Raw genomic sequence first — 71486 nt, forward strand, 5'->3', positions numbered from 1 at the left:
ATATAGAGTTGTTTGCAATTACACTCCCTATGAACAGATAGACACAAGTACATTGAATGTGTTTAACTAAAACAAGGCATAATGTTAGGCTCTCTGTGGTGCTCTGTTTCATCCTGCTACCCTTAGATAATAACATGTGTCTCAAATGTGTCTCTGGTGGCCACTTGTGATCGGATTGGGGGGGGGGGGGGGGTTGTCTCTGATTTTACAACTATGTACAGTACTTCACTCACCATATCCAGGGTTGGGGATTAACATAATACATGTAACAGGATTACGTATTTAAAATATAAAATATAAGTAACTGTATTCCACTACAGTTACTACTTAAATCATTGGTAATTACAATACAGTTACATGAAAAAGTATTTTTATTACTGAAGAGATAACTTTGCATTTTATTGTCATTTGTTTCATTTAATATTTAGTCCTTTCAGATGGAAAACATTTATACGTATAAAATATGTGATCCAAAGTGCATCTGAACAGTGGTGAAACACTTTCTTATGATGTGTTACATTCATACGAGCAGACAGAGGAGTAGTTTGAAGTAAGTTTGGCACAGAAGAAATAGAAAGAAACCATGTGTAAATTGTCAGCTTTACGCTAAACTAAAATGCTATTTCTAGCCATTTTACATGCACGTTACCAGGCACGATCATATTTTTTATCAAGATAATTCATGTTAGATCATAATATTTTTTTTTCTAGTAAGACCTTTGATATTAGGGCAAAAATCATATTCTGGATAATAATTTTTGTATTGTTTTGCTGTAAAAATATCTAAAAATCCTTAAAACAAGATCAGTTTGATTTATCTTTTTTGGAAACATAAGATATTCAGGTTTTTCAGAGAATGTATTTTTAACATATGCATTTTGTCTTAATGTACTGGCAGAGTTTTTAAAGTCAAAACAAGTGAAACAAAATCTACCAGTGCTGAAGAAGTAATCCAAAGTATTTAGAATACGTTACAAATTACATTTTACAGCATGTATTCTGTAATCTGTAGTGGAATACATTTCAAAGTAACCCTCCCAACCCTGATCATATCAAGAGTGTTACTGCAGGTTGATAAAGTGCAAAAAGAAAAAAAGAAAAGAAAGTGAACTCACTGTTGATTCTTAATATAGCCCATCCAAATTTGTTTTAGCACAATAGATCAGTGGTTTCCAACCCTGCTCCTGGAGGCCCCCCAACACTGCACATTATGTATATCTTACTTTTCTGACACATTTGAGTTTAATCAAGTGTGTTTGATAGGGAGATGTCCAAAATCTGTAGTGCAGGGGGGCTTCCAGGAACAGGGTTGGGAACCAATGCAACAGATGATTGACAGGTAAGTAAGAGGTAATTTTACGTTGTCCAAGATACATAAGAATAGATTATCATTTACACTACAAATGCAATCTGGATGTGTTTTTGACTACCTCCAAATGTGGTGATGGTTGGTTGAAATGATCAGACAAAAGAAAACATTTAGGAACCTATTAACATGTATTTAGCGCTGTAAACAAAAACAAAAAAACCTTCCTTATTTTATTTTTATTTTTTTATTTAAATTTTCTTTTTGCACAATTTCTATTTGCACTGTGAATGCAGTTTATGTAATTAAAGGGAGAGTTCACAACAACAGCAACAAAAAAAAAGAAGAAAAAAAAGAACATTTTGTCATCATTTACTCACTCTCTCATTACCTGGGTTTTCATCAGAATGATTCACATATTTTAAGTACATTTAAAAAAATTGGACAAAAGAAAATATGAATCATTGTGCGTTTACATCCACTACATATTGCACATTATCTTAGGGCAGTGTTTCCCAACCTTTTTTCTGCCACAGCACACTTTTAGTGGGTACAAAATTCTACGGCACTCCACTATCCCACATAGGCTATCCGTCGTCAGTATTTTTCCTTTTCAAGAACTTGTCCAAGTTTTCTGTCCGTTTTAGTAGTGTGTTTTCTTGTAATGTTTGAAATTCGGCTTTGCAAAAAAAAAAGAAAACAAGTCACATAGTTAGGCTACGCTGTGTGAGTTCACAGGTGGCAAGAGCGCTAAATGGGTAATGAAAAAACTAAAAATATGCATCTTTTCTAATTTGTAGATTTGTTCTTACAATGACACAAAAAATTACAGGGATGCAAACTCGTGAGGGGCGAAAAAGGTAAGACAATCACTGGTCCACGAACATTATTTTAGGGGATATTTTTTTTAAAGAATAAGCTGAAAGCACAAATTCCAGCTATTTTAATGATTGAAGTTTATTCAAGTTTACAATTGTGCAGAATTAGCTGTAAAATAAAGAGTATTTTGATGAGGTTTGCTTCTGTTTCACAAATGTCTAAAATTTTATTAACTGATTAGTTCAGTGACCGCTTCTGGAAATGTCACTAGGTTGCGACAAATGAGCGTCTTCTGTGCTATGAGTGAGTCAGTGAATCATTTTGAGTCGTTCATGAACGAAATCTACCAAGAGACTTTATAGTGTTTGAGCATTAAAAAAACAAAGCAGATCTATAGTCTTCCTTCAGTCTGAGCATTATTTTTCATCCAAAAAGACAACAATAATAGTCTAATAATAGGGAGTTTCAAAAACGTCCTTACTTTCTCCTTTATTAAAACTTGCATGGCTACAAATCTATTGACTTCAGGATAAGAATTATAAACACAAAGCAGATCTACGGTATCATTTTCCTACATTAGCCAATTGAAACTGCTGAGCATGGCTTTTATCAGAATAGACCACAATAATAGACAAATAATAATGATTTTGAGTTTCAATAATGTTCTTTCGTTATTGTAAAGCGCATGTTACATGAGTTGAGTCCAGGCGTCAACGCCCTCCACATGACAAGAGTTGCAGAAAGTGTCACAGAGGGGCGATTTTACGAGTTTGCCACATAAAAAAGCAGGAGGTGTGTGCACAATAAACATTGAAAACATGTATTTGGAAGAGAGAAAAATAGCTTGCAGTTGCTTTGATAGCAGAAAGTAATAAAATGACTCGTTTATCTTTAAGTCTAAGCGTTTTCTTGGCGAATTTCAATTAGTTCAATAACTGTGGTCTCTGATATTCATAAAACGATAAGTTAATAATTAATTAAAAGAAATTATGAGACATTCAATATCTCTTCACAAATTTGGACAGTGTATAAATATTTCTTGTTGCTTAGTACTCTCAAAGACGTTATTGGTGAAGCAAAGAGGTGTGTGTGAAAAACACTTTGGTGTAAAGTCACTTCATAGACTTCAATGTATTCTGCAGCGCTGCCACAAGTCATGTGAAAGACCCTTAAAGCGTATAAATATCAGTCACTTTTGCACATAAATCATTGCTCTTCACAATCACAAAAGTGACCGATTATAAGGAGTTTGGATCCCTGAAATTATTTGTATTTTTTTTTTTTTTTTTCATGCATTTATTTATTTTGTGGAATTTTATCCTTTTCCAAGACAAACTTGACAATCAAACACTAGTGTGCCGTGGCACAGTGGTTGGGAAACACTGTCTTAGGGTTTGTCAAGATGGGTCATGAGCGGTTGAGTTATTTGCAGGATTTGAGTAAATAATATCATAATTTTCATTTGTGGGTGATCTGTCTCTGCTTTGGCATTGCAAATGTGCAAATATAGGATCTGTTATGATATTTTATAATAGAGAGAATCTGTTATTATTAACACACATTAGCCTTGCGTCACATACAACAAACAAACTGCTATAAATCTATTGTGACTGAGACTGGAAGAGAGGAATAGAGTAACTTTGAGGAAGGAGATGTTTAGAGAAGAAGTAGGATAGAGAGAGAGAGAGAGAGAGAGAGAGAGAGAGAGAGAGAGAGAGAGAGAGAGAGTGAAAGAGAGAGAGAGAGAGAGAGAGAGAGAGAGAGAGAGATCCTGTGGTGTAGCTTCAAACAAAAAGGCCCACTATGTGGTGTGTGGCAGAAGGAGATCACTGATTACCAGTCTGTTGGTTGGGTCTCATTAAATCCTTTTTCTGTGTGTCACTCCCACTCAGTTTCAGTTTCAAGGTGCTTTATTGGCATGACAAACATTTTTACATTCGTATTGACAAAGCGTTTACAGCTGAGTAACCTACAAATAAAAAAGTGTGAAACAAAGACAGTGCAAAACAATGTATATAATATAAGAAAAAAATACTAAATATTCAATGCATTCTTGGCAAATAAGGTAAAAACGTAAAATAAGGTAAGGTAAAAAGGTTAAATAATACAAATTTACAAATGTTTGAAATTACACAAAGGAAAAATCATATATCACTAAAAAACTATTAGAAAGAGACAAGGTCCCACTCACATCCTGAACTGCACACACTTCACACCTCCTCTCCTACCGCCCTGCCATATGCTCACACAATCATGCCCCCAGGTGCTAAGAGCAGGCAGAGGCCAGACCTCCCCCTTCCAGAGAGGAAAATCCACGTCTGTCATGAGTCCTGCAACCCTGATCCTGCAGAGATGTCACAAATCTACTGTAACCTACAGTAGTTTACAAAAAGAGTGACAATCTTGACATATCAAGACAGAGTGCACCACTCAAGAGGCAGCTGTAAAAGCTGGAGGCAAGATGTAAAAGCCTTTAGCTAATATCAGCTTGCACTCTGACTATGAGAGGAGAAACAAAAGGAAGTGGAGGTGGTGTGTGTGGGGTCTGCTGCTGGATGTTTAGGATACTTAGCTTGGCTTGATACCATAACCAAAGAGTAGGATATGTTCTTGGCGAGACCATCAGAACTGCTGGAACCAAGTGGTCCGTGTGTCCTGTTAGCCACAGTGTTTATCATACAAAAGTATCCAAAATATTCTTAAAAATAAACTATTATTATTCATATAAAATAGCCATTCCTATTTATTTAGCCTTGAATGGTTCTGTTAGTTTTTAGGTTTTCAAGGATAAGTCATGCAACCTGACCTTATGTTGACAACTGTCTAATTTGGCCAAAATCCCTTTAAGGCAAGTCAGGTCACTTGGAGGCCATGTTTGAAATGCATCAGGACAGCTTGTTGAATGCTATTTTCTAAGAATAAAAGTACAGTTTCTACTGATAGATAGAAGATAGAAATCTCTAAAATGGTTAGTTAAGATTACAATCAAATAACATACTTCAAATCTGCTAAAAATCTGTACAGGAAATTGTGCTTCTTTACATGAAATCACACCAAAAATGCTTTTTTGTTTTTTATACTGGTGCGCATGTGCATTCTTGAGTAAACAGGTGACATCTCTATCAAAAATGTGATTGGCTCTTTTAACCATTAGGCAGATCTTCCATTCCTAAAAACACCAAAACCAGTACAATCAATATAATGTCTTCCATTCATAAGTATACCAGTGTCCGGTCTCTTTCTATACAGTCTTGGATTTGGCTGACTTCTACTAAGTCACAGATGAATTTGCACCAAAAGTACTGTTGAGTTTTATGGGATGCAAAGCCTTTGATGTCAACAACAAATGATGTGGGAAGCATTTTCTCCTCTCTTTAAAAGCTGATAAGCCTAATCATTTTGCTGTACAAACGATGCACAATTATTGCTTTTCGTTGACTTTGTTTTATTCCTGCTGTCTGCAACCAAATCATAATAGATGTGCAACCCAATTTGGTGGTGACCCACCAGTTGAGCACCACTGATATACATCACTACTGTTTGTCTGTTATAGACATGATCAAACTGCATCAATTAGTCACTCTATTGACACCCTTTACACACTATTGTACTTTTCCACTGCACGTTATGTTTGACTCGCCTCAACTCTACTTGCTTTACTTTTCTGAGCTTGCATTTCCACTGCAGTTTAGTGCCTGTGGGTGGGACTATAGGCTGATTGTCATAGTTGCGCCTCCTCTACTGCTGTGACATCATCTTAAACATGAAACAAACTGACCAAAACAATAACACAACCGCTAGCAGTTAGCTACTAGCTTATTGTGCTGTATAACGCAGTTATTGCATGGTGATTTTACACAAGTGATACAGTTAAATTGGCCTGGTTGTTTTAGAAGCAAGCTTCCAGTAGCTGGTCAACTAAATAAAGTGAAGCTTTCAAGCAGAATATAGAGTTAACGTAACAAAACGTACCATCCTCCATCGTGGTTGAGTCCAGGGCACGCTCTCTCCCATTGCTCGCCGGTTTAGATAGCGTCCATTTGGTCGAAACACTTCCACTTTTCCTTGATGGTTCTGTAGTCACTTAAAAAAAAAAACACTTTTTCCTACACTGTTGGTAGGTCCGGTGGTAGCCGTGTGTGGCCAACAGCTGAGACACTTCCTCAGAGACTTTTTCATTTCGCTCATAAACTGGAGTGTGTTATAACACATATGCATCAACACCATGCGATAGTTTTTTTAGCAGTTCTGAAATTAGACAAATATAGGAAAAAGGGAAGTATGCAAACACGATGCACCACATCTGCAAACACAACTAAAAGAAAAAGAAACGAGTAACTTCCCATTGCAATGCAACCCTAACACAAAAGATCATAGCACATCATACATAATGGAAATGTAAACAGTGTGATTCACTGTGGTACATGGCATGTGAATTTAACAGTTACTTTACCGAATACCTGGACAGTGGACAAATTATCATATCATTTCATGAACCAGTGAGTTTTGAGGAAATTCTAAGAGCCTTACCAGTTTGATCAGTTTATAATAAATTGAAACAGTGCTAAACATTATTATGAAACCATCAGCAATATTTTGGCATGACATGCAATATGGGATGGTTCTTGGAAGAGAGAAGACAACTAAAGTCTAAGGGAATGTGGAATGATTTTTGACCAGCAATCTTTTCTAGAAAAGGAGGCAATGAAACGTGAAGCTGGAAAATTACATTTTGTGGTCCCTGAACATTGAATCATCATTTGTCTTCTGAAGAGACTGCCAGGGAAACAAAGTAATATGATTATCATATCTTTTAAAATAGAAACACTCACAAATTCAGTAGAAGTCGGTATGCAATTTATGCACTTTATACTTTTCTAGAGACCAATGAAGATAGTTGGATTAAATTACATGTTATAGGAGAGGAGTAATTTGAATGCATCTTGTATAGCTACTCTGGGACATATTCTGGTGTTGTTTCTGGGCAGAAATGTATTATGTATACAAGCATGCAGATATTCTTCCTGTTTATTTGTCTCACTTCTAGCCATTGCTTTCTTTCTCTAAACATTAACTTCCCTCAATACATTTGTACAGGAAGTATATTTGAAATCTCTTCATCTCTTAAGAGCCTACACAGAGAATGACAAAGAAGAAAGACCTCAGAGGGAAAGCATGCTCTTGTCTTCTGCACACACACACACACACACACACACACACACACACACACACACACACACACACACACACACACACACACACACACACACACACACACACACACCATAGTAATAACCAGATGCCCAAACACTTGCATAACACTGTCTCATCCACATTTTGTGCATGCCAAATACAGCACTGATGCAGCGAAGTTAAACAGAGGTCATTGTCTCTCTGCCTGCCTGGTGGGAGGGGTGTCGAAGACTTGCCTGGTCAGAACGACACCAGCTCTCAACTATTGCTTTTTTGTAGGAATAGTTGACCCAAATCTTTTTATTTCTATCATAATTTACTCATCCTCTTGTCCTTCCAAACCTGTACAACTAATGGAGACAATGAAGATAGCTTTATGTCTTTTTAATACAATTAATAGTGACTCAATTTAAGCTTAAAAAAGTATCCACAAGTATCATAAAAGTAGTTATTGAGTCATGTGTCATATTCCAAGTCTTTTGAAGACATTCAATGATTTTTGGTGAGAAACAACTCAAAATTGAAGTTTTGTAGTCAAAATCTTTGCTTCCATTTGGTGCTAAAAACAATGCAAAAATTACTTCAAATTCAAGGTGCTCTTGACTTTCAGTCAAAGTTGGATATATTGAGCAAGATGAACTGGATGGTCTGCCATTTTTCAAACAGACAGGTGAGCGATAGGATCAACAGTAACGTCTTCCCAATAACAAACAATAACAAGCTATCTTTTTATCCATCCTACTCTGAGATAACAAAGCTGACTGCAGACTGACCCCATCATGTCTGTGTGTACTAGAGTGTTTTTCAGTGGTGATAAAATCATATAGAAGAGTGCATGCATTACAGACTAAATTATCACCAACAGAGTATGTCATCTGACCCTGAGATAACTGAACCACAAAGCTAGCAGTAAAAACAGGCTTAAACAACTGTATTAAAGCTCAAACCGTCATACTGCCTGTATAAGCCTGCAAAATTTATAACAAAAAACAAAAACAAATTCACAATATTGATTTCACAACATCATAAACATTAATAAACCATAATGCTGCAAAGATATCAAGGCTAAAATAATATGTTTTAATTCTTGCCCATGCTATGCTGCAAATAGATATATTTTCTCTTTAAGGGTGTTCACACCTGTTCTTTTAGAAAATGGGAGTGTGGAGGTTCAAAAAGAGGGAGGGTAGGCTATAAGTAATGGAGATGAACTGCTTAGAGAAAACAGACCTGTTGCTCCTGCTCATGGAGTGTGTGTGTTTGTGAGTGCATTACATGTTCTGTGTGTGTGTGTGTGTGTGTTTGTGAGTGCATTACATGTTCTGTGTACATCCTTGTTTTGTAGTAACATGGCACTAGTAAATTGTGGCTGTCAGAATGGAATACTTGTTTACTACTTGGTAAATACTAATTCCTTAAACACTGTATGCTGCCTTCTATCGTTTTAAGCATTATTTCACAATAAATATTAATAGCAGATAGTTAACAGTAGTATGCTGCATTGTTGCCACTACTTAACATGTTGCATGTGAAAGGTGAACAGTTACCCATTTATAGGATTGCCAACTGTCCCAGTAGAAGTGGTGGTGGTGTAGTGGGCTAAAACACATAACTGTTAGTCAGAAGGTCGCTGGTTCAATCCCCATAGCCACCACAAGGCTTATAACTCCAGGTTGCTCCGGGGATTGTCCCTGTAATACTGTAAGTGCACTTTAAATCGCTTTGAATAAAAGCATCTTCCAAATGCATAAATGTATTAGCTGGAACATCACATATTTTTGTCCACTTTATATGTGCCATACGGGATGTCTTTTGTCTTTTATATTTGATTGCATAAATTGATAAAGGCTATACTGCACAATATTATAAATGTTTTCTATGCATACAGACAGTTTTCACACAAGGCACATTATATACTATACTACTGTATTCTATTATACTGCAGAAACAGTCTAAATAGTGTGTGTGGAGATGGGGGCATGGGAGAGAAAGAGCAGTAAGGATTGACACCTGTGGAAATTATCTCTAACAGCGGTTTTGTGTTTTAGTGAGAGCTGGAGAGGAGAGAGAGAGATGTACGCAGCCGTTTTTGTGCGTGTGTGCATTTATGTTATGCTGAAAAGCAAACCGTTTTGTGTGTCACTGAAAAGCGTGGTAAATAAAAAAGTCTCAAGTCAACTGTTTACCTGGCCCCTGCTTCCTAATTCACAACCGAGCAAGAGATTTATCACAGTGTGTTAGAAGAATGCTATTCCAAACATGGCATGTGAGGTTTGGTTTTGGTGGTTTAAGAGGACACTTTTTCAGGTTATACACTAGTGGTTACTAGTAGTTACTAGTACACTAATAGAGTGTATTATGCTATAAAGGTGATTAATGAGGACATCCCTAGTGTCCCCGTAATTCAAATGGATTGAAAATGTAAAAATTCCAAAAGTTTTCTGTGAGGGTTAGATTTAGGGGATAGAAAAGATAGTTTGTACAGTATAAAAATCATTATGTCTATGGAGAGTCCTTGTAAAACAAGGTGTGTGTGTGTGTTAGTTACTCACGTGTTCTGGAAAGTGTAACAGAGTGCATGGATGTCTCTCTTGTCTTGCTAAATGTGTGGTGCATCTGTAGTGGCTCCCTCCTGTGGCTGTGGTGGTAAATTACAAACAAATGTCTGCTACACCCTTTTATCAAAACCAAGAACCTGCCTCCAACCATCCCCCCTACAACCACTCAGCATCCCATCTCCTCTCTCCTTCCCCCTCCCTTCTCTTGCTGACTGCTGCATTGTGAGTCTCTGTAGCATTGTGCTGGCACAGTGTATACAAGCCTGCTGACACATGCAAAGCAGCACAACCAGACACCCTGACATTTCTAAGGGAGGCAAGCATCAATTTCACTTTTGCTCCTACATCAAATCGTGCAGCTTGTTGAGAAGTATGCTTTGACTTTATACTCATACTTGGTATCAGCAGGGTTGGGGAGTAACGGAATACACGTAACGGGATACGTATTAAAAACACTATATATAAGTAACTGTATTCCACTACAGTTACAATTTATATAATTGGTAATAAGAATACAGTTACATTCAAAAAGTATTTTTATTACTGAAGAGATTTTCTTCCGATTGAGTTTCAAATATGGCTGAATTGGAGGGGTAGCATGATGTTAGCCAATCATAACAGTAGGCATTTACATTGAAGTCTTAAAGGGCCAGGGAGCTTAAAACCGAGTTTTTCAGACAGAGGGCCAGAGCAAGGTGGAAAATAATTATATATTACAAAATTATGACTTTTTTGGGGCAAAAATAAAATTAAATAAAAAATACATTAAATAAACTAAATAAAAAGATACATAAAATATACATAAAAAAAGAGTATGTCATGACCACTTTAAAGCATAATAATGTATCAAACATGTTAGTTGGATTACTTTTAAAGGTAAGCAACTCTGTATGTCATGAATTGTTGGAAATTGTATCAATCTTAAATTGGTATCAGTGCACCTCAGTTTTTTTTTAAAATCTAATACTCTCTGCACTCTCACCAGATATGGATCTAGTTATGGTAACAATCCTTCCTTTCTGTTTTAGCAGGAGAAACTAATTAAATGAAATCAGACATTGCTATGTAATCAGTAGACAGAATGGCATGAATGCAAGAAGAGGACAAGCTTATTCAGTTTATCGAGGAAAAAAAAATGCCATGAAACCTGGGGGTTGTTTAAATACTGTATTCCACAGGCTCAGTCAAAGCCTGGGCTTTCAGCTCTGTGCTGAGATGGGACCCTGTCTATATGTTGGTTTTTAAAGATCACATTTGTTGTCATTGCACAGTCTATCCTATTGTATCATTTATTTTGTTTCCATCTCTTGGTTGTATCAGTCAATCACATTTCTATAGCATATTTAAAACAGCACATGTTGTCTTTTAATTGAGTTTTAAAAGACTCAACTGTGCCACAGGATATAATGTGGATAGACAAACTATTCCATAGTTGAGAGGCCGCAACAGAGAAGGAACTTGGGGACACTCAAAAACAGACTCTGTGAAGTCCTTAATGATCTAGTTGTTTGATATTGAAGTAGAATGTCAGAATTGTAATTAGGTGCAAGCCCATGCAGACCCTTAAAAACTGAAAAAAATAAAAAAATAAAAATACCTTAAAATTAACTCTATAGTTAACTGGAAGCCAGTGCAGAGAAACCATCACAGGAGAAATACTACTGTGCTTCCTGGTGCAAGTCAGGAGTCCAGCCACTGTATTTTGCACTAACTGTAAATGTGATAATGAAGCGTTTGAAAACCCCAAATACAGTTAATTACAGTTATCAATTCTGGATGAAATAATGGATGTATGGTTCTTCAGAGTTGCAATGGAAGGCTTGATGACAGCTTTCTCTCCACCATTCCTCACCTCCAGAACTACAGGCCACACCACTTATATGTGGAATTCTCAATGTCTTTCTGTGCTCATCAACACCTCACTGTAGAGCCTGAAAGTTTTAGAAAAATAGACAGAGGGAGGACTCTCTCTCTATAAAGCCCATGGCAGCAAAGCTCACTGTTTCCTCAAGGACGTGCCATTGATTATTAGAGAGAATTCCATGCATGACTGGGATTGGTGAGATTTTTTTATCAAATATGACAGCTGACAATGGTTGAAGACTATTGAAGTAAAGGCAAGAGGCTCCACTTTAGAAGGGAAGAAAGGCATGGAGGGAGAGAGAGAGACAAAGACTGAGAATTTACAATATCTAGGGCCAGCTCACCTCTCTCCAGCCCCTCACTCTTTACCCCAACTGGGCAGACTCTCCTTAATCTCGGGCTCTTGTTTTCCCAGCACTCCAGAACATTTTCACCCAGTGGTGCAATGTGTCCTGCAGTGTGGGTCACAGGGTTTGCGCTTTGGACTCTCCCCTACCCCTCTCATTTCACACACACTACACCCACACTGCTCTCAGCCTCAAGGTTGAAATAGAGTAAAAAATCTTTACTACCAGCATGTCAATTATAAATGATGAATTCACATTCCTGTAGCTCAGCTGATGGCACCAAGATTATGGGTTTGATTCCTAGGGAGCAAACATACTGATAAATGGATAAAATGGTTTGCATACATTAAAAGATAATTCCAGCAGTGTGTTTGTAACTGGAAACATGTCTCTAAACACAGGTACTGTATATTTGTGTCCTTTGACGCAAGAGAAATAACAGTGATGGGTGAGGAAGGGAATGCAAAAAAAACGGGATGCCATTGATAAGAATGGAAGCCAGAGAATGTGTCTCCTGTAGAGCATGTTTGCATTTTTTGCATACATACATGACATCGGTCATGTATTCACACATTTGCATAAACACACCATGCACCCAGTTACATTATATACATACCAATTTGACGTATTACACAAACAGATAGTGTTTAGAACAATATGTGAACCCTGAACCTCTTCCTTGTGTTTGGAGATTTGACTCATAATATCCAAAGTCCAGGAGAGGCCAGGAAATGATGGCCTGTTCTGGGTATATGTTAAACTGTACATGAGGAACTGAATGGAGAACAATGTGATCAATACACATACAGGAAATGGCCACTAACACCTAAACACTATGATATACACTCACCTAAAGGATTATTAGGAACACCTGTTCAATTTCTCATTAATGCAATTATCTAATCAACCAATCACATGGCAGTTGCTTCAATGCATTTAGGGGTGTGCTCCTGGTCAAGACAATCTCCTGAACTCCAAACTGAATGTCAGAATGGGAAAGAAAGGTGATTTAAGCAATTTTGAGCGTGGCATGGTTATTGGTGCCAGACGGGCCGGTCTGAGTATTTCACAATCTGCTCAGTTACTGGGATTTTCACACACAACCATTTCTAGGGTTTACCAAGAATGGTGTGAAAAGGGAAAAACATCCAGTATGCGGCAGTCCTGTGGGCGAAAATGCCTTGTTGATGCTAGAGGTCAGAGGAGAATGGGCCGACTGATTCAAGCTGATAAAAGAGCAACTTTGCCTGAAATAACCACTCGTTACAACCGAGGTATGCAGCAAAGCATTTGTGAAGCCACAACACGCACAACCTTGAGGCGGATGGGCTACAACAGCAGAATACCCCACCGGGTACCACTCATCTCCACTACAAATAGGAAAAAGAGGCTACAATTTGCAAGAGCTCACCAAAATTGGACAGTTGAAGACTGGAAAAATGTTGCCTGGTCTGATGAGTCTCGATTTCTGTTGAGACATTCAGATGGTAGAGTCAGAATTTGACGTAAACAGAATGAGAACATGGATCCATCATGCCTTGTTACCACTGTGCAGGCTGGTGGTGGTGGTGTAATGGTGTGGGGGATGTTTTCTTGGCACACTTTAGGCCCCTTAGTGCCAATTGGGCATCGTTTAAATGCCACGGCCTACCTGAGCATTGTTTCTGACCATGTCCATCCCTTTATGGCCACCATGTACCCATCCTCTGATGGCTACTTCCAGCAGGATAATGCACCATGTCACAAAGCTCGAATCATTTCAAATTGGTTTCTTGAACATGACAATGAGTTCACTGTACTAAAATGGCCCCCACAGTCACCAGATCTCAACCCAATAGAGCATCTTTGGGATGTGGTGGAACGGGAGCTTCGTGCCCTGGATGTGCATCCCACAAATCTCCATCAACTGCAAGATGCTATCCTATCAATATGGGCCAACATTTCTAAAGAATGCTTTCAGCACCTTGTTGAATCAATGCCACGTAGAATTAAGGCAGTTCTGAAGGCGAAAGGGGGTCAAACACAGTATTAGTATGGTGTTCCTAATAATCCTTTAGGTGAGTGTATATGTGCCTCACTGTAAAACTGTGCAAGAAATTCAAATAAATAAGCTAACAAGATTAGACAACAAGAATACATTTTTACTATGTGAATGGATTTTACATGTGACAACTGATGCAGTAATGTTATTCTGCAGTAACTTTGATCTTAGTCTTTGATCATACTATTAAAGTTTATAGTTGCATAGCAAATGCAGTATTGTAAATTCTAAGTGGTATTTTTGTTTTTATTTAATTCAAAATAATAGCTGGCCTCTTATAAGATAAATATTGCTATACCGATAACATCTATTGAAGAATGGTCTATTGAAGAAAGGTCTTTTAGTGATGCTGAGGTTTTCTCAACACTCTTAGATCTATTAAAGTCTAGCTGTGCTTTCATTTCAGAGATTACAGAATATGACAACACTGGTTTCATTGTCTAGATAAAATTAACATGGCGCTCTGGTGGCCAGTTTGGGGGGGGGGGGTCTGTAACTGCAGCTGTGTTACATAAACATAAACATACCATATATCAAATGATCATGGTATTATTATTATCTAAATCCATCACTGTGTTGCTGTTGCACTGCCACATTAGGGCCCCAGCATGTCCAGGGATCTTTTTGCTCATACTGCACTGGATTAATCTATCCCAGCCTCACCAGACCCCAGGAGAGATGGAGAGGCATAGCGTAGCATTGGCAGATGGCCAGGTAAATATCCAAAATATATATGGATAGACATGTTGCTTTTTTTCAGCTTTTATTGAATGACATGAAAAAAAAATAGGTACACAGAACCCAAACATGGTCACCTCATCTATTATTCACCCCCTCCTCCTGTGAGCAAAGATATTGCACCACCCAAAGTCCTCCACTCAGATCCTGATAACATGTGAATGGATCCAGTGTGCAGTATGTGTTTGCATAATATAATAGGAGTGTTTGGATGATGATTCAGGATGGTTAGTGAATATGTATTTACACATATAGAAGCATTTTTTCATGCAACCCTGAAGATCTTTGCAAGCCGTTTCAAGTAGATTTGAAACAAAAAATAGTGAGCTGGTCTAATGTATTGAGCACTGTTTTGAGCATTGCTAGTGCTAAACTCTGGAAACTATCTGTGGATTCAGAATTTTCTGGAACAAGCACCAGAAATGTGAATACGTCAATTATAAATCTTCTCCTGTCAATGATTAGCAAGGAAGTGACTAAAATCTAAAACTCCATTACATTTGTTCTAATATTGAACGTTTTATATGCCATTATCTATATTTGTATCTGTATCTGTATCTGTCTCTGTGTATTTGGACAGAACTGGGTGTGGGTGGGGCTTAAACCGGAAGTGCGTAAACATTAAATTAAATGCCAATTTTTAAGTTTATATTAATAAAATATCCCTTGTATATGCCTTTTAATAATAACTGCCTAATAATAACTACTAAAAAACAAACAAAAACAACAATAATACTAATAATAATATACAATTCATATTTAAAAAAATATTAATTTATTATATTAAAAAAAAGATTCTTACCAGATGAACCTGAATTTGTAGGCTACATGAACTGTGGAATATGTTGTGGTTTCTCCTGCTGCATGAAACAGAATTTTTAACAGAAAGTCTATCAGGAATTCTTACGATAGGACAGCATTATTTAGTTTAATAATAATAATGTTACTATATTTATTTTGCGCCTTACAAGCCTTACAAGAGTTAAGGCACAGCACATTTTAAAGAAGAAGAAGAAAAAATGATAGATTTTCAGTAGTTTCAGTTTCTTTATTTTACATAAGGAGGAATATTTCCAATTCTGTAGATGAATATTCTATGGGGCATTTAAACCTTTATGGAGCATTTTAACTTTTTTCGGAATAAATTCTTAACCAGTTAATAACCTTAAAGGTTGATATGAATATAAATGTGTTCAATTTTACCTATGTTCTGTTTGTGGTCTATATGACCCCAGACCCTCTTCAAATAGTAAAAAAAAATGCATTGTTATTTTTTTTATCCTGATATTTCATGAATTGTCCTAAATAAATAAGATCTTTTCAGAAATGTGTTTTTAACTTAATGATAATGTTTCTGATGTCCTCTATGACATGACAACACACATGTGATGTTTGGGGTCATATTGACCCCTGTAATACATTTTATTGAGAGCAAAGTATTTTCACATGCACATGCACACACACACACACACACACACACACACACACACACACACACACACACACACACACACACACACACACACACACACACACAAACATACACTCACCTAAAGGATTATTAGGAACACCTGTTCAATTTCTCATTAATGCAATTATCTAATCAACCAATCACATGGCAGTTGCTTCAATGCATTTAGGGGTGTGGTCCTGGTCAAGACAATCTCCTGAACTCCAAACTGAATGTTAGAATGGGAAAGAAAGGTGATTTAAGCAATTTTGAGCATGGCATAGTTGATGGTACCAGACGGGCCGGTCTGAGTATTTCACAATCTGCTCAGTTACTGGGATTTTCACGCACAACCATTTCTAGGGTTTACAAAGAATGGTGTGAAAAGGGAAAAACATCCAGTATGCGGCAGTCCTGTGGGCGAAAATGCCTTGTAGATGCTAGAGGTCAGAGGAGACTGGGCCGACTGATTCAAGCTGATAGAAGAGCAACTTTGCCTGAAATAACCACTCGTTACAACCGAGGTATGCAGCAAAGCATTTGTGAAGCCACAACACGCACAACCTTGAGGCGGATGAGCTACAACAGCAGAATACCCCACCAGGTACCACTCATCTCCACTACAAATAGGAAAAAGAGGCTACAATTTGCAAGAGCTCACCAAAATTGGACAGTTGAAGACTGGAAAAATGTTGCCTGGTCTGATGAGTCTCGATTTCTGTTGAGACATTCAGATGGTAGAGTCAGAATTTGGCGTAAACAGAATGAGAACATGGATCCATCATGCCTTGTTACCACTGTGCAGGCTGCTGGTGGTGGTGTAATGGTGTGGGGGATGTTTTCTTGGCACACTTTAGGCCCCTTAGTGCCAATTGGGAATCGTTTAAATGCCACGGCCTACCTTAGCATTGTTTCTGACCATGTCCATCCCTTTATGGCCACCATGTACCCATCCTCTGATGGCTACTTCCAGCAGGATAATGCACCATGTCACAAAGCTCGAATCATTTCAAATTGGTTTCTTGAACATGACAATGAGTTCACTGTACTAAAATGGCCCCCACAGTCACCAGATCTCAACCCAATAGAGCATCTTTGGGATGTGGTGGAACGGGAGCTTCGTGCCCTGGATGTGCATCCCACAAATCTCCATCAACTGCAAGATGCTATCCTATCAATATGGGCCAACATTTCTAAAGAATACTTTCAGCACCTTGTTGAATCAATGTCACGTAGAATTAAGGCAGTTCTGAAGGCGAAAGGGGGTCAAACACAGTATTAGTATGGTGTTCCTAATAATCCTTTCGGTGAGTGTGTGTGTTGTGGTGGCAAAATGCTGTAAACTGAATTTTTATTCATAAGGTTTACACTTTAGAAATACTAGCTGCACTGATTCATATATTTGCTGTAATTTTGGGTATGTTTATTAAAAATGTTGCTTTATCATGGGCTTTTTGGATAATCAGTCATATTAATATTTTTATAGCCTATTATTCAGATGAATCTGTTATTAATTTTGACGTCATTATCCGTGCCTTACCGAATAAGTTATTTGGCTTAGGGCACATCCTTAGTAAGCACCGGACTTTCCCGTTCACATGGCAGATAAGACTCAGAAGAATGAATGTAGTATGTATGTGAATGAATGTATTGATATTGCTCCATCACTGTTTCTTTATCTCAGGAGCAGGGTGTTTATGAGAGGCTATGTGTCGCCTCTGGATGGTTCTGGGCTTTGGTCATCCATATTAATGAAGAAGAGCTACCCTGTTTAGCACTTTTGCCAAAGAGAATGGATTCTGGACATGGATATCCAAATTTTATACAGCTTCACATGAGGATGTAAAGTGTATTCCTGGTAACTTCCTAAAGAACATTATGTCAACCCTGTGGAGATCTCGGTGGAGATGAATAGGGCATAGAAAGCAAACAACATAATGTAGATATTGTAATATATATGTGATATAAAGACAGTTTTTGGTAGTATTGGCCTGCAACGTTTCTGGAGTACATAACAACATTACAAATCAAGTACTTAGATAATGTTATATTAAAAGAGTGTAAATTGGTACTTAATACATACACTTAAAATATTTATTTAAAGAAATGCAACAAGTAATCTAAAAGTAATCAGATTAGAATAAATAAATGTAACCTAAATATAAAGGATTATGTTACAGAATACCATTTTTGTTGTGTAATTTGTAACAGTACCAGAACATTTTAGAGGTAATCTACACAAAACAGTACATAGATGTCACCTCTGTCGTGTCTTAAAGTCAATATTGCACATTACAGTATAGAATTAGAATCAGAATCAGCTTTATTGCCATATATGCTTACACACAAAAAAATCCAAAATAAATCAAAACTATGTTACATTTTAGTGGCCACACTTAGCCTAGAATTTGCAGAAATGTACTCTTAGCATTTTCTCAACCAACTTCTTGAGGTATCACCTTGGGATGCTTTTTAAGCAGTATTGAAGTATATAAATGTCTTTTTTCTTTAAATAGTATTTAAACATCTATATGCTGGGCACTTAGTGGCTGCTTTTCCTAATTATTCGGTCCAAGCCAAGCCATCCAAAACTTTTTTTTTGTAATTAAATGAATTAATATGTTAGCACAATTATATTTTTGTCTACAAATCTTATTTCAAACATTTAAGTATACGCCTTCAAATATAGATATAATTAGGAATGTATGGACTGAATATTGCACAGGTTGTGTTGACAAAGAGGAAAGTATTATAACTTCATAAGGTGGATGACCTGAGGGATAAAAACTTCCTGTGCCTGGCTGTTCTGGTGCTCTTTGCTCTGTAGCGCCGGCCAGAGGACAACAGTTCGAAAAGAAAGTATGCTGGCAGAATGCGGTCAAGAGTGATTTTTACCAGCCCTTTTCGTCACTCTGGATGTGTACAGTTCTAGCAGGGTGGGTAGGGGAGCATCAATAATCCTCTCAACATTCCAAACTATACTTTGAAGTCTTCTGATGTCTGTCTTGGTAGCTGAACCAAACCAGACAGTTACAGAGGGCAGAATATACAGATGTACAGATATACAGTTATTTGCAGGTGATGTCCCCAACCTTTTTTAGTTTGGGGATTATTTACACTTTACAGTGTTGTTAAGATTATAATTGCACACAGATTGTGAGTGCCAGCCTTTAAAGTAAAATGCACAGTGAGGAGAAAAGCATCAGGTAAGGATCTGTTGCAAATATAACGCATTAAGTTAATAGAAACCACATTTATTAGTTTATAATGGTTTGCTCCACTTGATGTTCTGGCCATGTTTGTACAGATGCATGGCACGCTGGACTCCAGGCATGAATTTCCTTCTCCTCTCCAGGTTTTGTCTCTATGGTTCTCTGCTGTTCCTTCTCACTTATCATCTGACATCCTAAAGGAAAATCCTATTTAATCATCAATATTGTGTCAAATTTCTCCTTATGTCTTGGAGAAATTAAAAAAGAAACAAATGGGTCAGTCACTGACATATAGAATGTATGGAGTAGAATATAGAGCTGTATTGTTGTAGATTGCATTAGTTAAATTGGGCTTGGAAGAATTTGATGAGAAATGCTCATATAAAGTTCATATTTAAATCTTGGCAAATCTGAGCACAGTTTGAGACATTGTTCAGATGGGATATCCTATAGGATTAAATTTGCAACTGGGGGGCAAAGATTCAGGCCATTTGAATATTTAAACATATACAGTATATACAGTATATATATATATATATATATATATATATATATATATATATATCAGGCTTTATGTTGTGGAAAGAAGCAATTCTTAAGAAACCATGTAAAACTGAATTTCCCTGTTTATTAGTCCAGCAGAGCCTGCCAGCTAAGCTAATACTGGGCAGGTGGTAAATGTGAATTTCATATTTGTGGCAGGGAAAAATTTAAGAAAACCAAGGTCATGAACTGAACAGATTTTACACAAACAGTCATAGACCTTATTCACGCTAGCACCATCTTTGATTTTTTTAATGGGAATGACAATGAGGCTGTGAGGGAAAGTATTCCAATCTCTTCAATGGTTGGAATGGTAAAGTTGTATAAAGCTCCTAGATCCACATCTGATTCTACACAACTCATGTTGTCTGAAGTTCTTTGTATACTGAGTGTTCTTGGACAGATATTTTATCAATGTTTTGTCCACAGAACAATCCAAAAACACTTTAAACTGCAGTACTGCCCATTGAAGAGACTTAGTCTATCCCTCACAGCTTCGTTGTCCTTCCCATTGCGATACAAAGGAAACAATGAATACGGATACCAAAAAGGTAAGCTGTATTGCAAATGAGGCTTCAGTTCATTTTGCTAGTTTAATAGGGAAAGTTTCTTGGTTATAACCATTCGTTCAATGTCACTTTTGGTCCAGAAGGGGTAAATCTCCTTGGGGGGAATTTCCATTCGGTTTGAATAGCTGCAGGCAAAACAAAACAATCCTTCAACATTCATAAACACGGCCCAGATAGACAAAACTATACTCATGTGTCACATAGAAAGTTTAGTAACATGCATGCTGCATAGGCAGCATGTCATCAATCTATTAGTTGGTGAGAGGAGAACATTTTAAAGAATTAGCTTCAGTAAAAACAATGAAGTAGTTACTGATCAACATGGCCTGGTTTCTTATTAACATTGTCCTCCTCAACAGATAACTTTAAGGAGTGCCTGCAGTTGAATGAATTATTCACTCTTCATTGGAATGTGGATGCAAAAAAAAAAAAAAGGAAACAATTGCCATTTTTTTAGTAAGCACATTTAAAATAAAATGGAGAAGGGTGCCCTCCACTGGATTCGGGCTTTAAAACACACAGTAATGTATGGAGAGGAGTGTTCTGACATTTCTCAGCTTTATTGCAATATATTATGCTTACACATACAGTGTAAGCATACTAGATAAATATAAAAAGACTAAACTGTGAATTGCACATAATTATTGCTCAATGGTTCTGGTGCTCAGAGCTCTGAAGCGTCGGCCAGAAGTCACCAGTTCAAAAAGGTAATGGACAGGGTGAGTGGCTCACTGTGGAGGAGTATAGTTCTTGAAGGGAGGGCAGGGGGCAACCAATAATCCTCTCAGCTGTCCGAACTGTCCATTGTAGTCTGCTGAAATCCAATTTTGTAGCTGAACCACACCAGACAGTTATTGCAGTGTAGAGGATGGACTCTCAATGACTGCTGAGTAGAACCTGTTCAGCAGCGCCTGTGGCAGGCTGAACATCCTCAGCTGGCGAAGGAAATACAACCTCTACTAGGCCTTTTTCACAGTGGAGTCAATGTGGGTCCCCCACTTAAGGTCCTGTGAGATGGTAGTGCCCAGGAACCTGAATGAATCCACTGCTGCCACTGTGCTGTTTAGAATGGTGAGGGGGGGGACAGTGTTGAGGTGTTCCTCCTAAAGTCCACAATCATCTTCACCATTTGAGCGTGTTCAGCTCCAGGTTGTTTTGACTGTACCAGACAGCCAGATGTTCAACCTCTCTTCTGTATACAGACTTATCGTCATCTCAGATGAGGCTGAAGACAGTGGTGTCATCTGCAAACTTCAGGAGCTTGACAGAGGTATCCTTGGCAAATGCAGTCATTGGTGTAGAGGAAGAAGGGTAGTGGGGAGAGCACACATCCCTGGGGGGGCACCAATGCTGATTGTACAGGTGCTGGAAGTTAATTTCCCATCTTACAAGCTGCTGGCTGTCCATCAGAAAGCTGGTAATCCACTGACAGATAGATGTCTGAACAGAGAGCTGGTGTAGTTTAGTCAAGTCAGGTCAATGCAAGTCATTTTTATTTGTATAGCACCTTTCACAACACACCTCATTTCAAAGCAACTTAACGGAAGATCAGACATTAACAGAAGATAAAACAGTAATATCTATAATGTCTATGAGTCATCATTGTGTAGTTTGATAAAATGCAATTGTGAATCCGGTTTAAAAATAAGTAATTCAATAATAATTGTATTGATAACACCATTGAGCAAGCCGAAGGCGACTGTGGCAAGGAACAAAAACTCCATAAGATGTTGGTTAATGCAGAAAAATAACCTTGGGAGAAACCAGGCTCACTGTGGGGGCCAGTTCCCCTGTGGCTTAGTCTGGATATTTCATGATCACAGACATCAGGGCGACAGCGTAAACATTAATTGTATTCCAGGATAAACTAAGAGGGCTTTATAAGAGGATCCGCGACTTGAGGATGGTTGAAAATAGAACAAGTTTATGTGCCACTTATTGTGTCCTTCCTCTGTCTAGACTCCCAATGAGGAAAATCTAGCTATTCTCTCCAAACCACAGAGAGCACCCTGCTTTTACACAGGCCATGGAAACACAGCACTCCACCCTACAGCAGGAAATAACTCTGTAAACTATTCAAACAGAAGCTCACCACAGATAGACCTTAGCACTGCAGGGTCACGTTTAGTACAAATTCTATGGCATACATAAACAGTAGATCTTCAGTTACTATGTAAAAAAAAAAATGCCACACATTTATATCATACTACAATTTAAGTTGGGCGCACTGCTGGCAGAGGGGACGTCCAAAATGTAAAACCATCCAACAGCTAAATTGCTGCTATGGACATTTATGAAAATGTTTTTCTTCTTGTTTTTCAAAAGACTCACATGCTTGTCAGTATATTTTCTATTCAGGCAGCTGACTGCTAACACTAGTCATGCTATGTGCCTGAACGTAACATTTAGCCGGGCAAAACAGATTAGCCTTGTCACCATGGTCTATGAATGCAATTTCATAACGGAATGGATTTACATTATTATATTTAAACCACTGCGCTGGTGACACAAGAGAGACATTTGATCTATTCTTTGACCATATTCATCCATATGAGCAGAGTACACAAACCACACACAAAAGCTTCGGAGATACACGGTTTATTCAGTATGCAGCATCAGTTCTTGTCTGGTCGAAGAGCATCGATCAATACATGTATAAACAAACTTGAGCACTCCTTTGATTCATGAATTAAACCAAATCCAATGTTCTGTGCCTTTGAGGGTAACACTTTGATATTGGAGCGAAAATCAGATGGGGAAGATTGCTCTACAGCGGAAAAGTAGCAGAGGTCTGTGACATGGCATTATAGATGAATGTGTTGTTGAAAGGTACAAACTGGTGAGTGATGATTTTGATGGCTTCTTGAGCTGCTGATCCTACAACAAAAGGAAGACAATCATTAAGGTCGTATTTGTATTCAATGGTTTGATTTGCCTTTGTACTATAAAATTCACATACCGATAGTAAAGATGGCCATCATATTAATTATATGATTGTGTGACAATGTGCTTGTTTGCAGGCCAATCCTATATTACTATGTTAACACTCACCCCCCAAAAACGCTGCGACTGTGTGTGGCTCAGCAGCTCCATAACGACAGCTGGAACATAAGACAACAACATTTACACTTTTACAATTTCATTATGAAATGGAAAAATGTGTTCTTCCTTGTCATAAAACATATTTAGTACATATATTTAACAAGTACATACTGTATGGACTCAAACCAAATAGGCCTAAATGTGGGATTAAACTTACAACTCATGTATGTAGTCATCTTTCACATTAACATTTAGACTGTACTCCTGTAAAAGACCGTTTACACACAGCTTGAGTTTATTAATGTCTTCCTCCACCTGGTAATTGTAGACACCTGAGAAAAAACAGCAACAGTACAGTCTATAATCTCAGAGTGACATTTCAAATATATATTTTTTTGTTACATTTATTGGTTTATTTGACAGGGACAATATTGAATTACATTGCTACATAAGTTTAAGCAGCAGCTGCTCTGTAGACAGGCTTCCAGCTAAAGGCAAATTTTAAGCATCGATGTATATATATATATATATATATATATATATACACACAGTATGTTGCTGTAAAAAGTAAGAGCAGAGCAGATGCGTAAAAGAGCAATGTGTGTCTTTTCATTTTTCCCTGTGACATTACAGATTTTAGCCAGCAGGTGGTGACAAAAAACTATTTTAATGTGTTATGAGCCAGTTAAGTTTCACATGTATTGAGTCAGCGCACGTCAGTTAGCGTGCGGTTTATTTTAAGTAATCGGTATTGTCTCTCACTCCATGATCGCTCGGTTTACTAAACTAACAGCTTCAGCATTAAGACTCATCACAGCTGAGAGACACATCTGACTGAGTAAGCACACATACTCAGGGCGCATACCTGAAACCGTAGTTACCGTTTTGTGTGATGTAATCAACATGGCGGAGAAAAGAATGGTTTATATAGTGAATGACTCTTGTGCACCGGCTACCACAAATACTCGGGGGAAGACCATGAGTATTTTATTTACTCATTCTTTGAGCTGTTGTATAAAAGCAATATCACACTCGCAATCGTATAATGTAACTATATGCAAGTACGCAATCGTATATACAAATAGTTACATTATAGAACATTTATTAAGTAGTGGAAATACCATGGTACAGTGATGGTATCAGAAGCTAACACCTAGGTACTTTTAAATATACGATTGCACTGTATGATTACTAAACTTATACCACAGTATTTACATGGTATGGTATTAAAAAATTGCAACAGTAATGTGGTAGTGCCATGGAACAACGTCATTAGCATAGTGATAAATCTATAAAAATAGGCTTGAAGATGTTTCTTGAATTCAAAATTCAGACAAAAATGGGAAGAAAAAGGACCATCTTTGACAAATTAATGGATATTATAAACACTGTTATTTTATGCCTGTCAATTTTGCTACGTCTTCTGACCTGGATAACGAGAGTGCTGCTGATAGAAGCGGTCGACTGAGCGGAGCATGAGGTAGAGGACCATCTCACTGTCAGGGCTGTCCATACAGGATGCTGTGGAGGTAGGAACAACTACTTAACACATACAGTACAATACAGTACAACACCAAAGCATGATGTACACAACATGGATTGAACAAGCAGATTCCCTATTGGTTAATCCACCTAAATAATTTGATTTTGTGTAGTGAGTATAACATTTACAAACTGATTTTAGAAACCTCAGGCCACCAAAGTGAAATGCAGTACCATTTTACAGTACAACAAGGTTCTTAAATGTGCCCTAAGCAAATTATTTATAATTATTTATTTTTAAAACATTGGTTAATATACATTTATAAACCAAACAACTGTCCATTGACAGCTGGACTAATTTAAGGATTAACTAATATTTAGGTATGTGTTACATTTTATTTGTTAAAAATGTAGAAAATTAACAGTAACCAATGCAGAAAATTGACATGAATGAATATTAATAAATGGTGTAAAAGTATTGTTCATTACTTAAACTTATGACAAATATAAGCCTTACTGATTTCATCTTTATTGAAAGTGTCTACACTGTACTCCTCTGCCAGAGACCTGCAACGCACCACTCTGAGGAATGCTGCGTTCTTACCTGTGGGACACAAAACACCATCACAACATAGTTTTGCCACACATTTATCTTTTTTTGCCACATTTAATTGCCACATCAATTATGGTTGGATCCATGAAAGTTATCATGAATGAATCCAAATATACTGATGGAATAGTTAATAGCAGATCATGGGATTTTGCCACAAGTATGAAAAGTGTTGCTCATCTAGCTTCATAAACAGAACAGAAACAGAACCAAGAGCAGTTCATGGGAGCAGTGTGTAGTGTGCATGATGACCAGGCAGTACTCACAGAAGAGCTTTATTTCCTGTTCAGAGATGCTCTCTGGAGGCTTTGAAATAAACAGTAATCATTAGTAGCAGCATGAAGCCAATACACCTCAAACAAAAGACTTTAATCTTTAGCATTAATGTGTAAGTAAAATATATAAAATGCTGTTATTACAAACAAGTTGGTTATGTAAATACCTTTCCAACTGATTGTAGATAGGATTCAACATGTTTGGACACAATTGCAGCGTCTTTCATTGCTTTTTCTCTATAGCTGAATACAAATTAAAAGTGTAAAACAAATGCAAGTAAAGTGTGAAACAAATTGCAGATCATCTTACCAAGCATTCAGCAGAATGTCTCATGTAAGAGTGCTTGAGTTCTAACATCATCAGAAGTAAACAGAGGGATAGACATTCACTGCTCAGGTACATATTGTTTTTGCTATTGTAAGTGGTCATGTCATATATATATATATATATATATACACTACCGATCAAAACTTGGGGTCACTTGAAGGTGTATGCGTAATTGTTTGAAATTAATTTTGTAGACAAAAATGTAATTGTGCCAACATATTAATTACAAAAATAAAATATTATAAAAAAATAAAAAAGGTTTTGAAATGGATGACTTGGACCGAACAATTAAGAAAAGCAGCCACTAAGTGCCCAGCATATAGATAAGAACTCCTTCAATACTATTTAAAAAGCAACCCAGGGTGATACCTCAAGAAGTTGTTTGAGAAAATGCCATGAGTACATTTCTGCAAAATCATTGTAAAGTGTGGCCACTTTGAAGATGATAAAATGTAACATGGTTTGGATTTATTTTAGATTTTTTTAGTCACAACATAATTGCCTTATTTCCATTTCTATTATTCCATAGTTGTGATGACTTTGATTCAAAAATGTAAAAAATTTGAAAGATTGAGTATGTGACCCTAAACGTTTGAACAATAGTGTACATACACACTGGCATTCAAAGGCTTGGAATAATGTACAGATTTTGCTCTTATGGAAAGAAATTGGTACTTTTATTCACCAAAGTGGCTTCAGCTGATCACAATGTATAGTTAGGACATTAATAACGTAAAATATTTTTCTATTTCTCTAGCTTGTTTGTGCCATGCTGTAAGCTTGCAATACTGTCCTAGAGATTTGACAGCTACTGTACGCATGGCGTGATGGTATCTCGTCCCAATTGCATCATTACGCAAGTCAATGTTTCCTTGAAAGGGAATGTCTCTGTTATGAACGTAACCTTGGTTGCCTGAGAGGGAATTAGATGTTGCATAGCTGGCCATAGTCTCTAGTTGCTGCACAGGCTTGTTGTGCCTGTTGCAGAAAATATGACGAAATGGCACCAAAGCAGCTGCCTATATGAGTTTAGTGATGCAGCTCCCTATGGGCGTCGCTTCAGCGCCATCAGCCAATAAATTGTATATAATTGCATACAGGCTTTAGACCACTTGACTCACTGACAAATGCGTCATTACGCAACATCTCGCTCTCTCTCAGTGAACCAAGGTTACGTTCGTAACAGAGACGTTTTGAGTTCATACTATCTGCAGGGTTGCTGCAGAGATTTTTTTTTTAAATATTTATAAATCACATTAAAGATGTTATAAAACAAATAAAATTACTGTATACTGTATCCCCATACCAAAACAAACCAACACAATCTCAAATGAATCATGTATCAAAGACTCTTACTTAAACAGGCAGGGGCACGCATTCAACATGGACTTAACATTGGTTATCAGTAAAACAGGGTAGGCTATATGCAAGTTTAAAATATTAAAGATATGTTTTCCACATATATATCACTTTAAAATTGGTTTATGTAACATTATATAAATAAATGCTAATTAAAAGTCAACTGATATTGGATTGTGCTGATTCGATAATGTGTTGAAAGAAAGCTAGTTAGTCTGCCAATAGTTTTTATAATTGGTAGCCTATATTAAATGTTGTTCTTCCTGTCATGGGGAGGGCCAGACAAAGGCTAAAAGAATCCAAATTGAATTAATAATACAACAGTCATGCTTTTACTTTGAAGGATGCAATGCATGTATTTATTTAATTAAATCGTATTCTTTTCAAGTTTGATAATCACATTAGGTCATATCACGCTTTCTGTCTTTCCACCCCCAAATTTAAGACCTCTTTAAATAAAAATGAAGACTGGAGATATTTAAGACTTTTTATGACCTCAAATTTTGCTGACATTTTATTGAATTTGGCATTGTGAAAAGCTGTCATTCGGACCAGGGTACCAAACTCGAGACTACCTGTAGGAGGTGGTTTGAGTTTGGTTACAATGGAACTGTAGTGCGATTCGCGTGAATGCGAAAGCAACTCGGACTCGGGTGTGAACTTGTTCAGGAAGTAAAGCTTTATCCGATGACGACATCATTAGCTTCGACAACACACAAGGATCCACACATTCCTGAAAGTCCCAAAAAAGTAATGACACCTCAATGACATACAAGTACAATCAACACTATAAATAATGTCTGTCGGTCTGTCTATACACCTTATAATACTATATATAAATACTAGATGTTCTAAATATATAGGGTATAATAGGAGATGACAGTGGCAATAACTTCACCTTGGACATGAGTGAGTAAGCGTGCAGTGTAAACATAGATGCAAATTAATTCCTTGCAATCAGCGGTCTCCTCAAAAAACGCAGTTTGCGAGCAGCAGCAAGCTGCCTTTCCCTGGACATCTGATGAGTTACGCCATGAAGCGCACATATTTCGCAGTTGTCGTTCACTCTGTTGTGCATAATGGCACCAAAAAAACTAAAAGTATGATGAGTCGCCTTATGTTCACCATGCGTGTTTGTGATGATGTAAGATGAATGCAAATGGACCGGGGTTCGATAGAATTAAGTGAGTGTGAAACCAGACCAATGCTGCGGGGGGCACCAGGAATAATCACACTCGGATTCTGACCGCAGCAAACGTGCCCAGTGTGAAAGCCCAATTTACACAATTCCTAACATTTAATCATAGAAAACAATCCCTGTTATAGGTCAGTTAGGATCACTACTTTATTTTAAGTAAAAGTAGAGATAATAATTTATTTCAACTTTTATTTATTTCTTTCATCACATTCCCAGTGGGTCAGAAGTTTGCATACACTTTGGTAGTATTTGGTAGCGTTGCCTTTAAATTGTTTAACTTGGGTCAAACATTTTGTGTAGCCTTCCACAAGCTTCTCACAATAAGTTGCTGGAATTTTGGCCTACTGGTGCAACTGAGTCAAGTTTGTTGGCCTCCTTGCTCGCACATGCTTTTTCAGTTCTGCCCACAAATATTCTATCAGTTTGAGGTCAGGGCTTTGTGATGGCCAATCCAATAGCTTGACTTTGTTGACCTTAAGCCACTTTGCCACAACTTGGAGGTTTGCTTGTGGCCATTGTCCATTTGGAAGACCCATTTGCGACCAAGCTTTAACTTCCTGGCTGATGTCTTGAGATTTTGCTTCAATATATCACATAATTGTATTTCCTCATGATGCCATCTATTTTGTGAAGTGCACCAGTCCCTCCTGCAGCAAAGCAGCACCACAACATGATGCTGCCACCCCCATGTTTCATGGTTGGGACAGTGTTCTTTGACTTGCAATCCTCACCCTTTTTCCTCCAAACATAACAATGGTCATTATGGCCAAACAGATTTTTTGTTTCATTAGACCAGGGGACATTTCTCCAAAAAAGATCTTTGTCACCATGTGCACTTGCAAACTGTAGTCTGGCTTTTTTATGGCAGTTTTGGAGCAGTGGCTTCTTCCTTGTTGAGCAGCCTTTCAGGTTATGTTGATATAGTACTCAATTAACTGTGGATATAGATACTTGTCTACCAGTTTCCTCCAGCATCTTCAGAAGGTCCTTTGCTGTTGTTCTGGGATTGATTTGCACTTTTTGGACCAAATTACGTTCATCTCAAGTAGACAGAATGTGCTTCCTTAAGGAGCAGTATGATGGTGGCATGGTCCCTATGGTGTTTATATTTGCGTATTATTGTTTGTACAGATGAACGTGGTACTTTCAGGCATTTGGAAATTGCTCCCAAAGATGAACCAGACTTGTGGATGTCCACAGTTTTTTTTTTCTGAGGTATTGGCTGATTTCTTTTGATTTTCACATGATGTCAAGCAAAGAGCACTGAGTTTGAAGGTACACCTCCATTTCAGTAACCCTCCTATCAGAAGATAATTGCCTAAAGGATTGACATCATTTTCTGGAATTTCCCAAGCTGCTTAAAGGAACAGTTAACGTAGTGTATGTAAACTTCTGGCCCACTGGAACAGTGATATAGTCAATTAAAAGTTAAATAATCTGTCTGTAAACAATTGTTGGAAAGGTTCCTAGTGCCATGCACAAAGTAGATGTCCTAAACGACTTGCCAAAACTATAGTTTCTGATATTAAATCTGTGGAATGGTTAAAACAAACTTTTTAATGACTACAACCTTAGTGTATGTAAATATCTCACAACTGTAAATACCTACATGTTTTGTAGATTGATGAATTTGTCAGAATCAGCAATCATGTCTGGGATGGTTCCTCGTACAGGAAGGTTTCCATTCCCCTCATTTTGCACAAAGTCTCTCACCCCACGTGCCATAACCCAGAAGGACGGGGTCTGTGTAAAAGTGTAAATATACATCAACCACACCTATTTCAGTGTTAAATGAAATAACTAAACAACATGAAACTGATGAATAGGTCTGCAACTAATGATTATTTTGATAATCAATTAATTAACGATTATTAGAACGATTATTGAATGATTAATGATTAGCTCTTAACCGATTATTCAGCTTGTGCCCCGACTTAAAAGGTAGTATTAAACGTGCTTCCTGACAATAAAGGAGGACAAATAACTTAAAAATTCAAAAATAAAATATACCTCAATGAAAATCATTGAATTAAAGGGAAAACATTTTTTTTATCAAGTTTAATTTAGTAAAGAAATTCACTGCAAAGAATCCTATTGTTATTAAGTGTTTTACTTGAGAAGGAACATATAAGATATTTAGACATGCTTTAAGAGAATGTATCTTACATATAAGTGTATTTTGTATACAAGTATATGTTTCCACTTGGTTATACTTCTGCGAGTGTAGTAAAGATGAAACATAAGTATATTCAAGATCTAGATCGGGACATTCGCTCATAAAAGAGGTGCTGACTGCACAGAGAAATGCCAGTTTCGGAGTTTGTGATTATTACCTGATCTGCTTCCATATTATGTGAACTTTAATAAAGCTATAACACATTAAATATAACTGAAGCAGTGTGGGCGTGGTCGAACATCCGCTCGGAAAGAAAGCAGTAAGGTGCATACACCTGAGCCAGATTATGATTAACATCTGTTTCTAATTGCTGTGAGCTTGGGGAGAGCGGTATAAAAGGATGACGCCACCGACAAGAAGCAGAGAGAGTCAGGGACAATATATCTTATTGTGAAGCTGATGAGTTATTGTTGTGAAGCTGATAAGTCATTGTGAAGATGTAAAGCACTGAAGTATATTAATTAAGGCCTTACTTGTGAAGAAACCGCTCTGCTGTGAAGCTCCTTTACAAACTGCATTAAAGGTGTAACGCTGGGGTGTTTCCTTTAAAGACGCTTGACACGCAAGTTTTGCTTCAGTGGAGCAGCAACACCAGCTCTACTTATTCCACAACAAGGGTGCTTCTGTATTTACTTATTTTTGCATTATAATTTCCTCATACTTTGCGTTCTACATCACCTAAAGCTGCGAAAGTTTAGAGTGCATCTGGAGTGTGAGCTGTGTAATTCCTCCACTCTTCAGTCAGGCGCGAGCTGCAGTGCTGATCATTGGAGTTTAATGTGATCTAATGTTACATTAAATGAGCTTAAACGACTATTCGACATCACAATATTTATTGTCGACGTTGTCGATAACGTCAACTAATCATTTCAGCCATACTGGCGATGTATAATTGATACAATTTAAATGACCACATATGTTACACAGATGAACTGGTGTTTTCCACAAATAAAAAGAAAAGCTGTTAACCTGTGAGGTAATGTTTTCACACTGTTCAGCATTAAATATGTCCTCCACTGCACTAGAGACCTACATCACAGAGAGAAACAAAGGTCAATTATACATATCAGATTTACAGCACACAGACCTCATCTTTGAAGAGGACATCTACAGTACCTTGGTGGGGTTCAAAGCAGTGTTCACATTCTTGATCGCCTCCTCAAAGTTCTCTTCATCCTCAGGTGATCCATTCTCATTCTTAAGGATTCCTGAGAATAAAGAAATGACAGAAAACACACAACAAAAAAGATGATGGCAGTTAAATTTGACAATATAACAAACCCACTACTGACAAATACTGAACTGCATTACCTTCTCTGATGAGTTGTCTGAAAGCTTCCTTTTCCTTATAACTCTTCGGTAACTGGGTGTTGTGCTGGATTAGAGAATATACTTTGAGAACACTTAGGAGCCCTTATACACAGAAAGATCAAAATAGTTTGTGAAGAATTACCTCACTATACCACTTTCCCAAGTACTTGGCAACCACAATGATCCATGGTGTATGACTGTGATCCTAAAAACACAAATACAAAATTTGACCACAATTGATTTACATGTGAACCAAATACAGGCACATAGGTTACGTAACACATCAGCAATTAAAATGTGTCTTCTTTGATATCATCACCATCTTTAACTCTTTCCCCGCCAAACACAGAATTTTCCGTGTTTTATGAAAAAACGCTTCCCCGCCAAACACGGAATTTTCCGGGTTTCCGTGTTTTAGGTGTTATACGGTAAGGAAGACCCCCTCCGCATGTTTTGAAAGAGTACGCAACTCTTTGATCAAAGAAACAGACTGCGATCGTCTCAAACATGAAGAAATGGAGTATTGAGAAGCTCAAAATATCAGACATAAACATGCCTTTTTATCAGCTTTTTGACAAAACCGACCTCTGTTCAAGTCGCAATAAAAAAAGAAAAAATGAAGATAAAACAAAATCATTTTTTTTGCCTAAAAGCAGAGGCTCAGATCTTTATTGTGATATATAGCATCTTTATATATTCATGGAAGAAAATATTCTGCAGGCCATTAAAGTTTAGCGAAAATCGTCAAAAACCCTGGCGGTGGCTGGCAACTTTTTTTTAAAAACGCTGGCGGGGAAAGAGTTAATCTCACCTTCTTCTCCATGTTGTCCAGGTCATAGGACTCTATGTGGCTTTTGAGCTCAGAGAATGGATGGTCTAATCTCAGGTCCTCTAAAGCATTATCTGGATGAGACTCAACCGCTATGATGGAAGACAAAAACAGACTGCTTTACATTTACATTTTAACCAAAGTATCCATGTCTATAAATGTTAGGGATAGCAAAACTACATTAGAAATGTACTAGTTGGTGAGTTGTCTGAACCACTTAAAGGGGTAATTCACCCAAAAATGAAAATTCTCTCATCATTTACTCACACTCATGCCACCCGAGATGTGTATGATATTCTTTCTTCTGCTGAACATAAAGAAATATTTTTAGAAGAATATCTCAGCTCTGTTGGTCGGTGGCCAGAACTTTGAAGTTCCAAAAAGCACATAAATGCAGCAGAAAATAATCCATACAACTCCAGTGGTTAAATCCATGTCTTCAGAAGCATTATGATAAGTGTGGATGAGAAACAGATCAATATTTAAGACTTTGTTTTTATATAAATCTACACTATCAAATTCTTCTTTTGTTTTTGGTGATTCACATTCTTCGTCCATATCGCCATCTACTGGATAAGGACGAAGAATGTGAATCACCAAAATCAAAAGAAGAATTTGAATGTGAAAGTGTTATTACACTTGTTCTGCGGCATCTTCTGGCAGCATTTAATAAACCATGGAACAATTGGTCCATTACTCTCCCCAAAAGCAAGGACATCATTTAGCTGCTCCATCATGAAAAGGCAGCTCCCTCAAGATAATGTGCATGATGTAGTGGATGGAAACACGCAATGATTCATATTCTTAAGTCAAATTTTTGGAAATTTCGATGGAAACCTTGTGTTAAACAGAAGAAAGTCACAGACATCTGGAATAGCAAGAGGGTGAGTAAAAACAATGAGAGAATATACATTTTTGGGTGAACTATTCCTTTAAGCCCGCATAACTATGCTGGTTTAGTGCCATATCCACCAGACATGGATCAGACTTATACATGCTATGTGACTTCAACAGGCATGTGCAGATATTCATACAATAAATCCCTATTAAGTTTTTCTATCAACATTCAGATGATTTTGAACCACAAAATAGTTTGGTTTATTCTTTTACCCGTGTGTTCTTTCACAATCAGCCTCATGTAACCAATGAGTCCATATGTCCTACACACAAGGAATGGCACACCAGCCTCCCATAACACAGAGCCTAGCCTCAAACATGTGCTGTTAAGAGTAAGACAAAATTCATTAACAAAAGCCAGATTTGATGAACCAGCATTTACAAACAATCGAAAATGATCTGTTGTCTTTAACAATTATGTTTCTAGAAGAAGCCCATGACAATAATAAAGGAACAAAATATATTTAGATTTATATACAGTGTTTTAAGAGTCACATAAATAATACCTTTCAGGAAGCTGGACACCAATTACTAGACTAAATCTGTGAAAAAACTCAGGATCATTGTCCAAAAGTTTATCAGGACTCTGAGGATTAAAAATATAAATAATAATTTTAAAAAGACAAATGAATATGACATATTAGCAGACATAAACAAACACTTGGTTGATAATGTTTTAAAAGACAGACCTCCTCCACAAAGTTTCCAGACACATCACTGTTGAGCTCCTGTAGCAGTTCAGTAGCAGCCTGAGCTCTGTTCTGAAATATAACACAATTCAGTGGATTCAGTCACACCCTGTGTCACTCACTATTTGGCAATATATCACACTATGTTTGGAATATATATTTTATGGAGCCGGAGCACACAAGCTAAGCTTACCTTTCCAATACTGTTGCTGCTGAGAAAAAAGCTGCAATAGAACATTCAAAGCATGATCAGATAAGAATAATGTACAATATATATATATATATATATATACACCAGTGGCGGCTGCTGGTCTTTCAAAGAGGGGAAGCTCATTTTCGGCCTACATTATAAACTTATTTACCCTATTTTTTGCACTAAATCAATCTTAGGTGTTGATCTGCCCTGCTGTTTAATTCTAATTTTTTCCTCGTAAGGAAGACTTTCAAATGGCTTCGCCAAAATCAGGTCGACAATATTAGCACCGTCTGCCATCGTGCGCAGTTTCACCCGTACGACGCTAGCCTAGCCTACTGTATGAATGAATGAACGAACGAACGAACGAACGCTCTAAAACAAAATATATTAAACTTGGTAAAACTGAAACAAGGAATGTGGTGTATAATTGTGTGAAATGTATTATGCAAATTGACTAGCAATTTCGCCAAACAAATATAAAGAAATAGGTTGCAGCAGTTTGTCTTTGGACTACACTTGAGAAATCCGCGATCGGACTGAGCCTGAAATAGCTTCAGTGACTTCTTATAGTACAGATTCGCTGTCAATCAAAAGGAGATGCAGTCTTTCGACAGATCCTCCAATCATCACGCGGAAGCCCGGAGTCCGGGCCAGCCCACTCCTCATTCACCCCCAGAGACGCTGAGCGTCCGTGGGCGGGACATAATCGCAGCATTTATCCAATGACCGTCTATTTTCGAGCACTGAAAAAACTGTTCAGAGCAGCCCCATTGAAGTCAATGGATGCTCGGCTTCAACAGGGAAATGCACTGACGCTACGGGAATGTATGAGAAGTAAATCGAGTCAGCCGACATGCTATATGTAATGTAGCTGATTCTGAACGAACTCGTCTTCGAGATGAACGTGTTCTAACGCATTTTTAGTCAATAAATTGTTTACACAATAGTACATATTTGACCATTATCTTTTTGACATTATAGGGGAAGCTGAGCTTCCCTTGCAGTCTTAAAGAAATCCCCACTGATATACACAGGGTTGGGAGGTTTACTTTTGAAATGTATTCCACTACAGATTACAAAATACATGTATTAAAATGTAATTTGTAACATATTTCATTAGATTACTCAAGCTCAGTAACGTATTCTAAATATTTTGGATTACTTCTTCAGCACTGGTAGATTTTTTCACTTGTTTTGACTTTAAAAACTTTGCCAGTACAGCAAGACAAAACTACACATGTTAAAAATACATTCTCTGAAAAACCTAAATATCTTATGCAGTGTTGTTTCTAAAACAAGATTAATCAAATTGATCTTGTTTTAATGATTTTTAGATATTTTTACAGGAAAACAATACAAAAATTACTATCAAGTATATGATTTTTGCCCTAATATCAAAGGTCTTACTAGAAAAAAAAGAATGTGAATTTTCTTGATAAAAAATAAGTTAGTTCCTTGTAACATGCTTGTAAAATGGCTAGAAATAACATTTTAGCTTGGCATAAAGCTGGCAATTTACTAAATGTTTCTTTCTATTTCTTCTGCTCAAAACTACTTCTCTGTCTACTCATATGAATGTAACACATCATAAGAAAGTTTTCACCGCTGTTCAAATGCACTTTGGATCATATAATTTATATGTATAAATGTTATCCATCTGAAAGGACTAAATATTAAATGAAACAAATGACAATAAAATGCAAAGTAATCTCTTCAGTAATCAAAATACTTTTTGAATGTAACTGTATTGTAATTACAGTTACTTATATTTAGTATTTTAAATAGGTAATCACGTTACATGTATTCCGTTACTCCCAACCCTGTATCTATACGTTCTATATGATGACAGTTAATGTATTTAATTATCTGTGTACCGCTCTACAATTGAATAATATGAATAATAAATGTACTTGTTTCCAACATCCTCCCCTGACACTTTGTGTCCATCGGCTATGGTAAAAGCTCCAATGCCTATGAAGGACAGCAGACAAATATAATGTTATACCATTGACCCATATTGATTCAAGTCTGTCATAATTGGAGATGCACAGTGAGAAAAAACTGATACCAGGTAGCACAAGGTTCTTGAGTATTTCAGTGCCGGATGCAGTGGCATTGATGAGACAAACATGGGCATTTTCAAGCGCTTCCTGTCCATGATCTCCCCATAACCTGAAACAACCGAACAACATAACCGCTCATAGACCAGAATATTGCTATAATATAAAATACTCTTGAGACAAACAGGTAAGCATATAAGACATCCAGAGATTTCCGATTAGGTATAGTTTACTATTCTAAACACAAGACAGATGTGCAATATTGCTGTCTACCAAATGAAAGCATAATGAATTGTCCAGCTCTCTGATTTAAATAAATAAATCGTAAAGAGTCAGTGCTAGTATTACCCCTAGGCCTGTATGTATTCAAGCGTTAATGTCATAGGAAAGATCAGAAATAACGCTGAAGGATAATCGTTGTGCATGTAAACCGCAGCTTTCTGAGTTTTTGAATCCCGACTGTTGTGTACCTGAGCTGTCGATCATATTTCTGCTCTTTGCTCATTTTGAGGTCTGTCATGGTCCCCTGTCTCTGTGGCGGCTAGATCCTACCGGCACGCCGCTGTATCATTATTTTGAGATTGACATTCGCAGATTCGACATTTGCAGACTGAACCCTACGCGCATGTTCTATTTGGCCCATGGGCCACATGTGGTTTGGCCACAAGATGGAGCCATTGAACCAGCTCTTTGGGAGCGCCTCAGGGCCGGTCACACTGAACGTGTATCTCTGTAGATAGAAGGAATAGAATTTAATTTCAACACATACTATTACATTTTTTTTTTTAAATTAAAAAGTGGTATAAAAGTGGCTCTTTGAACTTTACCTTGAACTAACAATGAACAATTGTGTTTTTATTAACTAAATTAATAAGTGCTGCAAAAATATATTGTTAATTGTTTGTCCATGATACCCAATGATTATGAATAACTAATGATTATGGATGGAATCTTATTGTGAAGTGTTACAATATACAGCCACAACATTAAAACCACCTGCCTAATATTGTATAGGTCCCCCTTGTGCAGCCAAAACAGCACCAACCTGCATCTCAGAATAGAATTCTGATATGATATTCTTCACACCACAATTGTCTGAGTTACTGTAGACTTTGTCAGTTCAAACCAGTCTGCCCATTTTCTGTTGAACTCTCTCATCAACAAGGCATTTCTGTCCACAGAACTACCGCTCACAGGATGTTTTTTTGTTTTTGGCACCATTCTGAGTAAATTCTAGAGACTGTTGTGTGAAAAATCCCAGGAGATCAGCAGTTACAGAAATACTCAAACCAGCCCGTCTAACACCGACAATAATCCATGCGATTATCTAATCAGCCAATCGTGTGGCCGTAGTGCAGTGCATAAAACCATGCAGATACAGGAGCTTTAGTTAATGTTCACATCAACCATTGAAATGGGGAAAAAATTTAATTTTTTGCATCGATTTGGACCATGGCATGATTGTTGATGCCAGATGGGCTGGTTTGAATATGTACTGCTTGGCATGCTCTCTACCAGTCATTCACATTCACATTGTTGGGTGACTTTATGCTACACCTGGCACAAAATAATCAAGCAGCACGGCTTTGTTTGAAGGTTCGTGACCACCCTTCTTCCTCTTGATCACATTCCAGAGGTTTTCAATGGGGTTCAGGTCTGAAGATTGGGCTGGCCATGACAGGGTTTTGATCCGGCAGTGCTCCATCCACACCTTGATTGATCTGACTGTGAGGCATGGAACATTGACCTGCTGGAAAAACCAATCCTCAGAGTTGGGGAACATTGTCAGAGCAGATGTAAGCAAATTTTCTTTCAGGATAACCTTGTACATGCCTTGATTCATGCATCCTTCACAAAGATGTATCTACCTGATTCCAGCCTTGCTGAAGCACCCCCAGATCATCACTGATCCTCCACAAGGTCGTCTAATGGTTAGACAAAGACCTGGTGAGGCCTTCAAGCCACAGTGTCTGGCATCCACTATAAAATTTGGTGAAGGATCAGCGATATCCCTTTAACGATTGGTGTCAGGCACCTTAATTTTTCAATAAAGCCTTTGTTCTAAATGGCATGCCATCAGAGGGCACTTCGAAGGGAGAACAATTGTTTAAGTTATGCGATAAGGTTTTCAAAGGTAAATTCCAATAGAAAAAGAGTTCAGAGGTACCATAATTTTTGAGCCCCACACCTTTGAAACCTTCAAAGCTCTCACAGTGATTGTAATGCCTTTGAATGGAAAAGAGCATAGTGATGATCACCTCTGAACAGAACGCACCTAGTGTCATAAATTGTCAAGTGGACTGTTATCACAGCTTTGTTATCACAGGTGTGTTTCATTCAGAAGTGCTCGTTCCTAAGCTCTATTTAATTTGAAGACTATACCATCCACTGTGAGAGCTTTGAATAGATGAAAAATTTAGGGTTTAAAAATTAAAGTTATACAGAACTCACATCATTTTTTTAAAATAAATTTTTATTTGAAATTCTGTTTAGAATGAACTTACAGTATGGCTATCATGATTGTGCTCCCTTCAAAGGCATAATTTATGCCATTTGGAATGACTTGGGAACTAGACTGGGTAGGCATTCACCATTTTGATATTGAGCCACTCCAATAATGATCCTTAATCTGTGGAGTTTCATTCAAACTATGTGGTAGTCATTTTAATGATGAACAGGCAGTGGTCATGTGTGAGGTCATTGACCTTGTTAAGGCAATTGTTTTTCATTCGTGTAAACCTAGTTTATGAAAAAAAGAAAAAGAAAAAAGAATACCTTAAAACACACATTTAGTTGAATAATTAAATGAAATCATTTAAAAAAAGAAATAAATTTCAATAACAGTGTTATCAATTTTGAATTTCAATGCTTAAACATATTACTATATTTCAATGGAAATAATTCGGTAAAATAAGGCAAAGGGTTAAGGTTAATTAAATGTGATAATAGACAAGTGATATCTTTAAATGTTCACAACTTCACAAAAAAATGGCTGTAGTGAAAGTCATACAAATTCATACAAGTGCAGTCATCCGATATATAATATGAATAAGCCAAATTTAGAAATCTTCTGAATCCTTATGATTTTGCCGTGAGAGTGTGTAGCTGAGGGCGACAATCTTACAAAGATATTATCGCAACTAGGTTAAATTGCCATCCAATAGGAGCATATAACATTGTAGTCAAAACAGTCAATGTTTGTTGTAGCAACAGAAATATTTATGTCTGAAAATGCTCTGATGCACTTTCATTGCAGATATGTAGGGGACCATTTAAAAACTCCTCCCACTGCGCTAAAACATCAGCATTGTCCATTCAATAAATTGACTTGTGCCTATAATACAGAAGTTATAAAAAATTAATAAAAAAAAGCAAAAATACACTTTCAGATTCTGAAGGTTGTAGTAGGCTTCAAGTGGGATGACTTACATGTGAGCTCTTGCCACCATCAAAGTATTCAGTTATTATATAAAAAAAGAATAACCAAAATGTTCTTTTACATTCCAAAGGTTATAGTAGGATGTTTTAGTATGCTCCTGGAGGAACGACTGACTTGAATACATGTGAGTTTATACCAATAGCTCCCTAGATATGAAAATAATACTATATTAGAAAATAAGTAAAATATATAATTAATACAATTCACCAAAATTGTAACGTTTGGTGTGCTGGAGTGGAAGAGAGTAGACGCAGGAGTAGAATCTTTCAAACTTTAATCATAAACACTGGAGTAGTACATTTGCTGGAGCAGAAACCAACGCTGGAGTGGAAACAAACATAACTACTCAAACATTAACATCACAATTCAAGGACTGACAAATACTAAACAAAACTAGAGGACACACACACACACACACACTTGGAAACTTAATAAGGGATAACAAGAAGTGATAAGGGCAGTGGATACTGGGAAATGTAGTGCAGGAGAAAACTTCAAAATAAGAGTCCTTGAACAGTGTGGAGACAAACTTTGACAAAAATGATATTTTCACATTCCAAAGGTTAAGTTTCTGGAGGGATGCATGACTTACTACAGGTCCTATTTTTCCAATATTTAAAATTGTGAGGATTATTCTATTATTTAAGAGAAAATGTCACTTATATTCACCAATGTTTTTTTCACATTTCAAAGGTGGTAATAGGTTCCTAGCAGATAGACTGACTTACAGGTTCTATTTTTCCCCAGTATGCCCATTTATATGGAAACAGTATTCAAATATTTTAGAAACACAAAATCACTATAATTCACTAAAATGTTATTTTCACATTATTAAGTTTCCCAATGGATAAACTGACTTACTGTAGTTGTTTCTTATATGTATAATTATATATTCAGAATTCATTAATTTTAGAAATTAATAATAATAACAACACCTATATGTTACAGTATTTCACATTCCAAAGGTTGTAGTGACTTACAAGTTTTACCCATTGCTGAGGGTAAAACTTGTAATCTGACAATACAGATGCTGTATTGAATTAATAAAGAAAAAAAAAAATCACCTAAATGAAATGTTTACATTCTAAAGTCTGTAGGCTTCCATTTGAGCCTCACTGGAAGCCTGGTGCCTTTAGAATAAAATAAAAAAAAAGTTTAATTTCAATAATTATTACCTATAACAGTTTATTATTACATCTGTATAAGGTGAGTTGTTGGCAAAATTTCAGCCGTAGTAAGTTAGTATACCCACTGGGAACTCAAAGTAACAACAAACTTTAGAATGTGAGAGAAAAAAAAAATAAAGAAAAATGAATACTTAATGTCATAATTTGACATAATGAAAAAATATGGCATATAAGTCAGTCTAAGGGGAATCTACTACAAACTTAAGGATGTAAAAGTAACATTTACACTGTGTGTGTGTATGTGTGTGTGTGCGCGCGCACGTGCATTCGTGTATATAATCATTAATCACAGTGTACATATAATTGGACATACTTGAATATATGTTGACATGTATTAAGTCCGTCTATCCATTGGGAATCTACTACAACCTTTGGAATGTGAAAATAACACCTTAATGCATTTCATTTTTCTTCTAAAATAATTGAATTCTGCATCTGTAAAACATGCTGGCAAAATCTCATATGCAGCCTGCTACAACATAGTAGAAATACAATTCAATTGACTAATATAACAATTAAAATGTACAAGTCAATAGAATTGTAGTGCTACTGCCTGAAACCTGGACATAAGATGGATTTGACCATAAATGAAATGCCACAAGCTTCCAGTCCAACTGCAGTGCATCTCAGTGACCTCTGCCTGCATCACCTTGGTAAAAGGATGGACTACACTCTTAAAATGGAATACACAGATAATAAATTGATTACCAACTAAAGCCTTCATCAGCCAACTAACAAAGGACAATGTATCAGCAGTTAATCTAGGATGAACTTTAAAGACATCAGTCATTAATCTTACAGTTCATACAATATATTTTTTGTTTAAACATTGGCTGCTAACACTAATGCCTCCTACACATTACATGACTTTCAAAGATGTCGGATTGTGGTACCGTTCATTTAACACAACTGTATGTCTTGTCATGGAAGTCGTAGCGTTTTCAAATTACACGACAAATCGGCGACAGGGTTGAACACATTACAAAACATTTCACTATTGACGAATCCCCGTCGACTCTGCCTGGACATCAAATTACGTTTCACAACACAGTACACACGTGAAGTGACACGAGATACGAAAACAAATGCATGATCATATGTTATGCATTTCAGAATAAGATGTGTATGTTTTTAATCATATATTTTATTGGATACAATATGAAAAAGTACCTCCTACTGAAAAATCTACCCATTTGCTTACCTGACTGTCCAAGAGAATTGGCAATTTCTCTTCAACTATTCTCTTTCTTGTGGCACAGTTCAGATGAAACAACAAATCTGGTGCCCCTCCCAATGTTCCACAAATTTTTCCTCCATTTCTTCGGTCCAATGAGACGTTCTTGATACCGCAGCCATGCTAGTTGATGTTCTGTTGCAGATACATCAGGATGTTTCTTGCTCTCTCATTGGCTTTATGTCAACGCTGCAGTTGTATTCAGTCAAAACATATTTCACATTGCACGATTTGGAATCACAGACAGGTCCAGATATTTAACATTCTAGATATCTCGCTGACATCGGTGACGTGACGGCGCTTCGCTCAAATCGCATCTTTGATAGAGCGAGATCCGATTTGCCTAAGATTTCAGGCTTTTTTTGCCTCCACAAAATTGACCGGGAGCGAAAATCGGGCTTAAAATCGTGTAGTGTAAACTCGGCATAACTTTTTACTAATTTTAAACCATGGTTTGTTTTACACATAAATAACTAATATTGGCATTATATTCATGCTATTTTAGCCACAGGGGAACTGTCTTTCCCCCAAGGTTATTTTTCTCCATTAACCAGATCTTAGGAAGTTTTGTGTTCCTTGATACAGTCACCTTTAACATGCTCACTGGGGGTCTAAGTACAAATGCTTCAAGGCCACCACCATCATCCCCATGCCAAAGAAGTCTTCAGTGTCCTGCCTCAACGACTACCGTCCCGTCGCACTTACACCCATCATCATGAAGTGCTTCGAGAGGCTCGTCATGAGGCACATTAAGACCCAGCTGCCCCCTTCCCTGGCCCACTACAGTTTGCGGTATCGTCCAAACCGTTCAACGGACGATGCCATCGCCACAACCCTCCATCTGGCCCTCACCCACCTAGACAATAAGGACTCATACGTTCGAATGCTGTTCATAGATTTCAGCTCAGCGTTCAACACAATCATTCCCCAGCACCTGATTGGAAAGATGAACCTGCTGGGCCTGGACACCTCCCTCTGCAACTGGATCCTGGACTTCCTGACTGGGAGACCTCAGTCAGTCCGGATCGGGAACAGCATCTCCACCACCACCACACTGAGCACTGGGGCCCCCCATGGCTGTGTGCTCATTCCACTGCTGTTCACTCTACTGACTCACAACTGTGCAGCAATGCACAGCTCGAACCACATCGTCAAGTTCGCCGATGACACGACCGTGGTGGGTCTCATCAGCAAGAACGACGAGTCAGCATACAGAGAGGAGGTGCAGCGGCTGATGAACTGGTGTAGAGCCAACAACCTGTCCCTGAATGTCGACAAAACAAAAGAGATGGTTGTTGACTTTACGAGAGCACAAGGTGAACACACTCCGCTGAACATCGACGGCTCCTCTGTGGAGATCGTCAAGAGCACCAAATTCCTTGGTGTTCACCTGGCGGAGAACCTCACCTGGTCCCTCAACACCAGCTCTATCACCAATAAAGCCCAGCAGCGTCTCTACTTTCTTCGAAGGCTGAGGAAAGCACATCTCCCACCCCCCATCCTCACTACATTCTATAGAGGGACTATTGAGAGTATCCTGAGCAGCTGCATCACTGCCTGGTTTGGGACTTGCACCGTTTCGGACCGCAAAGCCCTGCAGAGGATAGTGAGGACAGCTGAGAAGATCATTGGGGTCTCTCTTCCCTCCAACAAAGACATTTACAAAAAACACTGTATCCGCAAAGCAACCAGCATTGTGGACGACCCCACACACCCCTCACACAAACTCTTTACACTCCTGCCGTCTGGCAAGAGGTACCGAAGCATTCGGGCCCTCACGGCCAGACTGTGTAACAGCTTCTTCCCCCAAGCCATCAGACTCCTCAATACTCAGAGACTGGTTTGACACACACACACACGTGTCCTGAGTTGCACTTTAATTACTGTCACTTTATAACTGTCTGCTACCTCAATAACTGCTATGTGCATAGAACACTATCTCATAGTATGTTATGTTTACGTTTTTAGAAACTGTCATCTTTTTGCACTACTGCGTACTGGTCGGCGCTGCACTGTGTCTATTGTCCTGTTCATTGTCAGTAATTTGTTGTACTGTCCCGTACTTTGCACATGTTTGCACGTGCACTTTATATAGGTATATATAGGTATTTTATTTTGTTGTGTTGTCTCATGTGGTCCTGTGTTGGTCCTTTGTTGTTTTTATGTAGCACCATGGTCCTGGAGGAACGTTGTCTCGTTTTGCTGTGTACTGTACTAACTGTATATGGTTGAAACGACAATAAAAACCACTTGACTTGACTTGAAATATTATTTACTTATTTATTTTGAGGCACAATTTACACTCAGGTTTTTTTTTTTATCAAACCACATTATTATGACTCTAAGACATTACAGATATTACAGCTTCTTTTTTCCTGTAAAGATGCTTTGAAATGATGTGTGTTGCGCTATGCAATTAAAACTGACTTGAGAGAACGCTTGCACGCCAACGTTTTAGCGCAGTTTGTGGACTTTTTAGATGGTCTCTTACTGCAGGGGAACGTCTAAATAATATCGAATCTAAAATTAATTTGACCCCGCTAAATAAAAACGACTTAAGTTCCTTGCCTTCTCTTGTCATGTTCATTATTCAGCAGATTCCAACAAAAAGTTATCAATAAAAACTCGATCATTAACCAATACACTATTAAAAAAAAAAAAGGTGTAGGCTATAATTCTCGTCAAAATCTCTCGAAAACTTCTGACAACACGAATCATGATTTTCCTCATTGCTGCTTATTCAGGTGAACATATAATGTATGTCTAGCAATCAGCAAATGACGCTGCTATGTCAAAGTCGAGTCTCAGGTATCCAAACAAGACAGTCCGCTCAACAGCCAGCTCATGTCATCTGTGTGCGGTTAGTTCAGTCGGCTTTAGAGGAGGCGGGGAATGAGCGGATCAGCTCTCATATCAATCAATCACAGCGCTCTTCATTCACCTGTTACCTCTGCCATAAGTGTCCACCACCACACACTGCTCTACAGCACGACTCAAAGCACTCACCTTCCTGCTCATTTTCCAACATCTTATCACGCGCTAAAAGACAAGGGGAGCAATGACCGGACATCACTGGGGATATGGGGAGGGCTACGGTAAGTTACGGAATGTTGCTGGTCAAGATTCTTTGTTTTGTGCTCATTCTTTCATCCATTTAATGTCCAGCCATCTGTCGTTAGATTTGATGTCGCATATTTGCCTGCTGAATTTAATGTTAGGATATTAATGGCATTGATGTGATATGAGTCCAGTTATCTTTTAAAAGGATTGCTTTTTAACGATTGAGAAGTCTGCTGCTAATGAACTTAGAAGAAAATTGAAATACTTTTGTTACAGTACCCACTGGATACTTGTAAGTTCAGTTATGCAAAGAAACAGGCAGAAAGCATTTCTCCAGTAGGAGTCCAGCGTTACTGATCTAAACCTCCTAATAGGCTTAAACGTAACCAATAGAATGAGGGGCATATGTTTTCATACGATTTTAAAAGGTAAAATATTAATTGTTTTCATGTTCATGAATCTCCATCTGTTGTTGGACATTTTTATGTGTTCTTTTAGGTCCAGCTGTATGGCACAAAAACTATCCCATTGCTGAGGGTAACCGGCAATCACCCATTGACATAATACCATCACAAGCAGCATATGATGCCAGATTGTCTCCTATCTCACTGTCTTACAATAACTGCACTTCTGTCAGCATATCAAATAATGGCCACTCTGTGGTAGTGGAGTTTGTTGACACAGATGAGAGATCAGGTTGGTAACTTTTTGGCTGATTTAATACTGTACTTGTGAAGGAATGGCACTAGACCTAAAGTTTGGAAAAGAAGACTCCCTTTCAATTTGAGCAGGCAGCTTTTAATTCTGTTTCTTCTAAAATCTACATCAAAGTTATACACACAAGTCACAACTAGTATCTGGTTCCTCTAGTCACAGCTCCCATATTGTGTGGTCACAGGGGTTTTCACACTTGAACAAATGCCAACCATTTTTAGTGGTAGTGATGAAAGCAAAGTGTTTGGTTGATTCCACAATTCCGTTTTAGGCCCTTCACCTCCTTGAAAATGAAAGTTGATGATCAAATATTAACATTTAATCTAAGAAAACATGCATTTAGCTGTTCAAAAAGTGTTTTTATCCATCTCAGGCCATGATATATATATTTTTTATGAACAATGGCTTCGTGTTTTTCCTTTTAACAGAGCCCACAAGCCCAATTCTACCCGTATTTTATTCATTCAAAAATATGGACCAAATGTAATTGAAAAACAGGATTGCTTTATTTTTCATTTCATGATAAAACAATGAAGTAACAGAGTTGAATATTGGGTAACTGGGTTGAACAAACAGAGTAAGACTTTGTCTCCGCTCAATTTACTGTATTTTGTTTGTGTGCTTCAGTTCTCTGACTTTGTCCCTCTTTCTCACTCTCCATCTTGGTCCCAAACTAGAAATCCTTATCAAGTTTTCTTCAACTCTTGAATGAGTAACCGGGTAAATTCTTTAGCATATAGCCTAATTAGCAAACAAACTAAATATGGCTAGCTAGTGTCTATGCTAATGCCATGTGGACATTAATGACATTCTACAGATTCACATAAAATGACCTTCATGACAACACACGTGTAAATATAAATAAGTTAAAACATTATATACAAATAAAAAAATAAAATAATCTCATGTCTCTGCTCTGGGACCACTCTTTACACTTTTGAAAAACAAACATTAAAGTACTAAATGTATTACTATTATTTGTCATTATTTTGTAGCTCCATTTGTATAATGCCTAAAACATATTTGGTCATGAGTAATTCATTATTAGCGAGAAAACAATTCAATTTGAATTGAGTTGCATAATATTGACACAACCCTGTTACCTGAACACATTCACCCCTATTAAATATTTAGAATATTCCACAAATGGCATGTTCAGCAGAAAGTGGCCTTGTCTTAACTTCCTAAATGCCATGGGAATACAAAAGGCAAGTTCTCTCGATCTTTTATCTTCTTCTGTGTTTTCAGTGATATAATAATCTTTAAAGAGGAGGTATTAGTCAAATGTCAACACTGTTACCTACATTAGAGATGAAAGTAATTTATTAATTACAAATAAATACATTTACCTTAAATCGCAAATGGCACTGCAATTGTGGAATCACCCATCTGAGGGCCTATTTATTTTTTTGTAAAATAAAATTTTTGCTACTCTTCTATCAAATAAACAATCATAAATCAGTTTATGTCCAATAAGTAATTGCATTTAATTGAGAGCACAATTGTGTGCTACCCATATGACTGACTTTATTCTGTGAAACATTTTGAAGGATGTATGAGCACAAAAAGGCAGCATTAAAGTAATCAATTAGCGTGTTAATTCATGTCTTCTGAAGCAATACAATTACATTTGGTGAGAAACAGACCAACATTTAATAATCGCTATAAATCTTTTCCGCTGTCTCCTTTGGCGCGTTCATGTGAAAATGCACGTTCACGTTCATATTGCTGAACAATTCACTCTATCTATCGATCGATCGTTCGGCTGTCAATCGATAAACATTTCTAATCAAATTAATTACATGGTGTCCCGATTAATTAATCGCATATACAAATATTTGCTGAGAAAGCCCCTCGTATAACAATAACTCAATATATAATGATTATACATATTCATATCAATATATAATTATAGCTACATAGCTATCTGTTAAATATTTACAATTTTTATATAAATATATATTATTCAGATGATTAAAATGCTTTACATTCTTGTAGCAGAAGAGTTAATCATTGATAAGACCATACAAAAAGCGGCTTTAGAATACAATGTATTGTTTACAACCATATTATTGATCATAAGTCAATCATTGTCACACAGTTCACAGCAATCCATTTCACAAGTGAATTTGTCAATCAGTTGAAGATTTATTATGAGGGCTTGTTTAAGGGCCCATCAATTTACACCTACGTTAGACGTCTCTGGTGTGTTGCGTCATAAACATAAAATGTTTAGGTCACTGTGTCAAGTTAAATATAGTTTAAAACTCAATCTTTAAACACATCTTGAGATCCCTTCGAGTGTTTTGAACGCAAGAACGTAACGCATGTTTGTGTTGTGCTGCTGCTGGATAGTTTTTTTTTGTTCACTGTATAAATGGTGCCTGCGTTGCTCATACAGCTGAAATTTCACTTACTGCCTTCTAGAGTAAACAGGTGGTACTTCAAGCTTGCATTTCTCAGGAATCTTCCTTATTAGGCTATGGTCCGTGGGCATGCAATTAATTGCGTAATTTTTTTTTTAACGCGTTATTTTTTGTCAAATTAATCGCACTGAATTAACGCATTCAATTGACAGCCCTAATATATATAAAATAATATATATATTTCTTTATTTTTTTCAATTAATATTTTATTTTACTTTACACAAATAAAAAAACACAACATGTATATAATAAATCAATCGCATTTAACATTAAACCACCACTATAACCCCACCCTGACCATCCACAAACAATATGGTCAATAAAATAGACAGAACAAAAGAAAATACAATAATCAAGTATAAATAAAACTACTCTCCACGCCTTTCCAAGAGAGTCCCCCAAAATCACTAAATACTTGCCCCATTTCCTATAAAAAAACACCACTCTGGGAACGAGGGCGCTCCATCCGACTTCAATCTCCTTAAAAAACCTGCCTACCAATCATCACACTGGTCCATACCCAATTTTTTGTGCACTTATCCTCCAAACTTATGACCGCCCTATCTCCAAAAATACAGAGTCTGGGGCAGAACAAAATTTGAGTGCTCAACACATCACACACAAAACTGCACCTTCAACCATAATTCTTGTATCTTAACACACCCCTAAAAAATATGGGTTGTGTCTATATCTTCTGATTGGCATCACCAGCAGGTGGGTGTGTCTTTAAGACCAAGCCTATACAATTTAGAGGGGGTCCAATAAAATCTATGTAAAATCTTAAATGGCATAAAGCGCACCCTTGCATCTCTAGATGCAGACTTCATGTTTTTAAGAATCCTAGCCCACACTCCCTCCTCCAATGCCAAGTATAAATCTTTCTCCCATAATCTCTTGAGAGAAATTTAAGCTCTGTCCCCCAGACCCTGAATTAACCGGGAGAAATACACTGATGCCTCATGACCTTTTCCAAAAGCAGTAATCACCTCTAAAGTGTACAGTGCATCCGGAAAGTATTCACAGCGCTTCACATTTTCCACATTTTGTTATGTTACAGCCTTATTCATTAAAATTCATTATTTTCCTCAAAATTCTACAAACAATACCCCATAATGACAATGTAAAAGAAATTTGTTTGAAATCTTTGCAAATTTATAAAAAATAAATAAAAATCACATGTGCATAAGTATTCACAGCCTTTGCCATGACACTCAAAATTGATCTCAGGTGCATCCTGTTTCCACTGATCATCCTTGAGATGTTTCTACAACATGATTGAAGTCCACCAGTGGTAAATGCTGTTTATTTGACATGATTTGGAAAGGCACACACCTGTCTATATAAGGTCCCACAGTTAACAGTGCATGTCAGAGCACAAACCAAGCCATGAAGTCCAAGAAATTGTCTGTAGACCTCCGAGACGGGATTGTATCGAGGCACAGATCTGGGAAAGGGGACAGAAAAATGTCTGCAGCATTGAAGGTCCCAGTGAGCACAGTGGCCTCCATCCGTAAATGGAAGAAGTTTGGAACCACCAGGACTCTTCCTAGAGCTGGCTGCCAGGCCAAACTGAGCGATCGATGGAGAAGGGCCTTAGTCAGGGATGTAACCAAGAACCCGATGGTCACTCTGACAGAGCTCCAGCGTTTCTCTGTGGAGAGAGGAGAACCTTCCAGAAGAACAACCATCTATGCAGCACTCTACCAATCAGGCCTGTATGGTAGAGTGGCCAGAGGGAAGCCAATCCTCAGTAAAAGGCACATGACAGCATGCCTGGAGTTTGCCAAAAGGCACCTGAAGGACTCTCAGACAATGAGAAACAAAATTCTCTGGTCTGATGAAACAAAGATTGGAGGAAACCAGGCATCACTCATCACCTGCCAATACCATCCCTACAGTGAAGCATGGTTGTGGCAGCATCATGCTGCAGGGATGTTTTTCAGCGGCAGGAACTGGGAGACTAGTTAGGATTGAGGGAAAGATGAAATCCGCAATGTACAGAGACATCCTTGATGAGAACCTCCTACAGAGCGCTCTGGACCTCAGACTGGGGTGAAGGTTCATCTTCCAACAGGACAACAACCCTAAGCACACAGCCAAGATAACAAAGAATTGGCTACGGGACAACCCTGTGAATGTCCTTGAGTGGCCCAGCCAGAGCCCAGACTTGAACCTGATTGAACATCTCTGGAGAGATCTGAAAATGGCTGTGCACCGACGCTCCCCATCCAACCTGATGGAGCTTGAGAGGTCCGGCAAAGAAGAATGGGAGAAACTGCCCAAAAATAAGTGTGCCAAGCTTGTAACATCATACACAAAAAGACTTGAGGCTGTAATTGGTGCCAAAGGTGCTTCAATAAAGTATAGAGCAAAGGCTGTAAATACTTATGTACATGTGTTATACACACCCGTTCGCTTATCAGGCTAATTAAGCCTCTGAGAGGGAGAAAGGCTGACGGGAGAGGGAGAGGGAGAGGGAGGGAGGGAGGGAGGGAGAGAGAGAGAGGGAGGGAGAGAGAGAGAGAGAGAGAGGGAGAGAGAGAGAGAGAGAGAGAGAGAGAGAGAGAGAGAGAGAGGGAGGGAGAGAGAGAGAGGGAGAGAGAGAGAGAGAGAGAGAGAGGGAGAGAGAGATCGTTTGTTTACTGTCAGCTGACCGTCATTTGTGTGTTTGTGTTGTTTAAAAGCATTAAACCATCGCACTACTCATACTGGAGCAGTCCGTGGCCTGCTCTGCCCTTAGAGCCTTTGCACTGGAGCGAGACCTGGAAGGCGGAGGATATGATAGAGTGCTCCTAACCATCCACTGCCTGGAGCAGTCGGGGCCGCTGCCAGGCGGAGGCACGAGGAAGGTCTCCTACCAGCTGCCTGAAGCGGTCGGGGCTCTGAGGACCTCCGGAGTCTCCTACCAGCAGGGAGGGTCTCGCTGCCGACCGCCTAAAGCGGGAGAACCGCTGCCAGGGATGGGATGGGGGGGGTAACGTCATGCCAGGGGCTCCCCAGCCTGAGAGAAAGAGAGAGGAATGTGACGGGGGAGGCGGGGCCTGGTCCTGATTATACACACCCAGTCCCTTATCAGGCTAATTAAGCCTCCAAGAGGGATAAAGGCCACCTGCGGAAGATGGTGCGACGAGAGTGAGATCGTTTACGGTCAGCTGACCGCCATGTGTGTGTTTGTGTCGTTTAAGTTTTTCATTAAACTATTATTTATATTGTCAAGCCAGTTCTCGCCGCTTCCTTGCCTGTTTATATCCCTTTACAATGATTTATTTAATTTTTTTAATTTTTAATAAATTTGCAGAGATTTCAAACAAACTTCTTTCACGTTGTCATTATGGGGTGTTGTTTGTAGAATTGAGGAAAATAATGAATTTAATCAATTTTGGAAGAAGGCTGTAACACACACAAAATGTGAAGCGCTGTGAATACTTTCCAGATGTACTGTAACTGCCTCTTTAGGGTGGTGTATGCTACTCCCAAAAACGGTGCAGAGCAGGTGGCACAGCTGTAAATACCTTTTAAAACTGAGATCTGGGAATCCCAGAATGTTAAACCAAATTTTCAACAGATCTCAACACTCCACTCTGATAAACTTTTTGTTTAACAAGAAAGCGTATGTCCGTATGCAGCTTTCAGTGAGAAAATACAATAAAAACAGACTGTTGTGCCTCTGCTTTCAAATTTTAGTGTAGGAGAGAAACGCAGGAAAAATGCATGGCGACAGAATCACTATCTGCATTTGTGATATTTGCAGCTGAGTGCACTCACCGATACAATCTCAGATCCGCTTGATGTCTTGTCAATTCTTCAGTAAAAGAGGCTCATTCATTGGTCACTTGAGAACAAGAGAGTCCAATTTTTCTGTCATATTGGATCCTTTTTTCCCATTGCTGTAACCATAAACTCAGCAGGGAGTCTCGACAGTCAAAAGATTAACGACCACAAGCTGGCAGATGATAATGCCCTTTTTGTCTTATGTACTGGCCAGCGATTTATGTTAATGAAGCTCACACCTGGAAATCACTGGAAAAATCAGCTAGTGTGATGCCAGCTTCATGTAGCTGGCACGTGTCAGGCCAAAACCAGGAAGAACATTGATGGAAGCTAAAAATGTATGACCTTGAGGGAAGAAATGTGCCCTTCAAATGGAGACAAAAATATAATAATTAAGATTTTCTGGTCACATTAATGACCCAGTGAAGTCATATTTACAATATGGGTGGGACATTTCTGAGCTGGGACTTTGGAAGGGGTGTGTCAACATGAAAGATGATAGGAAGTGATGATTTTTGCAAAATGATTTAAACTTCGGTACTTTATTTAAAAAGTATTAATTTCTTATATAGCACAGTCAATGACTCACCCTTTGCGGTTTGTTTTAAGCAAATTAATTAATAATTTGTTAGATACCATGCATTTAATATATCTAATGTGTATAAGTGATGCAGGTTTATTCACAATACAACACATATTGTCATCATTCATTGTGTATTTAATTATGTTTTCAGCATATGTGGTTTCTGAGCCCTTGTTCCCAGCCCTCTGGAAAGCAAACAAATGCTGATACTGACCACTATTTTGAAATAGTTGAAAGTTTAAAAAGTTTCCCTTATGAATTGGCCCTGTCTCTGAGAAAGAGATCAAGTGAATATAAAGCATTAAAATATGAAATATAGAGTGTGGAAAAAGAACAGGGGCAAACAGAGTCATAACAAAGTGTTATCTGACAGAATTGAACCAAACTGTTGCATGCTTTCACCAACTGTGAAATTAATGAGATCCATTTCATATATCATATATATTTAAATATGTCATATAGGTACATATTTGTAAAATTATATCATGCTCATAGTATCTTTAGGCATTCAGGAGTTATTTGAGTACATTACTGAGTAAATCGCTCTTTTCTTATGGCAGTGATACAGGGAGGTCCCCTGAGCAACGTTTACCGACTTAAACAATTTCACTTCCACTGGGGAGGCAAGGGTTGCAGTGGCTCGGAGCATACGGTTGATGGGAAGACCTACGCTTCAGAGGTGAGGGTGCAGAAAAGGGACAATGACTGATTCTCTCTCTCCTGAGTATACAGTTCAGGTGCATGCATGCAGGGCCATAGATAGGAAATCTGGGCCACCTGAATGTTGCTCTGGGTCCCTTGCATAATACTGCTGAAAGTGTTGTGGGCCACTAGAATCATTCACTCTGTCAATCCCAGTAGCTATTGCCCTGTAAATGTGCACACACATTCTCTTGTCATTCTCTTTAGTTATGTTTCATTATCACAAGATATTGCAGTGAATTATTTCTCTCTCCAGCTTCATCTGGTTCATTGGAACGCTGTAAAGTACAAGACGTTTGGTGAGGCCGCACAAGCACCTGATGGCTTGGCTGTCCTTGGTATCTTTCTGGAAGTTAGTCTCTACTTCATTCTCTCCTTTATTGCTCTAGAGTGCACCGCCTGAATCAGCTCAGTATGGTTCTTAAAGAACTAATTTAACAGTGTTAAAGGAATAGTTCACCCAAAAATAGAATGTTGTCATAATTTTCTCAGCCTCATGTTGATCCAGTTCCGTATTACTTACTTCTGTGGAACACAAAAGAGATGATGTTAGGGACTGACAACCTGAGTCCCCATTCACTTTCATAGTACAGAAAAAAAGATGCGATGAAGGTGACAGTTATTTGATATTATTGCATACATTATGAGAGAATGTTTTGATTTTGTTTTTTCTTTTCAAATGTTTGTGTTTCAGACAGGTGATGAGCACAAAAGTCTTAATAAGATAACCGATTCCTTGTATATGGTTAAATTCAAGGTATGTGTATTTATTTTGTAAATGTATGAAATCTGGGCAAAATATTCAAGTTTCTTAAGATACTGGGAGGGAAGGTATGGACTATGTATTAAAACAATAGAGGTTTTTAGGTAGTTTGCCATAAATTGTCAAATGGTCATGGTACTTTAAACCGCTTTTTGCATCTGATTGAGTTTGGAAGCACACAAGTGCTCATTTGCATGTAATTTTATTTGAAAATATAATCTTGAAATATGGTAATCAGTTTGCTTGTGGATTCAAATTAGCACTTCTCAGGGTTTTTTCTGAGTACCTGTTACATCACCAACACTACCACAAGTGAGAATAGAATCATCTGGTTATTCAATTAGTTTATTAGCTTATGCATTTCTGTATTTGACACAATAATACTGTATATCATAAACACTAAGATATTTATCTTGCTTGGCTGACATACAGTACTGTGTAAAAGTTTTAGGCACTTATGAAAAATGTTGCATATTGATCAATGTTTCTGGTCCAGTTCTGCACAGAAAGGAACGCTTTTGCTGTGAGAACTGTTTGTCCCGATGGTGGAAAAGCTGCTAAAATTTGATATGACCACATTTGCCTTCAAAACAACACCAATTGTCCTAGGTACACCTGAACACCGTTTTTCTGGTTGTTGGCAGATTAGATGTTCCAAGCTTTTTGGAGAATTCGTCCAGTTCTTCTATGTATTTAGGCTGTCTCAACTGCAATAGACTCTTCATGTAATCACAGACTGATTCAATGGTGTTGAGATCTGGGCTCTGTAGGATCCATACCATCTTTTGCAGGACTACTTGTTCTACTTCTATTCAATTCTATTCTATTCAATTTGCAAAGGGAATGTTGAAATCTAAAATTGAAATTTCGCTGTCTTTTTTGTCATTCACTTTTGATCACCTGTTACGGGCCCCCTTTTCACCCAATGCCTCAGTGCGTCTGCCCACCCAGCACTGCCTGTAGTTATGCCACTGGTAATCCACTACATATTACTTCTCTAAAAATGTACTCTAGTTACTGATTACCTCTTTGAAAGTAGTCGCATTACTAATTACTTTTCAGTTGCTTTCTAAAAGGCTTTTCACAGAAGTTTTTGTTGTTCTCACTTAACAAATTTAAAATAATGCCTTTTTTTTCTTTGTTTATTAGTAACACAAATGTTATACACTCAGCATCGCATTTCTCCCTGACAACTTGTTAGAGGGCTCTTATCATCCATCGGTCACAAAACGCAAACAGATGTACATATTAACATAATTCATGTTTTAAATGTATCCTACATGTATATTATTATTTAAAAAATATGTGTGACCCAAGTAATGTTCTTAAAAGCAATTAACTTGTATGGAATGTAATGCATTACACTGCTTTTTGACTTACGTCATTAGATTGTAGTAACTAATCACTTTGGAGCACCTTTTTTCTTTTTTTTTTTCTCATTTACCTAAAGTTCTGTTGCATCACAAGTACATTGACCAGAGAGTGTGAGGTCTTGTTTGTTTGTTTTACCTTGTAGGGAAGTGTTGTTGATTTTAAGAACTTCAACCCAATGTGCCTCCTGCCTAGTAGTTTGGATTTCTGGACATACCCAGGCTCTCTCACCACTCCTCCATTATATGAAAGCGTGACATGGATTGTACTGAAGGAACCTATTTTTGTGTCTGAAAAACAGGTGGGTTGCTTTTGTAAATTATGCTTTCTTTAATTTGGTCAAGCAATTAACTTGAATAACTTGTAAAAACTATACCAAGATTTATCAACTCTGGCTAGTGTTTCTCATAGCATCATCTGGCGTTTTTACATATATAATCTTGTGAAAATCAATGGTTGTGGAGTGAGATGGATGTGGGAAGCTCTCCCACTGAATCAAAATCATTGGTAGTTATGTAAATTAGGGACAGTCCACAATATTTCAATACACTGGTGATGATGTCCAATCGTGTCAGAAACAATCTCATCTTTATTGATGCCTGGGTTGAATTTAGCTAATATCCTTAATCAAAGGTTATGCAGTTCATGTGTGTGTGATGTTAATGTGTGGAGATAAAGGGGTGTGTCTCAAACAGTAAGTGCTTCTGAGATTTTTAACAAGGCTCTTTTTAAAGTTCACTGATATATCTCATGATATATCACGAGATACTCACGATATATTTTGTGAAACATTTCAAGGTTGTTTTATGTTATTAGTCCCTGACATGGGATGCTGGTGTCCCCACCTGCCTTCTTAGCTAGATCATTTAGACTTCCTTGGTCAAGCAGCTTTTTGAGAAAGACCATGCAGATTGCAGACCATTGCTGGTGAATAGTGTGGTTATGCTGGTCTACCAGCATAAACCAGCTTGAACCAGCATGGAAATTCATGATGGTTTTAACTGTTCTTCATCAGGGAAGTTAATTATGGGACAAGACAACATATTAAGATGTCTAATAGAAGTTAGAAATGTTTTCTCCGTTTGTTTTACAGCTGTGTATTCCGATGCAAGATTTTATGACATTGTCACTTAGATTTGGGTCTAATGTTTAGGGTAGGGAAGTAGGTTTTGTTGATTTTAAAACTCAATAGGCATGAACCTTACCCTCATCTGTTTGGAGGAACATCTACATTTTAAGTGCAACCTAGTCCATATTTCAGCTCGGAAATGCCATGATACATATAAGAACAATGTCATTTTACAAAAATGTAACTTCATTTAATAGTAACATCCACAGTCACTTAATTTTCATGAAATGTGTTTGGAAGTGTCAGATTCATAGACTAGACATTGTTTTTATGTTTATTATTACATGATGTGGACTTGATCTCCAGCCCACAACCTGAGTAATTTGAAATTTTATTAAAGTAAGCACAAGTACTTAAGCATTTTGGCTGCATAGCTGTTGCATATAGCATGAGGTCACAAGACCTTGATCTTGTACAGCTTATTAATATAATTGAGTGGAAAAAGCTCAGGATGTTCACAGCATGGAGAAATGCTACATAAGACGTGATACCAGAGTTGCAATTTTTTGTTACAGTTTAGCTTTGTGGAGTTCTGTCTCACACTCTGTTTTTCATGCCATCTGGATTTAGATGGGAAAATTCCGGATGCTGCTTTTTAACGAAGAGGAGGAAGAGGATCGTAAATGCATGGAGAACAATTTTCGACCACCACAGCCATTGAAAGGCAGGAAAGTGCAGGCTTCTTTTAAATAGCTTGGCTGCTCATTGGTATTCTGAACCCTTCCAGACCTCTAATTCTGATCTCGGCTCTGACAAGATTGATTGACACAACACAATATTACTCCTTGAATGTCAAAACAAATATCATTCTGCATGCTTTTAAATTCAGGTACATTAACAAAGCTGCAATAATAGAGGAATATTATAAATTAATGGAATAATAGGGATTGCAGACATGTGCTTGTTAATTAGAAGAATGTCACTACAGAGAATTGTAAAGATTAGCTGCTATCTCATGATAGTTTTTGATATGTATAACTGATGCTCCTTGTAAATTCAGTTTTTGTGTATGTTTTAAAGTTCTTTTTAACTTCTCAATTAAGAGATGAGTGAAGAGATGACCTCAAACATGGTGTAGTTTGACTCTGATGCTGAGCTCTTAGAATCTAAAGCTCTTCATGCTTCGATGTTTTCTCATCCACCTTGATCAGGCTTGTGCAAACAGTCCCTATTTCAGATATCTGAGATATTTGTGCTTTCAAAGGGTCTGAGCTGGTGGGTCAGATTAGCTGGCTGCTGTCTGCTTTCTCAACTCTATAGGAAAGGATTAAAAAAAGGAACATGAAATTTAACCTGTTAGTCTACTACACCAAAGTATCTTTGTTAGTATCTGGTGTCCAGTATACGTAAGGTGACCAGATTCCTTGTGGAAAACGGGACAGTCCTCTCCCAGCAAAAATGAAAATTGAAGTATCCTTACCTAGGCGCTGATCAATGCAAAGTGGAGGAAGCATCCTCATCTGTAACTGTTCTCGCCTTGTACTTTTAGCTAGCAGCAATTTTTCCTCAGTGTGTGTCTTTCTTTCAAGAGTGTATTGTATAATGCAGAGTAGTCCAGTCCAAAATTAAGATGTGCGAAAAGCATTGCCTTCATGATTGTTACACTGAGTCAAGATTTATCTGGTGTCCATACTGCGTTCATTAATGAGAACACACTCTCCATAGATGCAGATGTCTCCACGACCTTGGCTAAGACTCTGAAGTTGATGGTCTTGCTCTCCAGATCTCGAAAAATGTATTTTTATCTCTGTCACCGCTGTCTTGTTCATGTTCCACTCAGATATCCGACGAGTGACGATTGTTTTCACGCAAACCCACTTATCAAAGAGTGTGGTGTCGTCAATCAAACTGAGAGTGGGGATTCTGTAGTAGAAGTGTTTGAGGCTGCCCTGAATGTCTTTCCACTCTGGGATGTCTCTCAGTAGGGCCCACTGAAGTTTTTCTGTGTTCTCCATTTTTTTTTTCAAATGTAATCACTTTTAGATGATCCTCATTAAATGTAATTTTTCAGCCGCAATGTCATCTGTGTGCTCTTTCAAACTGTATCTTCAATCAGTTCACTAACTGGACGTCTATTGATAGGGGATTGTGATTGGATAGTTTAATCCAATAATATACTTCATTAACACATTGTGATTGTATTGGTTTTACAAGCTGTATCCTTGGCTACCTATGATAAGAATACTCACATTACTGAGAAAGCCGCATAGGCGATAGATAAATTGTAGGAGAAGGGAAATACAGGACAACCCGATTTTTTTCAGAATAAGTTGGGTCACTAGAAAAAGTGCATAAATACGGTACTGTCCCAGGAAAAACTGGATTTCTGGCCACCTTAAGTATACGGTTTATAGAAAGGAAAATGGTGAGCCTGCGCCCACTGCAGCCACAGCTTTCTGTTCTTGGCAGACAGAAGTGGAACCTGACATGGTCTTCTGCTGTTGTAGCCCATCCACCTCAAGACTCTGAAAAGTTAATGAATTCACTGGAATGTATGTCTGATATAGAGAGTAGATAGCATTACTGTTGTTCAGACATCAGTTGTTCAGACTCGATGGAGGAACTCTTTGCAGGCCTTTTATCAGGACTGCCCTGCTGTCATTGTAGTGAAATATGTTCCTTCGTGTTTTCAGTAAAGGCTAATCAATGCATTTACAGTAATACAAGGGTAATGTGGGAAGGTCAAAATGACTGCTGGATTACACTGGTCAGAAAGAGAGAATACAATAATAATAAAAAAGCTAAAATTCCTAATGGGGTCTCTGGCATGGCTGTAGGAGAATTACTGAAGCTGGTCTGCTCCTTATTTAGACTCGAATGCTGGACAACATCCAGCTAACACTGCAGGGATTTATTTTTCTTCTATTTGGTGGCAGGGAGGATTTCATATATTTAATATAATATTTATGTTTTATGTCAGTAAGTACAAAATAAAATTCATTGTTGGCTGTATGTTGAGAATGAAATTGTTTCATTTTTTGCCCTTCTAGAAAGAGGTGATGTGTAATAAAATGTACACAAAACATTTGAACCGTTCCAGAAATAAAATGTTTTCATAAAGCATATCTACTGACTATAATTAGCTAGTGTTCAAATATTTTGCATTCTTTGCCTATAAATTACAACTCTACACACTCATGACATATTCATGAGGTAGCCAGTGATGCAGGGCTTTGTATTCTGGGCTCCCTGACTCTATATTGCTCTGTGCCCATTTCCTTTTAAAAAATACTGTTTAGAATTTGTTGTGGGGCCCCCCCTGGACCTGTGGGCACCTAGAATTGTTACCAAGTTTCACCCCACTAGCTACAACCCTGTAGGGATGCTTTCAAAGAATATTGGAGTTCCCCATTCTTCTCAATTCCAACTCTGCAATTAAATATAAAGTTATATAGAGAAATTAATATATAGGCATAATTTAGATTTGTCTATACAAAACTAATTTAAGGCACTTAAAATTTAGGTACTTAATTAAGTGTTTAGATTTGTTTAATTTGTTTTGAAGATTCAATCAAGAAATTCAGTCAAGTGTGTCCAAACTATTGACTGATAGTGTATCATCAAAATGTGATTTATTGTTACAGCATGTATTACCAATTGCCAATGTACAACAGGGCTGCTTCAAATTTCATGGGGATTTACTTCATCAGATTTTGTTGTTGTTTCTACTAAAATCTTTTTTTTTTTTTCTTTTTTTTTACACTGGGGCAAAGCGAAAGCCTTCAATGGATGCTGCTGGATTGTTCCATCTGCAGATGTGTGATGATCCCTTTCATCCTTCCTATTTTTGCATTACCACAAAACCCTGCTACACACAAACAGGGCAGTTACCTTATTCAACCTTTTGGTCCTTCTGCTTGTGTCCACATCAATGCAATGGAAAAATTAATGGAAGGAGTGTCTTGAGTCTAAGAATTTTTGCATTTGTCTGCACAGCATTTTAGTAAGTTACTACAACTTGTATTGAATACACAGAACAACATCTGAAATCAGCTTCAAATTTGCATCCTATTAGCAAACACAATTTCTAACCACTGACAATTGAAAGTTTATTTTATTCTGTCAAAAGTCACATATTAGCTATTTATTATCGTATATTAAACCTCTACTGTACACTCTAACTAGTCTGGTGCCCACTTGTGGTGATAAATGAATCAACACAAATTTCCATTCAGCTGTGTTCAAGCAGTATGTTGGAGATCAGTGGTAAGCCAACTAAAACAGTTTAAGAGTTTATTTTAAAAACATCCTCTGAATGTTATGTGCTTCATGGGTTCAGTTTAGAATGGAAGGAGTGTCTTGTGTCTAAGAATTTTTGCATTTGTCTGCAAAAATGGTGACTGCTGACCTGTATGATTTTGATTTTATTATTTTGTTAGCTGAATGCATTTTAATTTCCATTCTAGGCATTATTCAACAAAATCTACTTTCCATAGCAGATGCAAATCTAATGTTAAATGGCATGTAGCTAGAAAACTTGTGTTACAGGCTAAATAATTATTTTAATTGTGAAGTTATCAAAACAAAAAACAAAACATATTTTTGTTCCTTTAACCTCATGGTAGCATGTATGCTGAAAACTAGCCTTTTAAAAAATACAGTTATCACCTGTATCCAATCAGATGTGCTTTTATTTTATGATTTTTTTATGATTTGAATTCACCATCTGTGCCAATAATATTAAACCTAGCCTATAGCTTTGACATTGAGCTTTGATCACCATTCAAATATTATCTTATGTTTGAACAGTCATTAATCAACATATCTAAATGTGTACTAATATATATATATATATATATATATATATATATATATATATATATATATATATATATATATATATATATATAACACATTTAGTGACCACTTTGTTAGGTAGAACTGTTCACCTACTTACTCATGAGATTATCTAATCAGCCAATCGTGTGGCAGCAGTGCAATACATAAAATCATACAGATACGGGTCAGGAGCTTCAGTAAATATTCACTTCAAACAGCCACGGCCTGTGATTTTTTTTTTTTTTTTTAAGTCTAGGCCTTCAGTGTGATTCATGCCATTTAAGAAATCAGTTTCACAGTGAATAAGATGCCGTATAATTATATAAATTAATAAATAATTATAACAATTGACATTTTAAAAACACGTCCATGCATCATAACCAAGGAGGTCTAATACCAAGAAAAAGCTCTCTAATAATATTTGCGCTTTAAATGTTGCTTGCAATAAATATTGTTTTGTCAGAGTCACGGTTACTTTTCAAAACTTGATCTGACACTGAATGCTCAAGTAGCCTAATTTACACTTAGAAAACTCCTGATGTTGCTATAACAATGCAAAAAGCACTTACCAATTTTGAAGTGAAAATCAGTCCTCCTATCCTGTTTAATTAATCAATCTCTCAATCATGCAGAAGATCTCAGGTTTTAAAATCCATAAGGATATTTTTCTCAACGGCAATAACAGTAGTGATAGCCAACTTGTCAGCAAGATTGCGCGTTCTTCGCGTTCAAATTACGTACATCAATTAAAGTGTGATTGCATCATTTAAGGCCAGCTAGAAGGCTTCGACTGGGATATATCCTAAAGACCACACCCACAAAGAACCAATTAATCAATCTGACTGTCTGATGAATCTGACAGTCTAAATTTAGATGCCCATTAATTTGCACCATTAAGGGATTCTGTGGAAATTCTGAAGGACTGACGGAGTGGAGCTCAAATTCATGCGCTGCTTTGGCTAAGGAGCATGGCTTCGGGTGTGCGATTTGTGAAACAGTTGTCACGCTTTGCTTGTAAACATCGAGGAATAAATTCTGATTGGATAAACTTTTTGTTTTTTGCTATTTGTTTGTAGATGAAGTAGGAGTGGAAAGAGATTGAAAATACGGAGGCAAAAAGGTCAATTAGAATGAAAGAATGAAAAAAATATTTATTTATTAGGCATGTTATGCCAGCAGAGAAGGCTTTGCTGGCCCTGAGAAATTGCCACTGATTTCAACCATCAGAATGGGGAAAAAATCTGATCTCAGTGATTTCATCTGTGGAATGATTGTTGGTGCCAGATGGGCTGGTTTGAGTATTTCTGTAACTGCTGATCTCCTGGGATGTTCATGCACAACAGTCTCTAGAATTTACTTGGAATGGTGCCAAAACCACAAAACTTCCAGTGAGCCGCAGTTCTGCGGACGGAAATGCCTTTTTGATGAGAGAGGTAAATGGAGAATTGCCAGATTGGTTCGAGCTTACTGAAAGGCTAAAGTAACTCAGATTGTAGTGAGCAGAATAGCATTTCAGAAGGCACATCATGTCAAACCTTGAGGTGGATGGGCTACAACAGCAGAAGACCATGTAAGGTTCCACTTCTGTCTGCCAAGAACAGAAAGCTGTGGCTGCAGTGGGTGCAGGCTCACCAATACTGGACAGTTAAAGACTGTAAAAACATAACCTGGTCTGATGATTCTCGATTCCTGCTAAGGTACACAGATGGTAGGCCCACTGCAGCCACAGCTTTCTGTTCTTGGCTGAAAGAAGTGGAACCTGACCAGCACATAATTTTGAATTGCAAAAATGTTGCCATACTTATGTAAATTTCATGAGATCAGGCTGATAGAAGTCAGAGGATATCAGCAGTTACAGAAATACTCAAACCAACCTGTCTGGCACTAAAAATCACAGTCAAAATCACTGAGATAAAAAATGTTCCCCATTCTGATGGTTGATGTGAACATTAATTAAAACTCCTGACCCGTATCTGCAATAATGTGTGCATTGCACTGCTTCCACACAATTGGCTGATTGGATAATCACATGAATAAATATACAGTGTACAGGTGTTCCTAATAAAGTGGATATATATAGTGGATAAAGAGTGTGTGTATATGTGTGTGTGTGTATATATATATATATATATATATATATATATATATATATATATATATATATTTTCACATTTTGTTATGTTGCAGAATTGTTTGGAATGTTCTCTCCAGAGGATCATTTGATTAGACATTTATTAAACTTTTTATTTATTTTTTTATTTTAATTCAATTTTGTATATTTTATGTATATTTTAAAGTGCCGACATACCACAATTTCAGACACAAGGGATAAAGAAGCATCTTCTGGCTGCAGCCTCTGCTCCACAACAGTTACCAGAAAGTGAACATATAGCATGCACTCTGCTTTAGGGGGTGTTTAGGTTTTTGTGGTTTGCAAGCCCATAGGCCCTTTAGCAGAGACGGGTCATTTCTATTAAAATATATGGGAGAAATTGGAACACCCAATGGTCACCAGATGTAGAAAGGAAGTCCCGCCTTCAGGTAAAAGAGCCAATCACCTTTTAGACACAGATATACAGTCTGTCAAATCAACTCGAGAATGTGCATGAGCATTAGCTAGACTGTACAAGAAGGGAAAGTTTCCTTTTTTCTTTTTTTTTTTTTTTTTTTTTGCGTTATAAAGAAGTATCATTTATGATTTCAGTATTGTCAGATTTTACTGCTGATTTGAAATATGTAATTTGATCGTAATTTTGTCCTACCGTTTTTTGTCTTTCCCCATTCAAGTAGATAGGAGCTGCACTGGCATGCCACGTAATTTTAAAACGTAATTTTCAGCAACGTTAAATGTTATGGCAAAGTGGCAAATCCGTGCACCCTTCAAAATTTCAAATAATGATCCTGGCTCACTCTGCGAACAGGTGTTAAAGGTGCAGTATGTAAGATTAAAAAACCCTTGTTATTGATGCCACTTGTGGCCGTTAAGTGAACTGCGGCCAGCTACCTGTTGCTCATGATCGCGCACAAACTCCAATGGGACGTGAGCATCGACCAAAACAATGACGTAATGTACAAAGAGTCTGAACCTGATTCACCGGCATCATACTAACAGATGAGGTAACATCATTAAAATTACACAGTTATAATTGTTTTACTACAAATTTTGAGACTGTATATTATATTTGACTCTCCAGTGCTGGAACAGGGCTAAAACAAAGTGTGGATATAGGTCTGACTATGTGAGACTGTAGTTTGAAGTAATCACTTTTCTTTGCATGATACATTGACTGCATTTATATGATAGCCTATGTCGGCAATAACTAGCTAGCCAGCTTTATCAATAGCTGTTAGCTACAATTGGTGGATGATGACAGTAGCAGTTTATAAACTAGACTGCACATTATAAATATGTTGACACTATTCAGTATTGATGTGATTCCATCACAACTGCCATTTTGATATTGATGCGCTATTGTTTTATAATAATAGTATGTATGTATTTTCTGTATAACCAAGTTACGTTACACTGATGAATGGAGCTTTTTGCATTATCTTGAACATTGTCTAGCATTAATTTTATGTATTATTGTAGTTTACCTTGATGAATAATTACAGATTAACATTGACATTAACCTGACTTTAGTATAAAGAGAAGATCGTTGAAATTATTTGAACATTACGAAGCAAGGTAGCTTGCAATTCGTCAGAGTTAGGAGGCAAGATCAAGTTAGCTAGAATTAAACAGATCAATCCTTATGGCACTATATTTCACATGCATAAGAGGAATGCCAATTCGGAGTCGGTTTTGATCCCCCAAAACCAGTTTTTGATCCCCAAAACAGAACGACGGTCCCTCCAGGCAGGGACGTGGTGCAGAGTATACGCAGGTATACGCGTATACCCACTTGTTTATAAGTCTTCATTGCGTATACCCACTTCTAAATCCCCTCTGATGCGCATCATTCAGTAGTGTCCTGCATTAGCCAAAAACATGACAGTCCAGCACATGAGTAGCTAATCCAATCACAGTGTTTCCCATTAATTGACTAGTTTTTACATTTTTACACTTCTCATCTAAAATATTTCTGCACTTCTCGGTCTCATAATAACATAAAATAAAAGACTGTTTTTGCGTGTGAGATTGCATGGTAATTAATCATATTCGTGAAACACCTAAAACAGGCAATTAATCATCATAATTGCAATTATTTGTTTGACAGTCAGCCCCTTATCTTCATTATTAGGTTCCCACCTTGTGAATGGTTTTGTTAATAATATGAATAGTATGAAATTTCAAACGGTGACAACAGCTTGTCTCATTAGTAAAAATGTAATTTCATGACCTCATAAAAATTGATAGAATGTGAAATTTGTACATTTTTAAAAAGCTAAAATGTGATTACATTTATAAAGCAAATCAAATAAAAATTACAATATACTATATTGTGTGAATATATATGGAGAGGCCCCCTCTCTCAGTTTGCTTAATATATTTTTTTGTTACATTGTGCTTACATGAGATCAAATGTCTGGTGAGTAAAAACAAATATGTACTATCCAATTATTAGTTTTTTTCTCCAACATGAACGTAGATGGTTGTTAACTAACATTAAATGTATCCACTGAATTTATACACTACTCGACACACAATTCATCATCATCAGTGTACAAGAGCAAACGGATAATATTACTGCCGAAGTTAGAATCATGATGATTAACATAAATTAACGTTAGTGTTACTAGGTTAATTAGCATAACGTTACACTGCTTACGCCTTCACTAGCTAGCTATCGTTAGCAGTCTGAGGTAATGTTAAAAGATTAAAAGCTTAAACTGACATCCCTAGTCAAAATGGTTAGAGCACGAAATTGTTAAAGCTACAGTAGGTAGTATTTATTTATTGAAAAAAAAAAAATTCTATATAAACATTGTGTCTTGTTAAATGAGGCCATGTGAGAGATTAGTTAGCACCACAGACTCTAGCTCTGAGTGAAAAATGTGGGTCGGGTAGTGTCAATCCAGCAGATTTTAGCCAATCGCTTTTGGCGAGGCAGACTTGGCTTGACGTAAGCAAAACAACAACAAAGTTACATTAACAATACTCCACTCCAATGCTGGCTGAGGCATGACTGTGACATGGAGCAGGATGAGGCATAGATGTGACATGACATGGAGCAGGATGAGGCATAGATGTGACATGGCATAGAGCAGGCTGAGGCGTGGCTGTGACATGGCCTGAAGCTGACTGGCGTGGCTGTGACATGGCCTGGAGCTGACTCTGGTGTGGCCAGGCACCTTCCTGCAATGGTAAAAGAACACCATCAAAATGTTGCTGCTTTTTGGCATTAAAAAGTCACAATAAAAGGGATAAATGTCACAACGTGAAAAAAGTCATAACCGTCATGAATTCAGGGACGCAGAACTATCTGAAAATTGGCTTCCGATCAGGCTATCCCAATGTCATGACCCAATATCATGTAGATGCTGGCTATTGTGTAATACAGGGGTCGGCAACCTATGGCACGCATGCCAGCATTGGCACATGGAGGGGTAATCATTGGCATGCCAGCAACGGTGAGAGAGGAGTAGACTATATTTATATAATTTCCATACCTGCATTCCAATCTACATCTTGATGTAAATCATTCCTCATGATTACGTAGCGTGTTTTCATCAGCTGAATGGGAAACTTAACACTATTAAAGTGTGATGAGACGTGCTACACGTGGAAGCCATTCGTGCATCACGAGCCAGCAGCACTTCTCTTTCGATTAATCACGTGAGTAAATGCGCCCGCTTTGACTACATTCCGTGTTTCATTTGTTTCTTTTGCTTTCAGAACAACACGTCATGTAATAAGGAAAAGACCTCTATTAATCCTTCGTCGAAAATAATGGAAATGGAAATCCAGGTCAAAAAGGTTGCCGATCCCTGGTGTAATATCTTGTTGGTCCAATTTGTGTATTATATAATTTAGTGCCTTGGCAGTGGTGGCTCAGTGGTAGAGGCTCAGGGTTACTGACCAGAAGGTCGGGGGTTCAAGCCCCAGCACCACCAAGATGCCACTGTTGGGCCCTTGAGCAAGGCACTTAACTCCAGGTTGCTCTGGGGGTATTGTCCCTGTAATAAGTGCACTGTAAGTCGCTTTGGATAAAAGCGTCTGCCAAATGCATAAATGTAAATGTAAATATAACTTTCTAGATAAAATGTTTCATATTTCTGCTTTAAGTATTTTAATGTTACACTATAAAAATGACAATATTCTTTTCTTTCAGTTGATGAAAAACTGCCGTGTCTGCAACACCGGATAATGAGTCTTAATGCCGAGGCGTCTTACAATTTCTTTGCATGTCAGCCAAATATATGAAATATTATGTATGATTTCCAAAAAAATACAAATGTCTGGATGAACACAGAAAGTGAGGCGGAGCATCCCAATTAATCATTTCTACACCACAGTTTAAAATAGGCTGGCTTTATAGCAAGTGTTATGTCGGTAGCCAAGCTATCATTGTATGTTGATCAAGAAAACGAAAAGCGTTTATATAACGTGATATTAACTTACCTCTGTATCTTCTGTTGGCAGTGGCACTGTTCGACCGTTGAAATTTAAAATGTCCTCGCGAGACCAATTTTAACCCAACTGGGTGCATTATTATAGAAACAACCCAATAAACGTTAGGAATAACCCAACAGAATGACCCAATAAGTTTAACCCAGCTATTGGGTAAAATAAATAACCCAAAGTTTTTTGGAGTGTAACATGTAAATATTTGTGTGAACATAAAAAGATTCAACAACTGAGACATAATCTGAAAATTAGTTTCACAGACATGTGACTAACAGAAATGGAATAATGTCTCCCTGAACAAAGGGGACAAAATCAAAAATATCAGTCAGTATCTGATGTGGCCACCAGTTGCATTAAGTCCTGCAGTGCATTTCCTCCTCATGGACTGCACCAGATTTGCCAGTTCTTGCTGTGAGCTGTTACCCCACTCTTCCACCCAGGCAGTTGCAAGTTCCCGGACATTACTGGGGGGAATGGCCCTAGCCCTCACCCTCCGATCCAACAGGTCCCAGACGTGCTCAATGGGATTGAGATCCAGGCTCTTCGCTGGCCATGGTAGAACACTGACATTCCTGTCTTGCAGGAAATCATGCACAGAACATGCAGTATGGCTTTCCGGATGTCAGGATGAGCCTGCAGGAAGGGTACCACATGAGGTAGGAGAATGTCTTCCCTGTAACGCACAGCATTGCCTGCAATGAAAATAAGCTCAACCCGATGATGCTGTGACACATCGCCCCAGACCATGACAGACTCTCAACCTCCAAATCAATCCCACTCCAGAGTATAGGTCTCGTGAAATGCTCATTCCTTCGATGATCAATGCGAGTCTGACCATCACCCCTGGTGAGTCAAAACCGTGTCAGTGAAGAGCACTTTTTGCCAGTCCTGTCTGGTCCAGCAAAGGTGGGTTTGTGTCCATAGGCGACATTGTTGCCGATGATGTCTGGTAGGGATCTACCTTACAACAGGCCTACAAGCTCTTAGTCCAGCCTCTCTCAGCCTATTGGGGACAGTCTGAGCACTGATGGAGGGATTGTGCATTCCTGGTGTAACTCCGGAAGTTGTTGTTGTCATCCTGTACCTGTACCTGTCCCACAGGTGTGATATTTAGCTGGACCGATCCTGTGCAGGTGTTGTTACACGTGGTCTGCCACTGCGAGGACGATCAGCTGTCTTTCCTGTCTGCCTGTAGCTCTGTCTTAGGCGTCTCACAGTATGGACATTGCAATTTATTGCCCTGGCCACATCTGCAGTCCTCATAACTCCATGCAGCATGCATAAGGCACGCTTATGGTGTTTGTCAGAGTCATTAGAAAGGTCTCTTTAGTGCCCTACGTTTTAATAACCGTGACCTTAATTGCCTACCGTCTGTAAGCTTTACAGTCTTATAGTCTTAACGACTATTCCACAGGTGCATGTTCATTAATTGTTTACAGTTCATTGAACAAGCATGGAAAACATTGTTTAGACCCTTTACAATAAAGATCTGTAAAGTTATTTGGATTTTTACAAAATTATCTTTAAAATACAGTGTCCTGAAAAAGGGACGTTTATTTTTTTGCTGAGTTTATATTTGTAATGTATTTGTATGATTTAAAAAATTTTAAATTCAAAATTACAAAAACTAAATCCTTATAAACCTTTAAATATTTTCCATCATGTGCAAATAAAAGAGTGACTCAGATACCAGTTCATACAGTACATATAATTATTGTTTTATTAATTTAAATTTCAGCATGAACAAAGGACATCAATGTATCTTCCAGAAAATGATTGTTGTAGAGTAAACATTGTCTGTCTTGTACTTTTATAAGTGCATTTGTCTTAGTAATCAGTAAAAGGTCTTTTTTTATATATATTTTTTTTAATACAGATGCAAAACATTTGTCATGATAGAACAGAAAGTGTTCTTCTGACTATTGAAAGGTCTCCAGTTCTGACTACAGAGCATCTACCATATGTGCTTGTAAGGAAGTTTATAAGAACACCAACCCAATGTGCCTCCTGCCTAGTAGTTTGGATTTCTGGACATACCCAGGCTCTCTCACCACTCCTCCATTATATGAAAGCGTGACATGGATTGTACTGAAGGAACCTATTTTTGAGTCTGAAAAACAGGTGAGTTGCTTTTCTGAATGATGCTTTCTTTAATTTGGTCAAGCAATTAACTTGAATAACTTGTAAAAACTATACCAAGATTTATCAACTCTGGCTAGTGTTTCTCATAGCATCATCTGGCGTTTTTACATATATAATCTTGTGAAAATCAATGGTTGTGGAGTGAGATGGATGTGGGAAGCTCTCCCACTGAATCAAAATCATTGGTAGTTATGTAAATTAGGGACAGTCCACAATATTTCAATACACTGGTGATGATGGCCAATCTTGTCAGAAACAATCTCATCTTTATTGATGCCTGGGTTGAATTTTGCTAATACCTTAATCAAAGGTTATGCAGTTCATGTGTGTGTGACGTTAATGTGTGGAGATAAAGGGGTGTGTCTCAAACAGTAAGTGCTTCTGAGATTTTTAACAAGGCTCTTTTTAAAGTTCACTGATATATCTCATGATATATCACGAGATACTCACGATATATTTAGTGAAACATTTCAAGGCTGTTTTCTGTTATTAGTCTAGCATTAAAGATAATGAATATTAGTTTC

At 37.7% G+C, this 71486-nt stretch overlaps 2 protein-coding genes across 2 annotated transcripts; one reads left to right on the forward strand and one right to left on the reverse strand.

Moving 5' to 3' along the window:
- Window positions 1-23226: 23226 nt before the first annotated feature.
- Window positions 23227-37684, reverse strand: LOC127648103 (NEDD8-activating enzyme E1 regulatory subunit). Its single transcript, XM_052136351.1, has 20 exons — window positions 37562-37684; window positions 37100-37203; window positions 36942-37002; window positions 35029-35059; window positions 34836-34907; window positions 34653-34732; window positions 34360-34469; window positions 33232-33341; window positions 32563-32625; window positions 32421-32484; window positions 32226-32317; window positions 32079-32138; window positions 30543-30676; window positions 26216-26291; window positions 26040-26079; window positions 25681-25767; window positions 25110-25202; window positions 23899-24013; window positions 23691-23740; window positions 23227-23516 (listed from the first exon to the last, which is right to left on the reverse strand). Exons 1-20 carry the CDS (start codon window positions 37609-37611, stop codon window positions 23407-23409), a joined length of 1602 nt encoding a protein of 533 aa, XP_051992311.1. The 5' UTR covers window positions 37612-37684; the 3' UTR covers window positions 23227-23406.
- An 8215-nt stretch (window positions 37685-45899) lies between these two features.
- Window positions 45900-60501, forward strand: LOC127642907 (carbonic anhydrase 7-like). Its single transcript, XM_052125747.1, has 7 exons — window positions 45900-46046; window positions 46510-46707; window positions 54066-54184; window positions 54464-54559; window positions 54902-54964; window positions 56487-56642; window positions 58041-60501. Exons 1-7 carry the CDS (start codon window positions 46010-46012, stop codon window positions 58161-58163), a joined length of 792 nt encoding a protein of 263 aa, XP_051981707.1. The 5' UTR covers window positions 45900-46009; the 3' UTR covers window positions 58164-60501.
- The last annotated feature ends 10985 nt before the right edge of the window (window positions 60502-71486 follow it).

Source organism: Xyrauchen texanus, chromosome 1 (genome assembly GCF_025860055.1).
Source record: "Xyrauchen texanus isolate HMW12.3.18 chromosome 1, RBS_HiC_50CHRs, whole genome shotgun sequence".
Classification (NCBI taxonomy): Eukaryota; Metazoa; Chordata; class Actinopteri; order Cypriniformes; family Catostomidae; genus Xyrauchen; species Xyrauchen texanus.

Bases quoted from the DNA above. Each gene is read 5' to 3' on its own strand.
- LOC127648103 (XM_052136351.1), bottom strand. From the start codon at position 37,611: ATGACAGACCTCAAAATGAGCAAAGAGCAGAAATATGATCGACAGCTC. The intron at 35,060-36,941 runs GTACATTTATTA...GTTCTATTGCAG, and splicing joins GGGGAGGATGTTGGAAACAA to CTTTTTTCTCAGCAGCAACA. The intron at 23,517-23,690 runs GTGAGTGTTAAC...CTTTTGTTGTAG, and splicing joins AGTCGCAGCGTTTTTGGGGG to GATCAGCAGCTCAAGAAGCC.
- LOC127642907 (XM_052125747.1), top strand. From the start codon at position 46,010: ATGACCGGACATCACTGGGGATATGGGGAGGGCTACG. The intron at 46,047-46,509 runs GTAAGTTACGGA...GTGTTCTTTTAG, and splicing joins GGGATATGGGGAGGGCTACG to GTCCAGCTGTATGGCACAAA. The intron at 54,185-54,463 runs GTGAGGGTGCAG...TTCTCTCTCCAG, and splicing joins GGAAGACCTACGCTTCAGAG to CTTCATCTGGTTCATTGGAA.